Here is a 50,956-nt window from a genome sequence, read left to right as displayed (position 1 = left end):
TTCCCATTTTGTTGATGAAGAAACTGAGGCCAACAGATATTGCTCCATCACTCAACTAATAAACATCTGAGGTAGGATTTAGACTTACATCTTACTGTCTCCAGATCTAGTGCTCTATCCATAGCACCATCTAGTGGCCTGTATAGATTAAAACACAAAAAGTGGAGCTAGCTAGATAGCTCTGTGTATAAGATGAAAGATTCTGGGTTCAAATTTGACCTCAGACACTTTCTAGTTGTGTGACCCTGGAAAGTCAGTTAGCTTCCATTGCTTAGCTCTTACTTCGGCTTCAGAACCAATATATAGTATTGATTCTAAGAGAGAAGTTAAGGGTTTTTTTTAAGTATTCCTTCATAATATGGAGAAATAATAATATAATTTGCAGAATAATTCCTATGGATATAATATTCTCATAATAATTTTAAAGGGAATTTCACATATATTTTCTTATTTGAGCCTTGTACTAGTCCTGTGACACAGGACAAAGCAAGTATTATTGTCCTCAAGATGAGAGAAATGAGTCCCATAGGACCTACTATTTGTTCAGTATTGCAGAGGATAGATAATGGCAGCATTGGAACTAGAACCCAGAACTTGTGACTCCTTGTCCAGTGATCCATCCAATGTACTTTGGTGTCTCTAAGGTCCTAGATTTGGAGTTAAAGTATCTGTATCTGAATATTCTAATACCACCTCTAATGTTGGGTAAATAATTTAGCTTACTGAAACCTCAATTCCCTCACCCATTAAATGAGGGTGGTAGATCATCTATTCTTTGAGGTCCCTTCCAGTTCTCAATCTATGATCCTATGACTTCTAGGGTAATTTGGTGCAGAGTGGATATAGTACCAGGTTAAAGTCAAGGAGATTCATCTTCATGAGTTCAAATCCAGCCTCAGATACTTACCAGCTGTATGACCTTGGGCAAATAACTTAACCTTGTTTGCCTCAGGTTCTTCATTTGTAAAATGGGCTGGAGAAAGAAATGGCAGACCACTCCAGTATTTTTGTCAAGAAAATCCCAAATGAGGTCACAAAGAGTTGGATAAAATTGAAATGACTCAGCAACAATCACATGACTCTTAGGTACTATGAAGAGAAGAGACAGCTTCAAGATTTCTAAGTCAGGCTGTTGCCATTCAACATTGGAAAATAGCTAAAGTTTTCCATTGGGTGTCCTCTATCCATCTTTTTTACTCTTAAAATTGTGTCCTCATATAAGATATCTAAACCAAAGTTTACTCAGCTATAAAAGGAAAGGTTGGGCTAGATCAGAGGTTCTTAACATATATAATATAATGTATTTCAATGTATTTGATTTCCTTCATATTCTTATGTATTTTATTTTATTAATTTAAAATCATTATTCTGAGAAGTCTATAGGAATTACCAGACTGCCAAAGGAATCCTTTATCTCTTTAAGGGATTCCCTCAGTAGGTTGGTAGGAATAGTGCTAAATGTGTTTAAATAGTAAACTTAGTGTTAAATGTAGAGTTTAGCTTAATACTGAATACATTAAGTTTAAAAGGATTTGTACAAATAAAACAAATGTAGCCAAGATTAGAAGGAAAGCAGAAAATTAGGGGAAGGGTTTTAGAGATGGTTTCTTGGATAGAGTTTTCACATACAGAGAGAGCTTTGTCAAGTTTATAAGAATGTGAGCCATTTCCCAATTGATAAATAATTGAAAGATGCATGGACAGCTTTTGGATTAAGAAATCAAAGTCCTATATAACTATAGGAAAAATATTCTAAATCATCATTGAACAGAGGAATGCATATTAGAACAATTCTGAGATATCATCTCATACATATCATAATGGAGATAGGGTAAAATAAAATGATGGAAGGGATGTGGAAAAATGAGGACAGATACACTGTTGGTAGAACTAGAAACTGATCGAACCTTTTTGGAGAACAATCTGCAATTATGCCTAAAGAATTATCAAACCGTTAATATCTTTTGACCCAACAATACCACTATTAGGTTTATTTTTCTAAGATGATTAGGGGAAAATTGAAAAGAACCAAATGTTCTAAAATATTCATAGTAGCTCTCTTTGATGGGGCAAAGAACTGGAAATTAAGGAGCTGCCCGTCATTGGGGAATGACTAAAGAAGATGTGGCATATGATTATGATGACATATCACTGTACCAAAGAAATAATGAGCAGGTTAATTAAAAAAATCTAGAAAGACATCTATATGAAATTATGAAGAGTGAAATGAATAGAAGCAAAAGGACATTATACCCAGCAAGAGAAATACTGTTTAACAAATGAATTGTCCATGATTGCCTCCAGAGAAAGAAATGATAAACAGAAATTAGGAAGACAAAATTTTACACATCATATTTATTTTTGTCAAATTATGTTTTCCCTAGTACTAAGAAGGGAAAGAGAGAGGGAGATATTTGGGAATTTTAATGTAACAAAGAAACAAATAAATAAATTAAAAATAGGGCTCTATATCAATGTTAGTCACTATTATTTGTGTAAGTATATTGTTCTTGTTCTACCTACAATATGACTTTCTCCCTCCTTTTCAGAATATAAGGGCCATATTAACACCTAAATCCCCTTTAATATAATGAGAGACAACAGGATACAATAGAAAGCGTTCAGGGGGTCAGGAGCTGACTTTAAAAACTATTTTCCATATTTACTGTAGGTAAATCACCTAAAATCTTCAAGTCTCAGTGCCTTCACTCATAAAAGGGAATAACAATATCTTCAGGGCTCACTTGGAGGTATTTTATTGAGGATAAGTTGAATTAACCAAATTAGACACATTATAATCTGTCAGAATTACCAATGATATCTCTGTAACCAAATCCTATAGCTACTATGGGGTGGGCCAACCTCCCACAGGGGATGGGGTCTTGGAGGTGGGATAGTGTCAGTGGAATGATGGATGGGACACAGCTTTCACATTCAACCCACAGCACAGGTTTCACAGGATAAATTGCTCTGCCTTGGCTGAGGCTTGGCTTTATTTTATGCCCTCATGATCACACATCTACTTGGCACATAGTTTTATTCTCAACATACATGTTTCCATAGAACCTAACAACAAATGGGAAGCCTAGGGAGATAGTCAATGAAACATTGTTGCTAAGTACAGGGTCAGAGGGTAGAATCAACATGATCCAGATATAGGCTGGGGAATTCAGAGCCCAGGTAGGTTTAATTTGATATGTGGGATCTCCTGGTAATATCCTGTGGGAACAGAGTGGGACATCTGTATTAACCCTGCAAGCATATTGCTCTCATGTATTCTTCCTGGGGCCAAGTAGGAATAATAATCATATTCCAAGCAATTACAATAATAAGGGAATGTTAATAAGGAAAGTCACTGGGGGGGAGGGTTTCAGTGGGTGTTTCCATGCTTCCTGGGGGCAAAGTCCCCAGTTTCCATGTGCGACCGTGTGGTCTTTGATGGCTCCCAGCATATAGCTTTTTTAATCTTTATCTTCCTTGACCTCTCTGTAGCATTTGATATTATTAATCATCTCTTCCAACTTTTCATTATATTGTTCTCTCCTTGTTGTTTTCCTCCTATTTGTTCAACACTACCTTCTCAATCATTTTTGTTGGTTCTTCATTCATGTTACACCCCCTAACCTGTGAGTTTTTATCAAACCTCAGTCCTGGACCTACTCTTTTTATTCTGAACTAGTGGTCAACAAACATTTTCTGGAAAGGAGCAGATAGGAGATATTTTAGGCTCCGCAGGCAAAGAGGTGAAATGGAGAATATTTGTTGTTTTCAGTCGTCTGACTCTTCATGACCCCACATGTGAGTGTAAAAATATATGGGTTTTTCTTGGCAAAGATACTGGAATGGTTTGTCATTTCCTTCTCCAGCTCATTTTACAATTGAGGAAAATGAGGCAAACACTGTTAAGCAACTTACCCAGAGTCACATTGCAAATAAGTGTCTGAGGCCAGATTTGAATTCATTAAAATGAGTCTTCCTGACTCCAGGCTCAGTATTTTATCATCTATACTACTTAGCTACCCAGAGAATATTATGTAGGTATTTATGTAAGAAGAAAGGAAACATTTCTACATTAAAAAAAATTCAAAACGTAATAACAATAATTGAGTACCATATGTGTAATATAGATTCACTTCTGAGAAGGAAATTCTTTTTTGGGAGGATAACATGCTATTTAATTCATTTTCAAAGTTAGTGTTCTCTATCATCAAAATCAATTATACATGTTCACCTATTAATGCTGAATTAATGTAATGAATATAAAGTATTGAATGTAAAATAAGGAAATTTTATGTATTTCTTCTTCAAAAAATATTTCCCCATAGATAAATACTAACAAATATTTTTATCAGTCAATGAGCATATGATTTTAATTGAGGATATTTATCACTTGGACAGTATTTTTAAGAATTCTCTTAGATTCTTCTCTTGTCATCTCTTAGCATTTCGTTATATTGCAGATTAACTGCTTTAATGGAAGATCAGTACAATTAGGTAGTGCAGTGACTAGAGCTCTGATCTCTGAATCAGTAAGACTCATCTTCATAAGTTCAAATCTCACCTCAGACACTCACCACCTGTGTGGCCCTGTGCAAGTAATTTAATCTTCTTTGACTCAGTTTCCTTATCTGTAAAATGAACTGGAGAAGGAAATGCAAATCACTCCAATATCTTTGCCAAGAAAATCACAAATGGGGTTACAAAGAGTTGGATATGACTAAAAATTAAAAGTTAGGTAGAAACACTCAGTCCATAGTAAAATGGATTTTTGAAATAAGGAAATTTCTTTTACACTTGGATTAAAGTCTGAAGAACATTACTATAAATATAGTTTGTGTTCAGAAAATATATCTCCTGTAAGTTTGTGTGGGAATGGAGATCTTGCTTCTTGTTTTAACTTTTGACAAGATGAGAAGTGTATTAAAAAAATTTGAGATTACTTGTGATTCAAACAAGGTTTCTTGTCAAATCACTTTACCACTTCTTATCACTTTTTTTAAAAAGCACTTTTTTTTACATAAGCAATGATTTGCCTTGTAATTTTAAGTTGAATTTCATTAAGAAACATTCTGAAACCCATAGCAAAAACTAATTTCTAAAAACAATCTGTATTTAATGATAGAAATTAAGGGTAGTTCTTCAGAATAATTTCAGCCTCAGCTCAGAGCTCAAAAAAATTGTAATGAACCCCCCCTTCTTGTTTTGGCATTATGAGTACGGATTGGTAATATTAATGAAAAATGCCATCTGGTTATGTGCTGCTGAGTTATAAATGCCATTGATATTTTTCAATTTTTAAAATTTTTTCAGTTACATACAGAAACAATTTACAATTGTTTTTTTGGCAATTAGGAATTCAGGTTTTCTCCCTTCTACCTCCCTTATTCTTCAAAGTGAGAAAAATATGATATTAGTTATACCATACTTTCTTGTAATACACATTTCCATTTTGTGCATATGATTGAAGTAACATATCACTTAAAAATAGAAGTCTCATGAAGGAAATATAGAAGCAGATGGCATGCTTTAATCTGCACTCAAGACTCCCAACAGTTCTTTCCTTGACTGTAGATGACATTTTCATGAGCCCCTTGTGGTTATCTTAGAGACTTGCCTAGTCAATAATGGTTTAATCCTTCAAAGTTGATTGGCATATAATATTTCTGTCACTGTATTTATTGTTCTCCTTGTTCTCCACACATCATTTAGTATCAGTTCATATAAGTCTTTCTAGGGTTTGTTTTTTTTTTCTGAACTCATCTAGTTCATTGTTTCTTAGGGTGCAATAGTGTTCCATTACAACTATATACCACAACTTGTTGATCCATTCCCAAGTGTTGGATAGCCACTCAGTTTCCAATTCTTTGCCACTACAAAGGGAGCTGCTAAAAATATTTCGGTACAGGTAGGTCTCTTTCCCTTATCTCTGTCTTCTTTGGGACATAGATCCAGTAGTAGTATTGCTGGGTCAAAGAGTATGAATAGTTTTATGGCCCTTTGAGTCTGGTTCCATATTGCTCTCTAGAATGGTTGTATCAATTTAAAATTCTACCAAGAGTTTATTAGTGACCCAATTTTACCAATTTCCTTTTTGTTCATGTAAGTCAATCTGGTAGGTGTGAGGTGGTAACTAAAAATTGTTTAAATTTACATTCCTCTAATCAATAATAATTTTGAGAATTTTTTCATATGATTATAAATATTTTTAATTTCTTCCTCTGAAAACTTCCTGTTCATATCTTTTGAACATTTCTTGAATGGGGAATACTTTGTATTCTTATAAATTTGACTCCATTCTCTCTATATATATGAGAGGTGAGTCTTTGTCAGAGATACTTGCTATAAGATTTTTCTCCAAATTTTATTATTTCCCTTCTAACTTGGTTGTATTGGCTTTGTTGGTACCAAACCTTTTAAATTTAACATAATCAGAGTTATCTATTTCGTTTTTCATAATGGTCTCCATGTCTTGTTTGGCCATAACTTCTTCCCTTATTCATGAATTTTACAGGTAAGTTTTTCTATGTTCCCCTATTTAGTTTATAGTGTTACCCTTTATTTCTAGATCAAATATCCGTTTTGACTTTATCCTTGTGTATGGTGTGAGATTTTGGTCCATGTCTAGTCTCTGCAATACTGATTTCCAATTTTCCTGGAAGTTCTTGTCAAATAGTGAGTTCTTTCCCCAAAAGTTTGGCTCTTTGAGTTTATCAGACACCAAGATGCTAATGGACATTAACTATCATGTGTTGACTACCTAATCTATTCCACTGACCCACTACCCTATTTCTTAGCCATTACCAGATTTTTTTGATGACTACCACTTCATAGTACAGTTTGAGATCTGTTGGCCCTCCTTCCATATATTTTTTATTAAGTCCCTGGATTGTCTTTTCCTTTTGTTCTTCCAGATATTTTTTTCCAGATGCTATTTTTTCCAGTTCTATGAAATAATTTTAGGTAGATTGATAGGTATGACACAGACTAAGTAAATTAATTTAGGTAAGATTGTCTCAACAATACAACTTTGCTAGGGTGGCTAGGTGGCAAAGTGCATAGAGTAAGGAAAATCGGAGTTTACATCAGACCTCAGACACTTGCTAGTTGTGTAACCTCGGTTAACTTATTTAACTCTTCCTCAATTTCTTCATCTATAAAATGAACTAGAGGAGGAAATGGCAAACCACTCCAGTATCTTTGCCCAAAAAAACCCAAATGGGGTCATGAAGAATCAGATATGAGTCCTTTGTTGTTTTTCAGTCATTTCAGTCATGTTTGACTCTTCATGACCCCATTTTGGGTTGGGTTTTTGTTTTTGTTTTTTTTTTGCATTATGACAACAGCTTAAGACTATATGTAAATGAATGAGTATTACTGTGGTATAATAAAATTTTATTTAAAAGTACAAAAAACATTCTTAACTCTCTAACTATACAAAAACAGGTGGTGGGTGGGATTGAGCCAATGGGCTGTAGTTTGGTGATCCTTGCCCTAAAATATCTTACTTGACCATCTTATCAGCTTCCATGTGTTCAGCTGTCATCTTTATTTATTTCCAGATTTCTCTTTCCAGCCTATCTTTCCAACAAAGTATGTCTTTCCATATCACCAACTATCTCTGAAGTATCCCAAATCGGTTGTCTCACTGGTGTCACAAACTGAATATGTCCAAAAGAGAATCCATTATCTTTTCCCAAAACTCTTCTCCCTTCTGAACTTTCTTATCATTGTAGAGAGTATCACCAATCAGAAGGGTACCCCAAGTGGTTGTTGGGTGTCTTTCCTCTAATATCATCTACTCAAGCCCTGACCAACCAGATTCCCCCACTTTTAGGAGTTTTTGACTACCATCCCTGTTCAACTAACTTTGTGTAACTTTTGCAAAGGAATATTTACTTTAAATATAGGGCACAAACAGTGTAGAATGGGTTCCCCTAATACTGAAAAAACATAATTAACCTATGTAGCCTCAATGTTTGAGCTCCTAATTTAAGTTCATAATTTAGCTCAGTTCTTAAATAGCATTGACCCCACCAAGTTCATATCTAAATGTATGGTGAATGCCTGGTGAATCCTTCTGTTGGTCTGGGATCTCAAAAGTTATTCCCAAAGTTCTGTCTTTTTTAATCAGATAATTAAAGCTGAGCTGCCTGCAAAACCCAGCCTAGATTTCAATTCCTATATTTCTATAGCTGCTATCTGTTCTAATCAAGGTTAGAGATTCTACTCCCTGCAATTTCAAAAGCAGGGATGGAGGCTTTTTTGATGGGTATATGATTTCAGAGGAAATAAAAGCCCTGAGACCTTATAACATGATCTCTTATTAGATCCTATGAAATGAAGAGTCATCAAGATCTCCCACACTCAAATAAAGCAAAGAGGGGTCCCAAAATCAACTCAGGCCTTGTTGGAAATTCTGAAAGTTTTGACTCCATAGGCATTGTAGTTAGTAAACTAGAACCAGTTACATAATGTCCACACATACTACACCTATTTTTCAAATATGGACATTTTTGTCCCAGAGTAGCCTATCACATGGGCCTTGGAAAGATACATAGGATTGTGTTGAGGATTCCCATCCTTATGAGTCAGAAGAGAGGGAAGAAGGCAAAGGAAAATTATTTTAGGATTTTTGAGAACTCATCTATGCTCTCAAAACATAGAGGAATTCTCACACTCATCAGACTGGCTAAAATGACAAAAGGATAACATGACAAATGTTGGAGAGAGAATGGAAAAATGATGACACTAATACACTCTTGGTGGAGCTGTGAACTGATCCAATCATTTTATATTGAGTAGTTTGGAATTACACCCAGAGAGTTACAAAACTGTGTATACACTTTGACCCAGCTATGGTCTGAGTTAGTTTCCCAAGGAAATCAGGGAAAATGGAAAAAGAACCAATATGTTCCAAAATATTGATAGCAGCTCTCTTTGGGGTGGTGATGAATTAGAAATTGAGGAGATATTCATCAATTGGGGAATGACTAAACAACTTGTGTGATATGATTGTGATGGAATATTACTGCCCCATAAGAAATGATGAACAGATTATATTTTTTTAAAAGAAACATTGGAAAGAACTACATGGGATGATGAACAACAAAAGGAATAGAACCAAGAGAACAACACACACAACTACAGCATTAATATTGAAAGAATAAACAAAAAAATTTTAAGAGACTCAATAAGTTAAAATGATATGTATCCCTATGAGAAAAGAGGTCATTGGTAACTCTTAAAAACTGTGGTTATCACCTGGGCAGCTAGAAGAATTACACTTAGAGGGAACAGTGACAGACTGTATAGAATGAAATTCCAAGACATAAATAGGTATTATATATATGTACAATTAGAGCTAAAAAAAGGTTAAAACTAAAAGAAATGGGAAAAGAAACAAATGGGGGTAAATTTATATGTCACAAAGAAGCTCATGGCAGGAGGGGGGAAGAACATCAATACACTGGAAGGGTATAGAAGTTGGAGATAGGAAAATATGCAACTCTTATGTGCATTGAAATTGACTCAAAGAGGGAAGAACAATCCAATCCATTGGGGTAGAGAATAGATTTGAGCCCTATAGGGGAGTAGAATGGTAATAAATGGACTGGTGGGGAGGGAAGCAGTACAAGGGAGGAAAAGGGTGGGGGGTAATTTTAGAAAGACTACAGGGAAAATAAGGGAGGGAATAAGAAGGGAGGGGGGTAGAAAGGGAAGTAAAACAAAGGTGGGAACTAGGGGGACTAAAAACAAACATTGGTGTAGAAGGAAGTAGTGAAAGAAGAAAAGGCAGAATCAGGAGTAGAAATCAAAATGCTGGGAAATACACAGTTAGTAATCATATCTCTGAATGTGAATGGAATGAACTCACCCATAAAACGCAAATAGCAGAGTAGATTAGAATCCAAAAAACCTACCACATGCTGTCTACAAGAAACACACATGAAGAAGGTAGATACACCTAGGGTGAAAGAAAGAGGATGGAGCCAAATCTATAGGGCATCAACTGATAAAAAGAAGGCAGGAGTCTCAATCATGATATCTGAAAAGGCCAAAGTAAAAATAAATCTAGTTAAAAGAGATAGGGAAGATAATTAAATCCAGATAAAAGGCATATAGACAATGAGGAAATATCAGTATTCAACATATATGCACCAAATACCATAACATCCAAATTTCTAAAGGAGAAACTAGTGGAGCTCAAGGATGAAATAGGTAGAAAAACTATATTAGTGGGAGACCTGAACCTTCCTCTATCTGAACTAGATAAATCAAACCAAAAAATAAATAAGAAAGAGGTAAGAAAAGTGAATGAAATCTTAGAAAAATTAGAGTTAGTAGATATGTGGAGAAAAATAAATAGGGACAAAAAGGAATATACCTTCTTTTCAGCAGCACATGGTACATTCACAAAAATTGACCATGTATTAGGGCATAAAAATATTGCAAACAAGTACAAAAGAGCAGAAATAATAAATGCAACCTTCTCTTATCACAATGCAATGAAAATAATAATTAGTAAGGGTACATGGAGAGGGAAATCAAAATTAATTAGAAATTAAACAATACAATTCTCCAAAACCGGTTAAAGAACAAATCATAGAAACAATTAATAACTTCATTAAAGAAAAAGACAATCATGAGACATCCTCTCAAAACCTATGGGATGAAGCCAAAGCAGTACTCAGGGGGAAATTTATATCCTTGAGTTCATGTATTAACAAATTAGAGAGGGCAGAGGTCAAGGAATTGGGCATGCAAATTAAAAAAAAAAACTAGAAAGTGAACAAATTAAAAATCCTCAGATGAAGACTAAATTAGACATCCAAAAAAATCAAAGGAGAAATTAATAAAATTGAAAGTCAAAGAACTATTGATTTAATAAATAAGACTAGAAGCTGGTACTTTGAAAAAAAAACAAATAAAATAGACAAAGTATTGGTCAGTGTAATTAAAAAAAGGAAAGAAGAAACCCAAATTGACAGTATCCAAGATGAAAAGGGAGGCCTCACCTCTAATGAAGAGGAATTAAGGCAATCATTAAAAAATATTATGCCCAATTATATGGCAACAAATATGGCAATCTAGGTGATATGGATGAATACTTTCAAAAATATAAATTGCCTAGACTAACAGAGGAAGACATAGATTACCTAAACAACCCCATATCAGAAAAAGAAATTGAACAAGCCATCAAAGAACTCCCAAAGAAAAAATCCCCAGGTCCAGATGGATTCACAAATGAATTCTATCAAACATTCAAAGAATAACTAATCCCAATATTATACAAACTATTTGACAGAATAAGCAAAGAAGGAGTTCTACCAAATTCCTTTTACTACACAAAAATGGTACTGATTCCAAAGCCAGGCAGGTCAAAAACAGGGAAAGAAAACTATAGATCAATCTCCTTAATGAATATAGATGCAAAAATCTTAAATAGGATACTAGCAAAAAGACTCCAGCAAGTCATCACAAGGGTTATTCACTATGACCAGGTAGGATTCATACCAGGAATGCAAGGATAGTTCAATATTAGGAAAACCATCCACATAATTGACATTATTAACAAGCAAACCGACAAAAATCACATGATTATCTCAATAGATGCAGAAAAAGCCTTTGATAAAATACCACACTCATTCCTACTGAAAATACTAGAAAGTATAGGAATAGAAGGGCCTTTCCTAAAAATAATAAACAGTATATATCGAAAAGCATCAGCAAACATCATCTGCAATGGGGATAAACTAGAAGCCTTCCCAATAAGATCAGGAGTGAAACAAGGATGCCCATTATCACCTCAATTATTTAACATTGTACTAGAAACACTAGCAGTAGCAATTAGAGAAGAAAAAAAATTGAAGGTATTAAAATAGGCAATGAGGTACCAAGCTATCACTCTTTGGGGATAATATGATGGTCTACTTAAAGAATCCTAGAGAATCATCCAAAAAGCTAGTCGAAATAATCAACAATTTTAGCAAAGTTGCAGGATACAAAATAAACCTGCATAAGTCATCAGCATTTCTAGATATCTCTAACCCATTTCAGCAGCAAAAATTAGAAAGGGAAATTCCATTTAAAATCACCCTAGACAATATAAAATACTTAGGAATCTATCTGTCGAGACAAACACAGGAACTATATGAACATAACTACAAAACACTCTCCACACAATTAAAACTAGATCTAAAAAACTGGAAAAAATATTGACTGCTCATGGGTAGGATGAGCTAACATAATAAAAATGACCATCCTACTCAAATTAATTTAGTTATTTAGTGCCATGCCCATTGAAGTACCAAAAAACTTTTTTTTATGGAATTAGAAAACATAAACATAACAAAGTTCATTTGCAAGAACAAAAGCTCAAGGATATCCAGGGAAATCATGAAAAAAATGCAAAGGAAGGAGGACTTGCAGTCCCAGATATCAAACTATACTATAAAGCAGTGGTCATCAAAACAATATGGTACTGGCTAAGAGACAGAAAGGAGGATCCATGGAATAGACTTGGGGTGAATGACCTCAGCAAGATAGTCTATGATAAGTTTTAAGATCCCAGTTTTGGGGACCAAAACCCACTATTTGATAAAAACTGCTGGGGAAATTGGAAGACAGTGTGGGAGAGATTAGGTTTGGATCAGTATCTCACATCCCACACCAAGATAAACTCAGAATGGGTGAATGACCTGAATATAAAGAGGAAACTATAAGCAAATTAGGTGAACATAGAATAGTATGCATGTCAGATCTATGGGAAAGGAAAGACTTTAAAAACCAAGCAAGAACTAGAAAAAATCACAAAATATAAAATCAATAATTTTGATTACATCAAATTAAAAAGTCTTTGTACAAACAAAACCAATGTCATCAAAATTAGAAGGGAAGCAACAAATTGGGAAACAATCTTCATTACAAAACCTCTGACAAAAGTCCAATTACTCAAACGTATAAAGAGCTAAACCAATTGTACAAAAAATCAAGCCATTGCTCAATTGATAAATGGCCAAGGGACATGAATAGGCAATTTTTAGTTAAAGAAATAGAAACTATTAATAAGCACATGAAAAAATATTCTAAATCTCTTATAATCAGAGAAATACACATCAAAACAACTCTGAGGCATCACCTCACATCTAGCAGATTGGCTAACATGACTTCAAAGGAAAGTAATGAATGCTGGAGGTGATGTGGCAAAGATGGGACATTAAAGCATTGCTGGTGGAGTTGTGAATTCATCCAACCTTTCTGGAGGGCAATTTGGAACTATGCCCAAAGGGCACTAAAAGACTGTGTACCTTTTGATCCAGCCATATCACTGCTGGGTTTGTACACCAAAGAGATAATAAGGAAAAAGACATGAACAAAAATATTTATAGCTGTGCTCTTTGTAGTGGCAAAAAATTGGAAAATGAGGGGATGCCCTTCAATTGGAGAATGGCTGAACAAATTGTGGTATATGTTGGTGATGGAATACTATTGTGCTCAAAGGAGTAATAAATTGGAGCAATTCCATGGGGACTGGAACAACCTCCAGGAATTGATGCAGAGTGAGAGGAGCAGAACCAGGAAAACATTATACACAGAGACTGATACACTGTGGCACAATCAAATGTAATGGGCTTCTCCATTAGTGGCAATTCAGTGATCCTGTACAATTCAGAGGGATTTACCAGAACGAACACTATCCACATTCAGAGGAAACACTATGGGAGTAAAAACACAGAAGGAAAACAACTGCTTGAATACATGGATTGAAGGGATATGGTTGGGGATATAGACTAAATGAACATTCTAGCGCAAACATCAACAACATGGAAATAGGTTCTGGTCAAGGACAGAAGTAATACCCAATGAAATTGTGCGTGGGCTGCAAGAAGGATGGGTGTAGGGGAGGGAGGGAAATGTGATTATTGTAACTAAGGAATAATGTTCTAAATTGACTAAATAATCTAATTCACATGAGAAAAAAAGAATAAAGTGTGAATGTTACCTTCAGAGAGTGAACTGAAAAAAACTATTCTTTTCTGAATGTGTTGGTCTCCTGCAGGATGCCTTCTGTGATGTGGGAGGGTGAAGAGGAGCTGAGACACTTGTGGATAAATTCTATTAATGAATTATTCAAAAGAGAAACATAATGGAAGGGAACCATGCAGGGTGGTACTCTAATATTATCTTTGGGGTTTTGTGATTTTAGAGTTTACTAGACTATGCTCCATTAGTGGGCTAGGTATTTCTTTTTGCTGCAAATCATATTAGTCCCATATTAATTAGGACTTTTGAGAGGCTCAAATGAGAAGATGTAGGTAAAACACTTTGGAAACTGAAAATTGTTGCTCCTACTGCTGTTGCTGTTGCTGTGTCTCTTGGGCCAATATTATTATGCTATCCTGCCTTTTCACCCTTGTTTCATGATCATGGTTGCGAAGGAAACCGAATTTTTACACCACATATCTCAGAGCCTATGACTCTGTGCCAAGTTCTAGTTACTGCAAGTCAGGAATGTGAAGTATCCAAAAATGTACCTCAAAGAATATATAACTGATCTCCAACACATTGCAGAAGGAGGGCTGCTATAACAGGAAACCAAATGACCTTAGGGCTCTCAGTTGCGAGTTTAATTCCAAGTCAAAAAGGGAGGAGAGAGCATCTTCAATTCAATACCGCTGGGGTTGGGGGGGGGCATTTCTTTTTTATTCTTTTCCCTTGTCTTTGAAGGAAGGAAAAAGTGGAATGCCAAATCTTTTAGTTATGGGACAGAACAAGGGAACTGTTGTTAAAAGGAAGGCTGCATTAAAAATCATGACCAAAAAAACACGCTTCCGAAGACAGTAACCAATCTCGTCCTGAGAGAGGGGCTCCTTTCCCAATTCCTGGAGCAGTGTCTTCTGGAGTTTAGCCCCTCCCACCTCTCTTGAACCCTGGTTACACGTCTTCCCTTCTTCCCCATCAGCAGCGTTTTCACTATTAAGCGTTGCCATAACCACTAAAGAGTTTCCTTTTAAAACAAAACAAAGTGGGGAAAGACTTTCTGGGTTCCAAGCTTTAAGAACCTCTTAAATGAAATAGACGTGAGGAATCTTTATAAGAAATTCTTAAACGCCATCGCAATGCACTCATTCTGTGGACCAGAAGGTTGACACTGATAGTGGGTTGCAACTTAATTAATAGCAAAATCAGAGAAGCCTCAGGCGGCCCACTCCTCCCAGAAAAGTGGGGGCGGCCAGGGAAGGGACCTGGCTGGGATGACTTTTCGAGGCGGGGAGCCCACAGAGATCTAGCCGCACGTAGGAGGAGGAAATTCGACTGACAAGATCTGCGGGAAGGGCTGGCTAGATAGAGCTCTTCACTTGTGCCCAGGCAAAGAGAGAGGCAGAGACAAAGCCCGGCCCGACTCTGCCTCCCCCAGCTCTAGGAAGGACTTTCCCGCGGCATCTTCAGTCTTACATTCCACCTTTGGAGATTACGCCTTTCCGCCCAGTGCCTCCCCAGCTGGGTACGTGCAGCCCAACCAAAGTTTCACAGTGGTGTGCAGCCAGAAGTCACCCCTCCCCTTCTTTCTTTCTTTCCTTCCTTTTTTTGGGGAGGTTCCTTTTGTCTTCTATCACACCTCCTCCCCGCTCCTTCCTCTGGGTGGCACGTTCTCAGTTGGACGCCTTATCTTGTCGGAATAACCAGATCCTTGCTAACCTCGTTTGCACCCCCCAGTCTTTTGCTTTTGTCGAGGCACCTACTGTCACATCTCCACACTCCACTCTACCATCCCACCCCCATTTCAGTTTTCCAGGACACGTATTTTAAGGTAAGCAAAAGATAACTATTACTTTTCCCCTCCTGTAGGAGGAGACTGATGTGTCATGCCATTCTGCGCCGTACTCATTACAAGGGAGACTTTAGGCTTTACCAGTGAAAAAGAATCCACTTTACCTGCTCATTCTACTCACCAGGGAATTGGCTTTCCCTCCTAGGAGGTGGATACCTCACAAGGAGCCTCTGATGGCTTTCATGCAGTTAGGAAAGTTCCTTGATACAAGGCAGTGTATATTAAGGTTTATAGCCAGGATTTCTTTCAATCACAGCTGGTAAAAACGACTATTGGAAAGAGCTGAGAACAGATGGAATCTAGGCCCAGGAAATGTTTTCATTCTATAGTTCCTTGGGAAACCACATCACAGTGCAATGTAATGCAATGAACTCTGGATTTGTGGGCAGAAGATCTGTGTTCAAAATCTGATTCAATTTTGCTTCTAGGACTTTGTTACTTTGTGGTTCTAGATTTCCTCATCTCTGAACTGAGAAACTTAAATTTGTTCATTTCTGAGGCCCCTTCAATCTCTCTCTCTCCCTCTCTCTCTCTCCTTTCCTCTCTCTACTCCCTATCAGCCCCCTTCTCTTCCTTTGCACCCCCCCCTTTCTTTCTTTATGTCTATTCAGCTGTAAATAGGAAATGATTCTTTTGATTGTAAGGGAAATGCTTTTAAACCTTTAAGTCTCCAGTAAATGTGTTTTATTGTTATTTATTTTGCTTTGACTTCATCTGACAATGTCCATCATTAACCTTTTTGGTTAGAGATTCAGGCTCTCATACCACAGGACTGTATTCCTCTTCACCTCTGTTATCTCTGCCTTCTCCATTCTAATCCTCCCCAAGTCTAGTTTAGGGAACAAAGCTGAATCCAGAGTGAATAACAAAAGCAAATATGTAGGTTATCAATTACTATGGCTTTGCTAGAATGAAAGAAAAAAATATTTGACTCTCTTTTGTTGATGAAGAAACAAATAGACTAGCATCCCACAGGCTCCCAGGTGTATTGCTTATTTTTAAGTAGTAATTATACCACTTTAGAGTCATTAAGACAAGTTTAAAAGTTGAATATGTATGGATATGTTTCTGTGACATTAAATCATTAGAGAGTCTATATGTTTTCACTTTTCAGTTTATTAGGTAGCCAAAGGCAGGAAACAGAAAAGTATAGCAGAAAGAAAAAAAAAAAACTTTCTCTACCCATTTTCAGCCTTCATCATCATACTACAATGGAAAGGATGCTAGCTCTGGGGTTAGAGGAAGTAGATTTTAAATCCTCTTGTAGTTATTAAGGAGGTGACCTGGGCAATGGTTTCTTCTGTAGGGAGTTGGACTCAATGGTTTCTTAGATTTCTTCCAGCTCTAAATGAATTGAGATCTTGACCTCTTGTAATCCCAGTAGGTTGATTAGCATATATCATTCAGTTTACCTAAAAGAGCAGTTTCAACAGTCCATAGCATTTTCCAAGTTGATTTTAAAACAAAACAAAACTTTATTATACAATCAAGGAATAGAGAAATTGATTTTTGGTTTGGCATTCATTATTTTTTCAATTAAAAAATTGATTTTCATTCCCTCCTACCCATTGTGAGGGGTGGAGGGAATACCAGTTGTTATAAATGTGTGGGGTAGAGAAAAAAACAAATTCCTATATTGGCTGTGTCCAAAAAATTATGTGTTGTTGTGGACCCTGCTAACATCATCTCCTCAAGAAGGTAGTTGCCCCCATTGTTCCTTTGGAATTTTTACTGGTCATTGTGTGAATCAGAGTTCTTAAAAGTTTCAAAGCTGTTTATATGTATAATGTTATTACTATTGCTGCAATTATTCTTCTTATTCTGCTCTATTCATTCTATATTATTTCATATATCTTCCCTTGTTTCCCTAAAACTATTCCTTTCAACATTTCTAACATTTGGTATTCATGTTACAAGAAATATTACAAGTGTTTTGAAGTTGTGTCATGGTCTAAGTAACTACACAAAAGACAATTTGTAGACATGAAAAACTTTTTCTATCAGCCTTCATGATGAAAGCAAGAACTAACTCAAATGCTGAATAACCTCCAAATACCTATCTTGCATCATCTTATGAAACCATAAAAGAAATAGTGGCCTTTACAAAGTTGTGACACATGTATTCAGATGAGTGTCATAAAGGAAATACTTACAGGTGATGAATCTGACATGATAAAAGAAGTTTAAAAAGCATATGTGAGGGGAGGAAAAGCCCCAAATCATAGTACAGCTAGAATTGAACTGAACTGCAATTTGTTTCTTTAAAATTCTTTAATGCATCTTAAAAAGAAGCAGTTGGTATTTTTCTTAGGTATTTTTTAAGGGAGAAAGAGAGGAAGAAAGGAACAAGGAAGGAAGGAAGGAAGGAAGGAAGGAAGGAAGGAAGGAAGGAAGGGAGGGAGGGAGGGAGGGAGGGAGGGAGGAAAGAAGGAAGGAAAAGGAAAAAAAGACTCCCTTCTTTCCCAGGCAACCACTGATCCAAACATTGTTTGAAGATGGCAAAGCAAAATGTAGACCAAAAGTAAAGTAATGCTATGGTCAGGTGACTGAGAATGAAGATTTGTCTTTCACTCCAAGTCACCCTCAAAGAAAATGACAACTTTCTAGCCCCAGTATTTTTCATTATTGTCCTCCTCTCCACCTTTCTCAAACTCCAAACTCTCTTCTCTCTCTCTCTCTCTCTCTCTCTCTCTCTCTCTCTCTCTCTCTCTCTCTCTTGCGCTCTCTCTCTCTTGCGCTCTCTCTCTCTCTTTCACTCTCTCTCTCTCTCTCTCTCTCTCTCTCTCTCTCTCTCTCTCTCTCTCTCTCTCTCTCTCTGTCTGTCTCTCTCACATGCAGATGTTTGAGTGCAACCTCTGTATAAGATCTAGCAAATATTATAGTAAGCTTAAAAGAAATTGGGCTCTCTCAGGGTAAGATACTAACAAAAACGAGAGTTTCCCTTCTACAGAATTACTAATACATTCCTTTACCTTTCTAAAATTTCCCACATCACCACTGTACATCTAAAATATCTAACAGGGGCAGGCAAGTTAATAAGCCAAGTTAATAGGCATTTCATTGGCTGCTTATTATGTTTAGAACACTGTAGTGGTTAATGGGTGTGAGGAAAAGGAAAGAAAAGGCTTGCAAACAGAGTAGAGAGGAGAGTTTGCGAAGAGTGACCTTTTCTTTTCCTCCTTACATGGGTCAAAAAAGGACAGCTAGGTGGTACAGAGGATAGAATGCCAGGTCAGGAGACAGGAAGACTTTCCTTTTCTGAGTTCTAATCTGGTCTCAGAAAGTATTTATCAGCTGTGTGTCCGTGGGCAAGTCATTTAATCCTGTTTGCTCAGTTTTTCATTTGTAAAATGAGTTGGGGAAGAAAATGGCAAACCATTCTGAGGCCAAGAAAACCCCTAAATGGAGTCACAGTCAGACACAACTCAACAACAAGAAGTCAAAATATATATTTTAATGTGTCCTCAAGTTAAGAATGATCTGCATCTAAGCACATTGGCTGAACCACTATCATTTTGTCTTTGTAGAAAACTCTTGGACTTCCAAAATGCATTTGAGAGTCCTGGTCGTTATATTTTTGATATTTGTGGAGGGAAACAACTCAGGTGAGTGCTTATAACATTTTGTATGTTCTCAATAAACTCCCTTTGTAGAGGCTATAACCACCGATAAGATTTTCTTCTTCTGTATCCTAGATGATTTAAGTATTTAGTATCCTGTTTTAAGTGGTTTAACTTCATCTGACTTGGCACATCCATCAAATGAATTCTTTCACAAGCAAGTAATTAATGAAACAATTAGGGTGCAATTAGGGATTATCTGTGTCCTGTTTTTATTAGAATGAATGTTAAAATTCCCCTTTCCTTAGAGATGAATATTTATGAGCATTGGTAATATATTTGATATAATTTATTTCAGTCCCTTCTCTTTGGTAACTGGTCAAAATGATTGGTTAATGCCATAATGCTTTGATGGAAGACATTTCTTAACCACAGAGAAGGAATTTATTACTTCATTTATTTATTAACATCATTAAATGTTCATATTTTTTCTTTTGTTCCCTCTGTAACTTCTTAGGATAATTAAAGACTATTACAATCTTAGGAGGCAAGAATCTGGGGGAAACTCAATCAAAACCCCTAAATAAATAGGGCAGATGAGGCTACAGGATGTGTAGAATAACCTCTTGAAAACCTCAGGCTGAGACATTGAGGTCTTGCATCAATCTACAAGAAACAGAAAAAAAAAACCCAGTAAAGATTTTTACTGTTTATGACAATAAGTTGAAATCTGTTTTCAAAGCAAAGAAGCTGGACTTTTGAGAGGAAGATCATAGTCCTCATCTGAGAGAATCTAGCTGATTCTTTGAAGAGGAAGACATACACCACGGCATCCCCAAAGTTTAAAGTTGCACTAAGACTTTTTGGGCACCTCATACTTTTAGTATTTATTGGAGCCCTTGTTTTCTACCCTGAACTAAAATAAGGCTTGTATCCTAGGGGGAAAAAAGATAACAGCCAGGTGGCAATGGCTTGTAATTTTCCACTTGTCCCACTCTAATAGCAAAACAAAGTGAGTGGGAATATTTGCCCACAGTGGTAATTTTCTTCCCCTTTTCATAGAATAGCTTGAAAGATCTCTGGTTTGGGCTCCTAGCATCTAAGTTCCAATATTCTTCCATTTATTTTTGGGAAAATTACTTAATCTCTCCACCTCAGTTTTCTCATTTATAAAATGGATCGGACTAAATGAATCCATAATCCTATGTTTCTGTGTAATAAAGCTGTCTGGCCCTATGTTGCTCTTTAGGGACTTGTCTTCCAGGTTGTCTTTGATGCCCATTTTAACCTGACTTCTGCTGCATCAGAGAATTGGGGGAGGTGGAGACAGGTACATAATCCAATTTGTGATAGGGCAGTAGACCTTAGAGTGTCTCTGTTCACCTCTAGGAACAGTCCTCTCTTTGAATTCCTTTGCTTAGCTAATGTAATATTTCCACCAACTGTTTGTTTACTTTTGCTTTGTTTTATTTTAAAGAAGGTGTTTCCCATTTTAATCACGTTTCCCTTTTAACTTTACTCTTCTTGGGAAGAGGAGTGTGTGGAGCGGAGTTTTATCACTGCACTCGAAGGTGAACCCTTTCATTTGAAATGCTGCCTGTCTGCTAGGAGACACCATAAAAACAAGACTTTCACATGGACAAAACGATATGGAAGAAATAGCACAATGAAACTGTCCTCAAATGAGAACGTCATTATTAATGGTAGTGTTATAGAATTTTGGCCAATTAAAATGAGTGATAATGGAATATACTCTTGTATAGCAGGGTGAGTACATATGATCTTTCTTACTGATTAATTTCATATGAATTTCAATTTATCAATGGTGGTGCAAAAACATTAAAGAATATTCAGTGATTGAACAATTACTAATTGACCACTATGGAATCATCAAATCTGAATTTAAAGACATTTCAATCCATAGGATCACAAGATGAGAAAGTAACAACTATAGAGGACCTTAGGGATTAAGTAGTCCAATCTCCACGTTTTACAGATGAGGAAATTAAATGCCAAGGAAGCAAAATGACTTCCAGAGTCACAAAGTCTAAGTAAGTAGCAGACTGGGGATTTAATCTCATTCCTCCCAAGTCTTTTGACTTCAAGTCCAGAGCCCTTTCCCTTTCATTATATTTTCTATCATATAATACAACCCATCCCTAAATAGAAAGCTGTTTTACAATGCATCCAACTGGTCTTCTAGCTTCTGCTTAACTGGATTAGTTTTCTACAAAGATTGTGATTGTTTTTTGTTTGTTTATTTTTCTTAAGAGCAGTGAATAAGGGGAGAAAGCATTTTAAAAATAGAGAGAGGTGTATATAAATGGCTCCCAAGTCAGAATTCAGAACCTAGTGTTTTGATTCTAAATCTAGTGTTCTTTTTGGTGTTTCATGATACTTTATGACCCATCAAGCCCATTGGACAAATTATGGGAGAAAATGATTATTTTCTTCAAAAATCAATGTTGAAAATTAGTCGTGGTCTACATCTTGAACCATTAAATTTCCCAACTCCAAATATCAGTTTTCCTAAGTAAATCAGTTTTTATATATGATCTATTATTAAATCAGTCTACTTCCTTCTCCTGTCATAAACCTGTATTTCAAAGTTGCTATTTGCTGAGGAGAAAAACCACTGTAAACCGCCTCCTTATTTCCCTTCAAACCTCCCATGTTGTCCTTTCCCATTTTGCTCCCTGAAATTCTCTTTCTTTTATTAACAAAAATCTCTGTACATCAGATTTCTTCTTCTTACACCTTTTCCATCATCTTGCAGTTAGGAAAGTATCAATTCTTCCATATCACATTGCCTACCTGGCCAGTATCTCCATTTTTTAGTGCTAATTTTCTCATGGCTCTCTATACATTGGGTCAGGACAATGAATAAATAATTTTTTTGTTCCTTTATGCCACTTCTAGACCATCTTTTTGCTTCCATTTTCCAGTAACATTTCTTCCGAGTTGACATCATTTATATCATCACTCTGTTCATATCCTTTTGGAAGTCATCTGCCAGATTCCAGGTCACTCTTTTTCTTTGCAAAAGGAGATCAATTCTTATTTCACAATATTCTTTTCCAACCTAAACTCTGTCTTCAAACTTGGCATCTCTATATAACATAATGATCTCAGAAACACTCTGACCTCTTTAACTGCCATGACCTCTTCTCAGCTACTCAGTAGAGACATAGTCATACTTTAGACCACAGAATCACCTATAACTATGCCAATTCCTTGATCCTGAATTCTGAAATTCTCTTCTCTGATAAGTCTCTGGCCTTCCAATACTCCCTCTGTCTCACTGCTCCAATATAAGATGAAATAAAACAGTCCAAGTTATTTTCAAGAAGATCCCTTTTAATGGTTGTTGCTGTGGTTGTTAGCCATGCTTATCAATATGTTCACAGATCCATTGAAGTCTGATTATTATCTATCAGGCCAAGCAGCAAAAAAAAAAAATGCATACTAAGCCAAATAATCTGCTTCTCTCATCTAACTACATCTGTCATTAACATATATGAAATGCCCTCATCATCTAAAATTCAGGTTAAACAAATTTGTCTTGCTTAATTGGGAGCAAGTATTGGTGATCTAAAATACAGCATAATTCTATAAATTTTTATATTATATGGAATTATTCCCAGGGAATTATGATGAGTGATTGTCATGATTAAGAATTCTGATTCAGCTACCACCAGTTAAATAGATTTACTCTCCAAAACAAACAAAAAAAATAACTAATGATTTTACAATGTTATTGACATGGACTGAAATCATGCGTGCATTAGGGCAGGACTAATTTAATGGGTGAGGTCCTGTGATAGAAGTGGCGGGACGTGTTTTACCTTCCTCCCAAAAGTCAGGTGTATTAATTATCAGGGTCACCACCTATAGAAGGCCTTTCGAATCTTTCTCCCAATCTTCCTCCAAGCACTCCCCTCAAAATAGCTTAGTGTGCAGTTTTCCCTAAAAGGGAAGGGAGGGGGGAGGGGGGAGGGAGTGAGGGAGAGAGACAAAGAGAGAGAGACAGAGAGACAGAGAGACAGAGAGAGACAGAGAGACAGAGAGAGAGAGAGGGGAGAGAGAGAGAGAGAGAGAGAGGGAAAGAGAGAGAGGGGGGGAGAGACAGAGAGAGAGAAGGAAAGAGAGAGAAAGAGAGAGAGAGAGAGAGAGAGAGAGAGAGAGAGACAGAGAGAGAGACAGAGAGAGAGACAGAGAGAGAGACAGAGAGAGAGACAAAGAGAGACAGAGAGAGAAAATCTGGTTTTTTGCTGCTTTTTTTTTTCTTAGCTCTGTACATATTACTTCCTCCAGGAGAATGAAATCTCTCAGAGAACAGGAGCTGTTAACATTTTTGTTTTTGTATCTCAGGCCTGCCATGTCAATCCTTGGTTCTTTTCTGATTTTACTGCTGCCTCTTCACAAGCCTCTCAGCTCCCTTTGTATGGCATCTTTCACCATTAGAATGAAAACACATTATGGGACTTTCTCACTTATATTTGTATTTCTAGAACTTAGCACAGTACCTAGAACATAGCAAATGCTTAATACAATAATAAATGCTTATTGGCTTGATTTGATTGGTATTTCCAGTGCCCAGAACATAGAAGATGTTTTAACAAGTTCTTATTGAATTGATTCTAATTAATGACACAACAGTAGCATGTTACAGTAAGAAATGGTTTCCAGTTTTCACTGTATACTTAGGTTCCACATAATCAATTTCTTAGTTATAAGAAAAGCAAGAAGAAAGAGATCACTTTTATTTAAGAAATGGATTTTTTTGGAAACTAGTTATAGAGTAAATACTAGAAACCATTCTTAGTTATTTGTGTCCTCAGTGAAAGAAAAGGAGTCTACCTGAATATGAAGAGTTTTTACAATATATAGATAATTGGATAGTTATAATGACAGCATCTATTATTCTGTTTCCTTCAAACTGAATTATTTCATACATCTTTTGGGGTTTTTTGTGTTCTTCATATTTGATTTCCCTCTTTTCTTTCTTTCTTTTTTTTTTCTTTCTTTCTTTCTTTCTTTCTTTCTTTCTTTCTTTCTTTCTTTCTTTCTTCCTTTCTTTCTTCCTTCCTTCCTTTCTTTCTTTCTTTCTTTCTTTCTTTCTTTCTTTCTTTCTTTCTTTCTTTCTTTCTTCTTTCTTTCTTTCTTTCTTTCTTTCTTTCTTTCTTTCTTTCTTTCTTTCTTTCTTTCTTTCTTTCTTTCTTTCTTTCTTTCTTTCTTTCTTTCTTTCTTTCTTTCTTTCTTTCTTTCTTTCTTTCTTTCTTCTTTCCTTCCTTCCTTCCTTCCTTCCTTCCTTCCTTCCTTCCTTCCTTCCTTCCTTCTTTCCTTCCTTCCTTCAGAAACTCCCCTGAACTCATTTCTCCATATTTAATTTCCCCGTTTCCCTTCTTTGCATGGTAGGGGTGGTGAGGAGTGTGGAAAGGAAAGGAAGAGGTAGTAGGCAAAAGAGATGAGAAACCACTCCTATTTCTCCACCTCAAGACTTGATTGAGTAACTACAAGCTTTGTCTTAATTGACATTATAAAAACAAAGGAGAAAGTGTAAACCATAAACTGAGGAGTGAAGAGGGAGTCTGTGAGAGTTTCATTCTTAGATTGATGCAGCCAAGAATATTCACTCTCTTTTTCACCTCCAAAGAAGGTTTCATAGTGATGATAGGATTTTAGGAGGTAGTAGGCAAAGAAAAGGGAAAGACTATGGGGGAGGGAGGGTGTTCCAGGAACAGGGAACAGTTCATGAGCTGATTGGAAGATTAAACTGGAATGATTAGGTGAAGGTGGGAGATGTGAGAGTAATTATGAAGATGTAGGCTGGGCAATAGGACAAGATAAGGGAAATGATATAGAATAGGGCAAAGGGCTTTGAATCAGAACATATATAGTATGTAAAATACATATATGTATTTATACACAGATGATCTTATAGATGTATACATGTTTGCAAAATGTGTGTTAATATACACACATATATAAATACATGTGTGTCTATATACACAAGATCATCAAGTCCAACCCCTTCATTTTATAGGTGAGGAAATTGAGGCACATAAAGGTCAAGGAACTTCTGTAGAACCACATAGCTAGTAAGTGTCTGAAACAGAATTTGAATCCAAGTCTTCCTGAATCCCAGTCTAGTAACCTATTTACAATGTTGCTTCTACCTCTGTTGAATATAAGCTCTTTGAGAATAGGAACTGTTCCATTATTACTTAAGTTTACATCTTTTTATTTTTTAACATCTAATCAATCACTCATACTTCTGCCCTCTGGGGCCAAAATAAAACAAGATTAATCCCTCCTCCACATAGCAGTTCTTCAGATACTTGAAAGCTGCTTTCATGATTGATTGATTATCCTTCTTTATTTTATCATATCTCCTTGTTCATTTACGTCTTTATTCAGATAATAAACCTGAGGCACAAGAGATTTTGACTTACAGAAATCATCTAACAAGTTAACAGGGGTACACATGTCCTGATTCTCAGTCTAAAGTTTTTTTACAGTGTGTCATAGTTCCTCGTAGTCCCTTGTGGTCCCTCCCAGTGAGGGCTCCCTAAATAGAACTTCTGTCCTCTGCCCTCCACTCTCATCTCTCTTTTTTTCATGACCCCCAGATTGTTAACTTTACATGTAGCCTCCTTCTTGAACTTCATTTTAACATTTCCAGTTAGATTCTGTACATCTCTACATGAATGACTTGTTTCACCTAAAAGTCAAAATGGGCAACAAAATAGTTCCTCATCCATTTTCTCCTCCCTTCCCACTCCCAAATCATTCCGCTTGACTTTCATTTATTTATTCAACAAACATTTGTTTTTTCCTACATGCACTAGACTTTGCTATGTGGTAGAGGGAGACAGAAATACATACAATAAGTTCCCTGCTCTCAAAGAGCTTATAATCTAGTACCGATAATAAAGCGTGTCTGTACTCATTTCAATACATAAAGGATCTCCCAGTGTGAGTTCTTCTATAAATGTAGGTGACAGTTTCTCTGTGATTTAATAGATGGTCTTCAAGAGTTTTTCTGCTGCATGAACTACTCTGAAATCACTGATGATGAAACTCTTCTCTTCAAACTTGAATTGAGAGTATCATTCTCAAAGACTTTCCAGCTGGTCAGGGTTTGCACTTTAGAGAGTTACCTCCAGAATTATTAGATTTACATAGGAATAACTGAAATAAAAATTGAAGTATAAATATTCAGCGCATATATATTTTAAAGCGGCTCTCAGAGTGGGCAGGTGAGTAGCTCAGTGGACTGAGAGCCAGGCTTAGACATGGGAGATCCTGGGTTCAAATCTGGCCTCAGACACTTCTTAGCTGTGTGACCCTGTACAAGTCATTGAATCCCCATTGCCTAGCTCTTACCACTCTTCTGCTTTAGAACCAATACATAGTATTGACTCCAAGATGGAAGGAAAGGGTTTTAAGAGTGGGGGGAAGTGCTATCAGTACAGATGAGAGAGAAGTCACAGTTGGTTGGAGAACTCAGGGAAGATTCAATGAAGCTTTTTAACTGAGATTTGAACAATAATGATTAAGATTATATAAAAGGGAGAGTATAATGAACCAGATATAAAGAAGGGATAGAATAAGTCGAATTCAAGAGGTGGGAAAGCATTAAGTAGAATTAGTTATTCTAGGATAAATATATGAGGAAGAGTTATAGGAAACAAAATTAAAAGATAGTTTAGGGGGCAGTTAGCGGTTAAGTGGACTGAAAGCCAGACCTACCAACAGAAGGTGCTGGCTTCAAATCTGGCCTCAGAAACTTTCTAGTTTTCTAGTGACCCTGGGTAAGTCACTTATCTTCACATGCTGAGCCCTTACCACTTTTCTGCCTTGGAACGAATATTTAGTATAGATTCTGAGATGGAAGGTGAAAAATTAAAAAATAAAAAGGATAGATTAGAATCAAATTTTGTAGAGCTATGAATATCAGACTAATGTTTCTAGTTTATTCATTAGGCAATGTGGAGCCTAAAAAGTTTGTTGGGCTACATAATAATATACTTTAGACATGCATTAGAAATGTTAATCTGAAAATTTTTGTGTAGGATGGATTGGAATGGGGAGGGACTGAAGGCAACGAAACCAATTACCTAGTAAAACAGATAATGATGGCCTGATCTAGGGAGGAGTCACTGGAATGATGAGGAGAACAAAGTTGAAAGAAATATTGGTGATAGAATTGATAAGATGTGCTGACTTGCTATCTGGAAATGGAAGAACATTTTAGGGGAATATTGTGGTCCTCCATTTCCTTTTTTCTAAAATGAGAGGATAAGGGGCAGCTAGGTGACTTAATGAACAGAGTGCCAGGTCTAGTGATGGCCTGTCCTAGGTTCAAATCTGGCCTCAGACACGTCCTAGCTGTATGATTAGTCTGCTCACTGCCTCTTATGGCACAGTATATGCTATCACCATCATATACCACAGTTTGCTTAGCCATTTCCCGAATGATGGACACCCACCCCCTCAATTCCAATTTTTTTGCCTCCACAAAGAGAGCTGCTTAAATATTTTGGAGTATGTAAATTATTTTCCCTTTCCCATGATTTCCTTGGGAATCAGACCAAGCAATAGTATTGCTGAGTCTAAGGCTATAATGATTTTAATTCCAAATTGCTCTTCAGTTCACAGCTCCAATAGTCCCATCATATTGTCTTTTACTGAATTTTTAGTCTACAAAAACCCCAAAGTCTTTTCCACTTGAATGATGCCTTGAACACAAACACCTTCATACTTACATATATGTGTATATGTCTACATATTTCTATACATATGACATATATTCATTCAATATAATTATGATTTACTGTAATTATATATAATTTTAAAACAGAATTGTTAATGCATATTATATATACACATAGAAATATATACTAGCTTAAGAGTAGGATGGTATATTTGCCTCAGTATATTTCAGTTTATTTGACATAATTCCAGCTTATTTAGATTGCTTTAGCATCCAAGTTCTGCTGCCAGTTATCTTTTTCTAATTCTCCCGGCTTTGTGTCATCCACAAATATGATAAATTTATGTCCCTGTGCCTTGAGTGAGCATTTATATAGCAGCATAAAAAATAAGCCTAACCAGGTCTCACCGGCTTGCCAAAACTTTCAATAGTTTATCCATTAGCAAAGAGACTATAAGGAGAAATGATTACTCCTAAAAACGATTAATACTTTAGCAGAGGGGCTCTGTGATATGATAGAAAGAGCATTGGTCCAAAATCAAGAGTCCTATATTCAAAGTCCAGGTCTACCATTTTCTTCATTCTGTGAAGAATTTAACTCTTCTGACCTTATTTTCCTCATCGGTAAAATAAGGGAGTTGAATTGTGATATTTAAAATCCACTCCAATCCCAATATTCTGTGATTATTCTTCACCCTCTGCTACTCTATTACAGGTTGGTAAAATTTCTACTACTGATCAGTTGCAAAGCAGGGAGAATGGGTCTGGAGCTATGTGGAAGTGGGTGTAATTCTCTGAGGGTTTTTAAAATTTCATTTCCTTTTGTTTTCCTGAAACAAAACAAAACAAAAAAGAAAATAGTATCCTATAAAGTAGGGCTAAGCAGGCAGTATGGGAAGGTAAGTGCTTGTTTGTTTTTGTAAGTCATGTGCATAATTTCACTGTTTTAAAATGTTTTAAATTGTCCTTAAACCTTTTTCCCCTTCCAGAAATGAAAATAAGTCATGGACTATAAGTGTCACTAAAAAAAACAGACACGGTTGTTTTCACCCAAATCATTTAATAACTATAGAAGCAGATGTTGGGAAATCCCTTTCCATAAACTGTATTGATGATTACTACCAGAAAAAGGACCATCGTATATCTTTATTTAAGGTAACAATTATTGAAAAATTCTACATAGAGTTCAAGAAGTGCTTGTCTTTGTAGCATTGTATTTCTATCCCATTCATCTGTAAAGTTCATCAGTTGTTACAAGGTTATTATTTAAGGATTGCTTATTTCTTTCATAGTAAATTCTCAATCTCCTTTGGGGGTTTTAAGAAACTGGAGCAGAAAGCTATTGTTTTATCTGTGTAAGATGTGAGGAGGGTTAATTTAAATATAAGAACTGAGATAATTTGTGTTGAAATTTGCCAGACAATTTTGGTTTTGCCTTATGTCTATAAGGGATCTATCAAAATAAAAGTGTGCCAAAATTGATAATAGATGCCACTGCTAGCTAGACATTGATTGAAAATGAAAAAGGTTCTAAAATAAAATGAAATGAAAGGGAAAATTGTATTTGCTTGAAGGAAACCTGGCTTGCAATACATGGGAGTCAGGTACCCCTTCCCAGCAATCCAAGAGTCCTGGATCCCATTTAGGCAGTTAGCTGCTGCTCCCACTGGTCCATTCTGGCTTTGCATAGATGGGTGATCTTCCACCCATGGATAGTTAGTTGGAAAAATGTGAATAGCACAGTCCAACCAAGTTTCCAAAACGTGTTGGTATAAACATGAAAGAAAGCAGCAAAACATTTGTAGTGTATATAAAAGCTTCTCCACCATAAAAATTCTTTACTGTAACTCCTCATGGAGAAGGAAGCTGTTCTTTCTATGACTCAGGGAGATGAATTCAAGGTGAAAAGAATTTGTCATGTTGCCATATTGTTTTGTAGAGACAGGGGCAGATACTTTTGTTGAAGTCCTGATTCAAGCATCATCTCCTGATTATTGCCTGAGAGTTCTCGATGTCCCTGTTGTCAGAGGTACTAAGGCAGTGAAGAGTAGTCAGGGAGCCCTCAGTTCAAATCTGGCCTCTGAACTACCTTTAACTGTTATCCTTCCCATAACAAACAGTGCAATTTTGCCTCAAGTCAATTTTTCTGAATCAATTTGATGAAAGCCAATTTTTTCAATTTTACTTAAGCTCATTTGCTTAATGATCAGCTTGCCTAACCATACTAAGGATTTTTGCTGCATTTTTTTTTCATTTGGGAGATTTCTTTTTAATTCCTTTTTTGGTTCTAACTTCTACTGAGCATTTTTGTATCATCAGACATGATTTTTATTTTTGATTTTGTTTGATTTTGAATATTTTAAGTATTTTAATCTAATTAATCTAAGAATGTTTCCTCCAGGAGTTGCGAGGACCAAATGAGCTAATAATTATAAAGCACTTATCCCAGTGGCTGTGGCACAGTAAGCACAATATAAATGTTAGTCGTTGTTATTATGATGTTTAGTCCAAGACAACGACTTTATTGTTTGTCAAATAGTGCATGGTGTTGGAGATGATAATTTTCTTTGGGTGAGAGGGTATGCTGTGACAATTAAAAAAAGCATTAAAGAACAGCAATACCTCTCACTGGGATGAGTGCCAGAATTCAGAGGTGGCCAAATCTTCAAAGCAGAGTTGTCATCTTTCCGCTAGAATTGTTTCAGGCAGTTGACTTGTAGATGTCTCCCCATTCATTGGCAGAAGTGAAAGAAAGACCTTTGATGAGATGTGGTTGGAAACTCAACCTTGATGGTTTGGATCATTGCCATTTCAAAGTTGATCATCACTGACCAAAGGCAAGGGATGGGTAGGGTTGTTGGAGTGGAGGTGGATTTCCACTTCCTCACCTTCTACATGCTTTTTTTGTTTGCTAAAAATTCATGCAAGAGATATGGATTCCCTTTTCCCCAGCTCTTGAATGATAGACGGTTGCCTAAACATTGCTAAAATATTATTTAAGGAGAATATGTTGGAAAAAGGGGAGTAACAAATGTGCTTCATACTGTGATAAGAACTGTACAAGTATTGTCTTCTTTGATCCTCACAAAAAGCCTGTGAAGCTATTAGCAGATGCTATTATTAACCCTTTTACTGATGAGGGAAAACAAGGCAGACAGAGGTTAGTTTAAGTTACTTGACCCAGGGTCATGCAGCTAGTAAGTATCTGAATCTGAATTTAAACTCGGGTCTTCTGAACTCCCCATCCAGCATGCTCTCTGTGACTCCATCTGGCTGTCTCATATTTTTCTGCGAAATTCTTCTAATAGTAGCAACATCCATTTTTCGGTGATTCAGTTTTGGTTCATGGCTCATACATTGGCATTTTCTTTAACTTGCACTGTTCTCCAAAGGATATTATTTACAGAATCCCTATGGTTATGATAATACCACTAAGCAGAACAAAATATTTAAAACTACGGGCTGTGAAGATATGGCTCTGATTCTCGGTGTTAATGACCATACTGACTGTTATTATTTCAGAGATCCAGTACCCTTAGAAAAAGTTCTAGGATCCTAGAATTTTTTGCTTCATCATTTGCTAGTCTTTACTTCGGTTTAATTTTTCAAAGACAAAGCATCTTTTATCATAAGGTAACAGAGAGAACTGCTTTTAACACTGTTTTTTGCTTATGTAAAAGAAATTTATTTGTTTTGTGACCAAACAGAACTGTTCTCCAATTCCGGGGAATTATAGATCATCTATTCTGAAGAATGCTGAATTGAAAGATGAAGGCAATTATACCTGTATATTTTTCCTTTCAAATAAGTATGGATCATTTAATGTCACTAAAACTTTCCGTGTGAAAGTAAAAGGTAAGAAAATTCTGAAAAACCTTGAAGACAGAAGAGCTTTTGAATAATAAGCTTGTTATAAGGGCAACCAGGCATTTAGGTGGATAGTGAGCCAGCCCTGGAAAAGGGAGGTCCTGGGTTCAAATGGGATCTCAGACTCTTCCCAGCTATGTGACCCTGGGCAAACCACTTAACCCCCATTGCCTGGCCCTTACTACTCTTCTGCCTTGGAACTGATGCTTAGTACTGATTCTAAGAAGAGAAGGTGAGGCTTTACAAAATTACAAGCTTATTTTATATTTGTTTGATAGTTTTAAATATGCTGAATGCACACACATAGGTGTCAGAAGATCCATCCTGACCACAGACAGGTTCTGAACACAAAGATCCAGTCAGAAGTATGTTGGTCCAAACCTTATTTTGAACTTATCTGGATGGCAGCATTTTCAGGAGTAAATGAACATTTTTATGAGTAGACATTTCCTACAGCCTGAAAAGGGTTTTTTAGTCACGGATCCTTTTGGCAATCTGAGTAAGTTAGAGCCTTAGACATCATTTATACGCAAGTACTTTATGCACTAATGAAATCTTTCAGTATTTCTCATAGTTATCTCTTTAAAAAAAAAAAAACCTTACTTTCTAAGAAAGCAACTGGGATTAAGTGACTTGCCTAGGGTCACAGAGATAGGATGTGTCTGATTTCATATTTGAACTCAGTACCTCCTATCTCCAAACCTGGCTCTCTAACCACTTAGCAACCTAGCTACCCCATATTTATTATATCTTACAGAAAAAATGTTTTCCCATTCCATTTATGTACGAGAGTTTGTTTAGCTATTCCCTAACCAATGGATATTGGTTTTGTTTCCAGTTTTATGTTAGCACAAAAATTATGAATATATTGATATGTGAATTGAAATGTGAATTTCTTTCTGTGTTTAACCTCTTTAAGATATATGCCCAATAGGAGCATTTCTGGGTTGAAGTGTTTATATATTTTATTTACCGTTTCCCTCTTAATTCCAAGTTGTTTTCCTGGGTGGTTGGACCTCCTTAGGGCTACATCAATGGTGTATTACTATAGCTATCATCCTGCAGCCTGAATCACATTGACTAAATTTTGCCATCTTTGTAAGTTTTCTGAGTTTGAGGTGAAACCTCAGAATTATTTTAATTTGTTTTTCTCTTATTATGAGTGATTTGGAACCATCTTTTCTATGATAGTTCTTTTGAGAATTGTTCAATCTGTTGTCCAATTATCCATTGGGCAATGGGTCTTTGTCACATATATTTATATTCACAAAGAATTTTACATAATCTATAATATATACTGTGTCTGTGAAAGGATTCCAGATCCTTATCAAAGATACTTGATCCAGAGATTGTTTTCTACTGTATTGACAGCTGCCCTTTTTTATCTTAACTGTACTGATTTTTTCCTTGAAAGAGATTTTAAATTTCATATAGGTGAAATAGTCTTTTTTAACTTTGATGACCACTCCTATCTATGATTTCATTAAGAATTTTCTTTTTAAATAGTTCTTCTATTCATTTTTTCTAATTGAAAAAAATTACATTTCATATTTAGGTTAATTTGGAATTAACAGTGATATATGACATCAAATGCTAGATAGAATTTTTTTTCCTTCTTTCCTTCCTTTCTCCCTTCCTTTCCTTCTTTCTTCTATTTATTTACTTTTCAAAACTGTTTTCTAGTTGTTTTTTTTTCCAGGAGTTCTTATTCAATGTTTTTGCATTTATTTAACAGTAGGCTATTGAGTTTGTTTCTGATTCTAATTCACTTAGTCTTTAACACTCATCTAATTTTCCATTTTTAACCTTGTACTAAGTGGATTCAATGATTGCAGTTTTATAATATGGTTTGAATCCCGTTAGATAATATTAAGACTTCATTTATACTTTTATATAATATTTCCCTCAAGATTCCAAACCTTTTCTTTGTTCAAATACATTTTGTTAATTTGTCTAGTCCTATAAATTGAGTCTTTGGTTTGATTACTAGAACTGAAAATCTGAAAATCAATTAAAGTAGGATCACGATTTTTGTCATTTGTATTGGGCCCAGCCATGTGTAACAAAAACTCCTGCCAGTTATTTTAAGCCTTCTTTTATTTCAGTAAAGAAAGTTTTATAGTTGGTTCTTTGTATGTCTTGGATATAACTCCTATACATTTTATGCATTTTCTAGTTATTGTAGGATGGAATGAAATATTTGTTAAATGGAAACATTTCATAAATGTTGTAAACATTTAGACTTCTAGTGTATTGAATACAGTTATTGAACTTTAATATGTGCATTAAAAAGTACTGTACATGAATAATGTATTTTTTTTCCTCTTAAAAAACAGATAACATAAGTAGAGTGCCAAAACTATTTGGGAATATGACTAATTATGTGGAAGCTGAATTAGGTATGTCCATAAAACACACATATCCTATGTTTATACAAAAGAGTTGGGGAGAAGGGGAGAGTTGGGTTTTTAATAACCTTTCGTGAAAGGGATGAGAGTAGCTAAACTAAGTGATGATGAAGTACTCAAATACCTAGGTCACTAGTCAGTCTGTCATTGTTCTGGTGAAGCTATCCTATTGGGGAAGTTAAAATTTTTTGTTTTCGTAGAATTTGTGAATTGGAAGGGACTGCAGTTATTACCTAGTCCAATCTATATCTAAAGGGAATCTCCTCTCTAATATGTTTGAAATTCATCATCCAGTCTCTGCTTAAAGACCTCCAGTGAACTCACTGTTCTCTCAAAGCACTTGATTCCAGTTTTGGACAGCTCTGATTTTAGGGAGTTTTCCCTTATATTAGACCTAAATTTCTTTTCTACAATTTCTACTTATTGTCCCTTCTTCTACCCATTGGAATGAAATGTAACACACCAAATCCCTCTTCTGTAGGAATTACCTATGGATACTTTAAAGACAGCCCTCTTGTCTACTCTCTTGTCTCATGTCTTCTCTTCTTTAAAATAAACATTTCCAGTTCCTTTAATCATGGCACTTAACAATCTAGGCTAGCTACTCTTCTCTAGTTGCAGCTCACCAGGGTCTTTCAACTGTAGGGTCCAGAATTGAATATAATATTTCCAGGTTCTGAGGAGTACCTTCATGGTGCCATTATAATTTGGCCATTTGGTTGTAAAGTTAAGAAAAAGAACATGAAACAAATTCCATTTGGTGTTATTGCTTGAAATGGAAAATTGGTTGATTTATGGTTTTTGAATAAAGGAGAAGAGAATTCATTGTATGAGGGAGTGGTTGAGTCCCAGATTTGGAGTTAAGAAGACATGGCTATAAATATTTGGACCATACTCATGTAACCATGGACAAGTTACTTAAATTGTCTGATCTTCAGTTACTTTATCTGTAAAATGACATTAATAACAACATTATAGAGTTATGGTGAGGCTAAAATAGTATCAAACACTTTATGGATCTTAAATGTGATATAAATATCAGCTGTGGGTTGTGAGCAAATTATCTAGATTCTTCGGTTCTCAGTTTCTCAGTCTGAGGGAATAGATTGTCACTAAGATCTCTTTTAGCTCTAAAATTCTTTGGTTTATGATTCTAGGAACTGATTTCTTTTTCCCTGAATAACTTTCTCAATGAATGCAACTTGACATCTTTTCTATAATTTATGGTCTTAAGAGAGTTGCCTGGAGACACTGACAGTTTAAGTGGCTTGGTGCTAAGGATCACCCAGATAGTATATTATCAGAACTGGGACTTGAATCCAGTCCTTTAGACTGAGACCAGTTCTTGATCCACCACTCTTTAGTTAATGAGTTGTACTGGTTGACCTCTGAGATCTCTTCTCACTCTGACCGACTATTAGTCTATAACCTCACCCTTTACATCCCATCCTGGGAACCTAACCACCCTTTCTATGATTATTACCATGGGGTAATGTATTCTACATTCTAAACAATCAATTTTAAAAATAAAATTTGGGGACACCTTACAAATAACTACATGATTGTCAATTTCCTGTGTTTAGATTTTTGTAAATGAGGTTTCTTAAAACAAGACTTGAATATTTATACTTTTAAAGTGCTTAGTTTCATAGTCTTTAAAATGCTTCACGTATATTGGAGATGATGGGACATTTGGGTAGTATTAATTTCTTAATGTTGTTTGGGGGGGAAACTATAGCTTTAGGGTTGTGATAAGAGTAAATCTTTCCTTACTGGTTTTTTTTTTTTGGTTTAGGAAAAAAGAAAACACTCAACTGTACTGCTATACTGGATGGCACGGATGGTAGACTTTACTGGGATTATATGGAAGAGAATGATACTAATATAAATATAAACAAAATAAATAGCAGGTGGTATCTGAGTGCACTTTACAATATGTCAAATTAATCTTTTCATGTGATATTATGACTTGTAACATGTCATTTTATTTGCCAAAGTACTTGAATAGTTTGTACTTAAACAATATAATTGATTGTGCATAAAATGACCACAGACCTTCCAACCGGAAAAAGCAAAAAGAAGATTGACCACAAAAACTAGACCGCAGAGCAGCTAATAAGCTGAGTAGATTCAGGTCAGGCTTAGAGATGGGAAGTTCTGGCTTCGAATCTGGCCTCAGATATTTCCTACCTAAGCGCCCCTGGGAAAGTCACTTAACTTCAGTTTCCTAGCCTTTACCACTCTTATGCCTTGGAACCAATACTTATTGATTCTAAGATGAGAGTAAGGGTTAAAAAAAACTAGACCACACCTAGAAATGCAGACCCTCCTGTTCTCTCTCTCTCTCTGTCTCTCTCAAATCAAAATGGTAAATAGGGCTTCCTAGCCACCCACTCATATAAGATTATTTGATCCATTTATATATTCATACATATATAAGTATATATATATATACACATAATCTAAAACATAGCTGCAAAATTAGAGTTATTTCAGAGCTGAAAGGGTAACTAGCCCATTTCCTTTTCATTCCTTATCTTTGGCCAGCTTGCACAGGCAGTGGTGATAATGGGCTTAGCTTTTCTGGTAGCTATCTGGGTAGCTGCATAGTAATCTCCAGGTTTGGGAACTACAGGGGAATGTTTTTCTAGTTTTTAACATAGATCAATCCATCAAGGATTCCATTCCTTAATAGCACCATATGAAGGAAAGACCATTGGGCAGCATCATCTACCCAGCTAGATATGTGTGTTCTTCCTATGATAGGCAAAGGCAGCATTCATGTGTTAACTGTTCATTGATCTATGAGAAAATCAGAGGACTAAGGCCACTTCCAACCTCTTACACTTAATCTTGTAGAATATTCAACAAGTTGCAACAACAACAGTTTCCTCACAGGATGGGGATAACATATTTATACTCTCTTGCTTCGAAGAGTAGGAATTGGGAAAAGTGCTTTTTAACTGACAGTCATATGATGGTGAATTGTTATTATCATCATTATTCAAATAGTGGCCAAGAATTTAAAGGTCTGTGGAAACCTTGGGAAAGTGATCATAATATAAACAGATGTATAGACGATTTGGGCCACATAGTTCTTTTTCTTAACTTTTACTTTTTGTCTTAGAATTGGTACTAAGCAAGGGTTCCAAGCAGAAGAACAGTGAGGGGTAGGCAACTGGGGTTAAGTGACTACTTGCCCCAGGTCACACAACTAGGAAGTGTCTGAGGTCAGACTTGAACTCAGGACCTCCCATTTCTTTGCCTGACTCTCTGTTCACTGAGACACATAGCTGCCTTGGCTCATATAGTTCCCGATAGCTTACAAAGTGCTTTTCTTTTAACAGCTATAATGGGTAGAACATGATTGTATCATTATCTCCATTTATAGGTGAGGACACTGAGGCTAAAAAAGCCTAAATAAACTGTTCAGAGTCCCCCAATTAGATAGCATAGTTGCTAGAGCCCTGAAGTGGAAGGCTTTAAGATCCAAGTTCAGAGCCTACCTCAGATATTTACTAGCTGAGTAACCTTGGTCAAGTCATTTAACCTTTATTTCCCTCAGTTTCCTAATCTATAAAATGTGTCAGCCTGACACTCTATTCACTGAGTTGCCTGTAGCAGGTCATTTATAAGTTCTGAAAAGACTAATAGTATTGCTATGTTTTATCCTATTTATAAACAGATCAAGAACCTGCATTGAGTGAGTGGAGAAGAGACTCTTCTAAACCAATCAAATAACCATTTCACTTTTTTTGTAGATATTGCTCTGGATATCCAGTTTGGGGTCTAAGTCAATGAATATAGCCATTATTTTCTGGGAGCTTTATCTGGTGGAGTCAGATCTTACCAGTGGTTGACCATAGTAGCAGCCTTTAATTTCTTTCTAACCCATTTATTTAATAGAATCATATCTCTAGAGATGGAAGGGTGCTCAGAGGGCATTTGTTCTCCTCCTTCATTTTAGGGATAAGGAAACCTAGGCTCAGAGTTTGGTCTTTTCAAACTTCTATTGTGGAAACTGTTAACACCATGTGATTTAAACATATAACATCAGAGGATTTAAAACTCATTTTTGTTTTTGTTTTGCCTAAGTATCAACCGTTTCCCCTACAATACCCACATTCCTTAGTGCAAGGGAAATCTGACTGCTTTTTCTCCCCAAAAGTTTAATGTGGATTTGCTGTTTGCTCTTCTTATTTCATTACTGGTTACAGCACATTGTGCAACCAGTAAATTCATTTACTTTGCTTCATATTGCCAAAGCCTGGATTTGCCAACTCGCCTGTTGCGCAGAAAATGATGTATTAACCACAAGTTTCCCTCAGATCACAGCCTTTAACACAGAATGACGTTATACATCATTCATTCTCTAAAAATCATTACCCATGCAACCTGATGATATTCATTCCATGAACATAACCAGTAGCATGTATATATTGCTCCAGTGAGGAAAAATACATTTCTAAAAAGACTTCAAACTCAAGATTTAAGTATGTTAATTTTTATCTTTAACTTATAGCCCTATTTAAATAGTCAAATCTATATTATGTATGTAAATTACATATTACACATACTATATAATATATTATTCTGTTTTACTTTGCTTTAATATAATATTATATGTAATATATAATATATATATATATGAATGTGGAGAATAATGCCAGTTGCTAGGTTAATATGCAAGAACAGAAATAAAGCTTCAATTTGACTTTTCAAATTATAAAGAAAAAAAGAACTACGCAATGGGTCAAGCATCATCTCCACTCAGTTGGATTATGAACATTTATACAGCACTTATATTACTTAGTAAAGTGTTTTACAAATGCTATCTCAATTTGTCCTCAAAACAACCCTCTAAGAGGTGGGTTCCATTATCGTCATCTTAAAAATGAGAATACTGATATTAGGTGAGGTTAAATGATTTGCCTAGGTCACACAGCAAAGAGAGCCATTAATTGCTGAAAGTACCCATACCAAAATATTTCATTCATAAGATTATTTTAGCATATAATCATCTTAGAGGAGCTGCTAGCATAGTGAATAAAATGCTGAACTTGGACTCAAGAAGACCAAGTTCAAATGCAGATTCAGGAAATTTATTAGCTGTGTGACTAGGGGCAAGTAATGTTTCCTCTAATTCCATTTCCACCTCTGTAAAATGGGTATAATAATAGCACCTACTTCTCAGGGTTGTTATGAGTATTAAATGAGATAATACTCGTGTAAAAGGGCTTAGTACAGTATCTGCCACAGAGTAGTGCTTTCCCTCTTCCACCTTTCCCCTAAAACAAAAATGGCTTTTAAATAAGTTCTCACACAAGAGGACAAATCCTACTGAGAATATCTCCAAGCGACAGGTTTTGTTATTGTTGTTGTTCAGTTATGTCACTTTTTGGAACCTAACTGGGGTTTTCTTGGCAAAGATGCTGGAGTGTTTTTCTGTTTCCTTCTCCAGTTCATTTTACTGATGAAGAAACTGAGGTAAACAGAGTTAATTGACTAACCCAGAGGCACACAGCTACTAAGCATCTGAGGCAGATTTGAACTAAAGAAGATAAATATTCCTGACTCCAGGCCCACCAAGATGCTCAAGGGACAGACCATTTTCTTTCTGGCTATTAATGTTGCATTAAATAATGGAAGTAAAATGCTATACTAAATTGAGGTGTCATAGGGCAAGCCAGGGCATAGAAAACCAGCCTTTGGGCAGCCTAAATTCAAGTCCTTCTTCTGACTCAGACTGAATCTGTGACCGTGGGCCATACACCAGGTAAACTTCTAAGACTTCTGGCTGCAGAGAAGGTACCTACTTAGTTGCCTTGTACAGGAAGTTTCCTCATTGGAAGTTCCCAATACCAAGAAATTTGTAAGTAATATAAAAAAGAAAAATATAAGAGATCACCAGCTAGAGATTGGAAATCTTTATTATACAAAATTTTATTGTATGTATATATGTTGCATAAGGTTTGGACTTTTTTCTATTCTTAAGCCTTCTAATTACTTCTCTGTAACACAAAAATTTCATTAGAAACATCTCCATATATAGAAATGGCCATGGTGGTAAAATTTCTTTCCTGGTTAGACCCAGACTTAAGGTGCCCAAGTTATGGATGTTTCATATATGAAAGGAAGTCTCTAAATTTAAGAATTTTGGAAACTTCCAAATTTTTGAAAAGAAGGTCTTTAAAGACTTTCAAAAGTCCTTTCAAATCCTGGTCTGATCTCAGTGGTTTCAAATTCAAGCCCTACCTGCAGTAGAACTCATTTTAGGAGAGTGGAGAACAATGAATATCTTTTTACACTTGAATCCTTTTGTATTTTTATTCTATGGCCATCATCTCCCAAGAATTTTAGTCCTGAGTCACTCTTTCAACATTGATTCCAAGCAGTCGCTGATATTCCTTGATAAGTTATTAGAGAAAACAATATTCTCCCTCACTTTCCTTTTAAAATATCGATTACTGGGTGGGAATTGCACCTGTAAGGTATAGTGGTTATTGCTGAAGTGAATTATTGTATTCAAGTAATATTTTAGGAAGATCAAGTGAACATTATGACTAAACTTAAACTTTTTCTTATAGCGATTCAAATGCCATGACGCGTGTTTCCAGTTTATTGGAGATCAAAATTGTCAAGGAAGAGAATTTGAATATGTGGTATAACTGTACCTTGTCATCTCCTAGCATCACCGAGACTATAGCATATTTCTTGAAGAAGAAAGGTATGTTAGCATAATTTTACTTCAGGGTTTTGATAGTATTAGCTTTGGGACAGTGATGGTAGATCAACTAACCTCACCCACCTCATTTTACCAATGGAGAAACTGAGACCAGAAAAAAAATAACCCTTTGTCATACAACTAGTTAATGCCATAGTTGGTACTGGAATCCAGGTCTCATGGCTTTCCATTATAATAAGCTGATAATTCTCTTATTAGATGAAGAAAATAGAAAGGAAAATGCATTATATTTTGCTGCTTTCTATTATTGAAACTAGTGACCAGGACTAAGAATCAAGAGTCTCTAGTGCTATCAGCTTTGGAGGTGATTGAAATCAGTCTGGGTGACCCAGTGGAATTGTGTCTTGGCTATGGTGGGGGGGGGGGATAGGGGAGGGAAAGAACATGAATCATGTAACCATGTAAAAATATTCTCAATTAATTAATTAAATAACATTTTTCAATTAAAAAATAAAAAAAAGAAATCAGTCTGGGTGGAACTCAGGGGTCTCTCCTCCCTCCCTCCCTCTGTTTCTTCCTTCCTTCCTTCCTTCCTTCGTTCCTTCCTTCCTTCGTTCCTTCCTTCCTTCCTGCCTGCCTTTCTAGATGAATGAATGAAACTGAATTATAAATGATTATGAAACTCTTCACTACAATTATTTTTCTTCATGAGGATGCATATACATTTCATACACAGGTATTTACATATAAATACACACACACATATATATGTATATATATACATACATACACACACATTTTTTTGGTTTCCTAGCTGAAAGTCCTTTAGCTTTTCACATTTAGTTGATCTTTGCTTCACTTATACTTGTCCAAGGCCCTGAGCAAAGGGATGGGAGATTAAAGGGGCTAGGTAGTGAGCCAAAGGAGCTGCTATTACTGCTACTGTTCTTCCTCACTTCTTTTTCTGCCTTTTTTCTAGTTTTCCTTTTGTTTCAACCCCTTCTATGCACAGCCACCATCTATCAAAGACAGGAGGGGAAGTCCCTTATACTCCAAGGAGGATGGCCTGGATGGTAGAAGGATGGGCATGAAGAATATAGTAAAACCTAGATATTTAGTCTCAAATAAATGTCCAGAGGTATAGTGACATTAACTATCCAGGTCCTTTATTCAACAACCACAGCCATTTAGATATTGTTTTAATAGCTAGTTGTACTAGAAAGTCTGCAATTTTTTATTTTTTTCACCTTTAAAAATTCTTTTTTGTTACTTTGTTTTTATATTTCCTTTATCTTTTTTTCTTTTTTAAAAAATCATTTCTTCTTTAAATTTACATTTTTCAATTAACAAAAGTTCACTTTCTCTTCCTCTTACACCCTCCCACACATTGAGAAAAAAGAAAAACCAAACCAAAACCTTAGTGAGAGATATGCAGAGTTGAGGAAAACTAATTTCCACATTGGTTATGTCCAAAAACTATTTCTTTTGATTTGTGCTCTGAGTTTGTCATGTCCAAGACAGGGGTGGATAGTAAGTTTCACCCCCAGAACAATGGTTGATCAGTTACTGTGATCAGAGTTTTGTTTTGTTTTGTTTTTAAGTAAAAGACTATAATTAAGAGTCATGGCAGAGAATAGGATTTCCATCCCCAATATGGGGGCACCATTGGCACTAGAATATAGCTATGTTCCCAAGTTTCTAGCTTAATTGTTTACAAATTTTCCCCCTTTCCATCTTTATTTCTCTTTTCTCTTACCATTTTAAGTCTCTATCCTTAAGGGTGGCATTATTTAAAATGCTTCCATTCAGCTATTTCAAGGCTCAAAATCAATATTTGTGCAGAGTTTGAGCTGAAAAACAGTAACATGTATCCTAATTTGTCTTCTAGACAGAACATCCTACTGAGCCAAAGTGATAAACACTTGAGTTGAGAACAAGTTGTTTATGAACCTGTGATGGAAGTAGATAGCATTAAAGAGGGTGGATGATTTTTTAATTAAAAAATAATAATTTTCTTTTCTTTCTTTTTTCCCCAGAAGGTCCTGCTGATATTTCCAGACACATTTTTATTATTGCCCTTGTATCTTCAGCTGCAGTCATCTTCCTAGTGATCATGTGTGTCATTTATAGAGTTGATATACTTTTATGTTACAGGGACTTTCTTAGAAGAGATGAGACTTTACTAGGTAATATTTATCGCTGCACTGGCCTCTCTTTTCTTGTCTCAAGAATATACTCCATTCTCAGTTGAGAAGTTCATGTGCATTTAATTGTATTGCATTGTTATGACATCATATTTGTTGTCAGTTATAATTATAGGAAGGATGCTAGGCACAAGCAGTATCTACTGTAATCTGTGGTGACACTTTGAATTACTTTAGTACTTAATGAGCTTTTACTGTACTCTCTTTTAGTTGTCTAAATGTTGTCTAGGAATTCTGCTCTGACTTTTATATTTATGTCTGTCAGTCTTGTCAAAAAGTCCTTAAAAAAGGTCTTTTTTCTTTTGTCTGTGTTACACAGCATTTTATTCTTAATAAATATTTGTTGAACTAAGCTGAATTGCAATGATTATTTTGGCCTGGCAACATTGGGTAATGAGAAGAACATTGTATACAGATTCAGAAAACCTGCATGATTTCTAGTACTAGCTCTTTACCTCACTACTATGTGTCCTTGGGCAAATCATTTGTCATTTTGAAACTGTACTCATTTGCAAAATGAAGGGTGAATACTAAGTAACTTCAGTGTAAGAGAGGATAGAGTGCTGGATTTGTAAAAAAGAAGGTTTGAGTTCAGATATAGACTCATACAGTGGCTAGCTGTGTGACTCTGGCCAAGTCACTTAAACTCTCTCTGATTCAGTTTCCTCATGAGTTGTTTAAAATGTAGGATTCTTGGAATAACTTTTCCATCATTATATATTTGGTCCAAGAAACAAAGATTTAATGTTAACACATTGTTACATTATGGTTAAAAACATTATGGTTAAAATAAGTGTCAACATATGTCAACTGTGGCCACTTGCTAGCTTTATTTATTACAATCTTACTCCATGTAAAAATGTGCTTTGCTATCATTTGTGCTTTTATATGTCTTCCACTTGGAATTCCAGCTTTACTCCATATTCTAATATGATGGCACATCTCATTAAACTAGAGTTTTATTTTAACAAATAATAATACTTCACAATAGGAAAATAAATTCTTATTGTAACAAAGGATAGCAGTCCTCAGTAAGGTTCTCCATTTTAGTCCAAGGGTCCTAATATTGGTTAAAATAAGGATTATAGATTATTATATGAAAGAAAATTTATTGTGAGTCTTCAGTAGTCAAAATTAAACAAATACACCAGGAAATAATTTAATCCTAAAGTTGGTGAGACTGAAAGATATTCAAGATTAATGTGATTGGAATTTTGTATGCTGACACGTGGAAATGTTTATTTGTAAAATGAAGGGGGCCTTTTCATCTCCCAACATTTTATGAGTCTGGGTATGGCTAATTGAGAAGATGAATTACTATGTTGGAACATATCATATAAAATTTGATCAACAAACACAATAGCAATAGTCTTCATGTGTGACCAGGGAAATGAATTTGTAATGGATTAGTAAGTATAATTCTAAGAGAATATTGAATTGTTTCTTACAAATCCATTTGTGCTAGTTATATGTCCTTTTAGCCATTAGACCATTTTCATATTCCCATCCCTTATAATACTTCTTTCCTCTACTAATTTACATAGATCACGTACATCAAGGCACACTTAGATTTTCTAGGAACTATTTCCCAATGGACACTTTTCCCACTCTGAACACACATTCTTTATGTTTCTCTTTGACATTTATGGCTTTTCAACGTATGTCATGTTATTTTGCACATGCTGTTATGTTGCCTTGTGATGATTCTCATTACTTCATTGGTGTGTGTTTTGTCTCCTTAACTAGATTGGAAGATCCTAGAAGTTTGAAGCATCTCCTAATTTGGAGGGGTATCCTATGTAATAGGTGTTGTTGTTAATTAACATCATCTCAGTTTTCCTTTTTGTTCCTTGAGCAGCAAAAACTTACATCCTTGTGGACTCAATAGGGCAGTTATTTTTAGTGAGTAGTGTCTTCTTCTATGCCAGAAGAAGTTTTCTTAATGAAAGGTAATGAGAAATTGAGGAGTGTATTATACTAATGCTTGTACACCCTTTTCTAGTATTGACTCCTCAAACTTTATCTCTGTTTTTCCTTTCCCTTGAGTAAATTCATCACCTGAAGGTATTATTTAGAATAACCCGAGAGGCAATTCAGATCTGAGGTTGGACATTTCTGCTGTCCTCTAACAAATGAATGATTGGTTACCTTCTTTATCAACTCATGGAACTACTACTTTAGTTTGTTAGGCATTTGCTTTTCCTTAGCTTTTCCTTATATACCCCTAGTTAGATTTTAAGGTCTTCAAGGCCAAGAGCAACTTATACTTCCATCCTCTACATCGTCTACTGCAAATGCAAAGTACATAGCAGGCACTTAAGTGATTGATAGCATAGCAGGAAATCAGGAAATACTTGTTTGATGTGCATATGATCTTGTTCCCAACTTTATCTTACTTAAATCCAATTTATGAAGTGATGTCATTTTGGTCTTTGTCAAGTACAAAAGACAACGACTAATAGATGATTACAGCTAAAATCTGTTATTGACATTCAACAAATTCACCCTGTAAGAAGAGAAAATGACATGGGGGTATATGTTAAAGCTAACATTTTTCTCTTTGTTGCTTGTAATCTCAGTGATTTTTCTATAGTAGAATTATTTAAGTTGAGAAAAAATTTTAGCCATCTAATAAAGTCTCCTAAATTGTATTTTAATTCAAATGTCTTTAAAATGCATTTATGTACCAAGGAGTGTTCCCTACATTTCTGGGGAGGGGGGGGCTATCTGTTAAACTGATATAATTTAATATTCTTCAAGTGATATCTACCAATTTTTAATATCTTAAACATTTTCTTCAAATTATGGTCTTGATTAAATTGGATTTACATGTTCAGTAACTTGAGGAAAACTTATCTTTCCCCTCCCCAGATGGAAAAGAATACGATGCATTTGTGTCCTACCTGAAAGACTGCCAATCTGAAAATGGAGAAGAACACAAATTTGCTCTTGAGATTTTACCTGAAGCCTTGGAAAAACACTTTGGCTATAAATTGTGCATATTTGAAAGGGATATAATTCCTGGAGGAGGTAAGCAAAGAGAATATAGCTTGAAAAACCAGTGAAGATGTTTTTTGTCTGAACAATAAGGGGGCAAAAGTAGTTATTATTTAACATTTTAAACTTATGAATGACTTCTTTTTTTCTTGTCTTTTCTGAAAACAAAACAAAACAAAAAACAAAACATCACACAGAAACCTTGAGTATCTGTGGTTTTATTTCAGGTTTATCCAGCAGCTACAAACATGTTAATTGTGGTAGCTCTAGTAACTTCCTTTCCAAGAATTAGTTCATTTTCTGTTCTCTGAAATGTGGGGTGGGCATACTGCTGTAAGATCAAGTTTGATATTAACAAATGGTTTCTATCTAGAGAATTCCTTTCAGAAAGTCAGAATACCGTGCTTATTTTGATGAACTATTTTGTGGGACAAAAGTTGGTTCCCACTTTTAAGAAATGAGTCATTACACATCTGGGTACTACGTGATATATCCCCATATTAATATTTGCTGGTTTTAACAAAGATAGCCCTAAGTGACAAAAATTAAGAAAACTGGGGAGTTTGTAGTAAGTAAGAATAAGGAATAATAATTATCTTTTTTTCAGTGACCTTTTGGAAAGACTGCTTACTCGTCATTCAATTGGCCATAAAGAGATGAATTTTTCAGTTGTAGGGGTTACAGAATGGCTGTGATCTGTCAATAGGAGTACTGATCTATGAAATTATAACTTTGAAATGCTGGGGTGTGTGTGTGTGTGTGTGTGTAAAGTGTGTAAGGAGGATGTCATTTTTTTGATGACAGGAACACAGAACAAAAGGAAAGTAGGACAAAGATCCCCAGTCCCTTTTAGTCTTTGCTCAAGTCCTGATTCACATGGAGCACAATTCGCATTATAGGAGGGGAAAAGCATGAAAAAGAATTTTCTCATGTGAATTCAAGTAAGTGTTTAGATAGAAAGAACCTAAAAGCAGCAGAAGAAAAGCAGTTCAAAGGCACATTTAAATATCTAGGGGATTTTTTAGCTAACCACCCAGATGTGATTTCAACCTCTGCCTCTCAAAAGAACAAAAATAGCCTTCTTTCCCACTGATGATTATTAATTAATTAATTAATTAGTTTGTTTGCTCTTACAGATGTCATTTCAAAATAAAATATATTTAACCAACCCACATATCAAAATAAATGTCAAGAAAGATTCCACCCCATCCATATTCTTGGGCATTTTCCTGCAGGTTAATTCCTAGTACCAGTGAAAGAGGAGACCAAAGAAACATGTATGGCTGGGATTACTCTTGGGGGAGAGCAGCTGTTCTCCTTTGATGCTGTCACAATTCTGCTTTCTGTCACTCTGGGCAGATGTCTGCTGATCGGGTGCTCTCAGTGACTGCGTTTTCTCTCTTTGCTGGTCTTTAGCTAGGATGCGGCTTTGCTACACAGGCCACAGTTATAGAATCACAGCTCTAAAAAGCTGAGATGATTTCCACTTCAGAGCTAGCATCCCACAACAACCAACAGGCCATACACAACTAGCCAGAAAAAACACAAAGGCATTCGTTCTCTCTTTTGCTGCTGTTCCCTGTGGGTTTTTCTGAGTGAATTGTTTTCTTTTATTTAGGGCAAAGAAAATTCTTTTTAGCTTTTTATCAATCCCCAAATGCTAAGAACGGTTTATACGTATCAGAGGGGCTGGGAGGAAAAGGCTAAAAGGGTTTGGCGAATGATTGATAGATAGATGGTCTATAGCCTTTTGCTCTGCATTTCTTTTATCAACAAAATCACTGTCCTCTACACACGGGTGTGTATTTTATATTATATTTATGGACTGACATTTTAAATGGTACCATGACTTTGGGAGGAGACATCTAGTTGCTCTTAGTGCTAGGAAGACCTGAGTTTAAGATTTACCTCTGCCACATATTGGCACCATGACCCTAAGAAAACCATTTAAGCTCTTAATAGTCTAGGCAATTCTCTTAGACTTTATGTTGCAGAGAAATCACCTTCCTTTATTAGCAGACAGAGTTCCCTCAGTTGGGAGTTTCCTATATGAAATCATGGCTCCAGTCATATGTTTAAGGAATGAGATCTGAAACTAAATTTGAAATTCAGAGTTGAGTTTGTAACTTTCCTTAGATACTAACTGTATTAACTTGGGCAAGCTGTGTCATTTCTCTAGGCTGTTTCTTAGCTTATAAAATAGAGATAATATTTATAGTATTTCTTTTACATGGTTCTTTTGAGAAAAAAAAAACATTTTGTAAATTCAAATACTACCTAAATATGAGGTTCTCATAATTAGAAAAGATGAGTTCTTTTTAAATGGGTCTACATAAACAAAGAAATTATTTTCTAGACTCATTTTCTATTTGGAATAATGGGGTGGCTTCCAAAAACATACCATCATTTTATGTGTCCCAAATTATAAAAAAATATGCCATATTACTCCCAATTAAAAGTTTTCAAATGATTATTATTTCCTAGCAATTCTTTTAGCCTTTCTAACCAAGGACATGTCTTTAATTATCAGCTATTGTTGATGACATCCATTCATTGATTAACAAAAGCAGAAGGCTAATCATTGTCCTGAGTGAAAACTACATGTCTAGTAAAGTCAAATATGAACTTGAAAGTGGACTCCATGAAGCTCTTGTGGAAAGAAAAATTAAAATAATCTTAATCGAATTCACACCTATTCGTGACTTTACATTTTTGCCACAATCTTTGAAGCTGCTGAAATCTCACAGGATTTTAAAGTGGAAAGCAGATAAGTCTCTCCCTTACAACTCAAGATTCTGGAAGAATCTTCGATATTTGATGCCTGCCAAAAATACCAAAAATGTTTTTTCTTCAGATCCCTTGGGAAATGAATTGTTGCCTGTTGTTTCAAAGTTTTAACCTTCAAAATGGCTAAGTTGAGTGCTTGCTTATAAAAACATATTAAGACTTTATAACAAATGACTTAAATGAAAATCACCTCACTTTCTTCCAGCAAACTGAAGAGTTTATTTAAAATAAAGCTTATTTTGCCCCTTCATCATATTGAGAGTAACCAAATGAACTCTTTCCTCTCCCTTCTTCTGTTTTGCTCTAACCTCAAGTGTTGCTTCTAGTCTCCAAAAGGAGATGCATGTATTTTTGTAGCATGTTTTGTTTGCCTGAGTGCAAAATTTTAATTTTGAATGAATAATAACCCCATTGAATCAAGTGGATTCTATTAAGAGATAAAAAAGCATTTCATAAAGATTGGGGTAGTTGCCTTCATTCTCCCTGAGTAATTGACTATTTCTCTAGAGTACATATGCAAAATACCTTGTTTACATATTTATGGAAATTTTATTTATATATTTATAGACATTTATAAATATCTTATTTAAATTTTTAGCCAGAAGAAAGAAATGGAGAGTGGGGAAATGACAGGAGGCTTATAAAGTTAAGGAAGGGCTTAACTTTCTGAATGTACATCTTGTTAGACTAGTATTCACTTTACCACTAATCTTATTTTATATTGGGCTCTCACTATTCCAATGAAATGTATTCATTTAATTAACTAGGTCTATCCTTAAAAATCAGGCAGCTATGTGGCACAGTGAATAGGTCCTGAAGTCAGGAAGCCTCATATTTGTGAGTTCAAATCTGGCCTCCGACTCTCTGGACAAGCCACAATGCATTTTGCTTCAGTTCTTCATCTGTAAAATGATCTGGAGAAAGAAATAGCAAACCTCTCTAACATATTTACCAAGAAAACTCCAAATGGGACCACAAGGAGAGGGATGTGACTGAAACGACTGAACAACAACATGAGGTCCTGGAACTTGGATCTGGTTTTCTGGAGTCAATGGTGTGTAGATGTCTTCATTAACAATGACTTTTAGATCTATTTTGGTGTCAGAAGTTCTTAAAGTGTTTTATCCTGTTGTGGATCAGTGACTGAACAACATTAAAATCCTTAGAAATCTCTTAAAAGATACATAAGGACCTTGTCATCTTTTTGTATGGAAAGCATGGAGAATTATGCTTTTTATGATTCATAATAAAATAAAAACCAGGACCTTTTCAGGGGGTCTGTGAGGTCAAAATTATTTTCATCACCATTACTTAGGTATTACTTGCCTATTTAAAATATTTCTCCTTTTTCCCAACGATGTACTTCTGTGAGTCTAGAGTTTCTTCCTATGCTTCAACTAAACAGCATATTACAACAGACTGAACGCAGACCCAGATTTGAAAATCTGCCTCTCTTCTATTAAACCACACATTAAATATATTTGCAAATATGTATAAAACCATACCATTCTCCTTTTATTTTGTCTGGAAAATATTTTTCATAAGAATAATATTCATGTTATAATGTAGTAACTTTATCATGTTTTGAAATGAATTAATGGATCATTTATAATTTGATCAGTTTTAACTTGTACTGTAAGTATCCATGGATAGAACTCACAAAAACAAAAGCTCTTTGGGGGCCCTTGATCATTTTTAAGAAGGTAAAACCATACTGATGTAAAAAAGTATGAAAATTGCTGGCATATATTAGTCTCACTGATGTTTAGGAATGGGTCAGAAGTCATGAGTTCATCAGATTTGTTAAAGGAAAATGCATATAATCCTAAGCAGAATGATATTCCTGCTGCCTATATTTGCCATCAAATCTTTGGTAATAGAACAAACCAGGTTTATT

The 50,956-nt window shown here is 35.6% G+C and overlaps 1 protein-coding gene across 1 annotated transcript; it reads left to right on the top strand.

The window, feature by feature from the left end:
- Positions 1-15,292: 15,292 nt before the first annotated feature.
- On the top strand, positions 15,293-50,331 carry IL18R1 (interleukin 18 receptor 1). The gene is made up of 11 exons (XM_007501171.2): positions 15,293-15,811; positions 19,360-19,437; positions 20,925-21,159; positions 29,101-29,266; positions 31,819-31,966; positions 34,315-34,377; positions 36,182-36,296; positions 40,974-41,113; positions 43,108-43,257; positions 46,147-46,305; positions 48,803-50,331. The coding sequence occupies exons 2-11, from the start codon at positions 19,380-19,382 to the stop codon at positions 49,168-49,170; spliced, it is 1,602 nt and encodes a 533-aa protein (XP_007501233.2). The 5' UTR covers positions 15,293-15,811; positions 19,360-19,379; the 3' UTR covers positions 49,171-50,331.
- The last annotated feature ends 625 nt before the right edge of the window (positions 50,332-50,956 follow it).

Source organism: Monodelphis domestica, chromosome 8 (genome assembly GCF_027887165.1).
Source record: "Monodelphis domestica isolate mMonDom1 chromosome 8, mMonDom1.pri, whole genome shotgun sequence".
Classification (NCBI taxonomy): Eukaryota; Metazoa; Chordata; class Mammalia; order Didelphimorphia; family Didelphidae; genus Monodelphis; species Monodelphis domestica.
The sequence above is the reverse complement of the archived record's forward strand: the minus strand, read 5'-3'. Positions and strand labels throughout refer to the sequence as shown.

Bases quoted from the DNA above. Each gene is read 5' to 3' on its own strand.
- IL18R1 (XM_007501171.2), top strand. From the start codon at position 19,380: ATGCATTTGAGAGTCCTGGTCGTTATATTTTTGATATTTGTGGAGGGA. The intron at 21,160-29,100 runs GTGAGTACATAT...TTCCCCTTCCAG, and splicing joins ATATACTCTTGTATAGCAGG to AAATGAAAATAAGTCATGGA. The intron at 34,378-36,181 runs GTATGTCCATAA...TTTTTGGTTTAG, and splicing joins TTATGTGGAAGCTGAATTAG to GAAAAAAGAAAACACTCAAC.